We start from the raw sequence: 72,089 nt of genomic DNA on the forward strand, positions 1-72,089 counted from the left end.
CTTTGTTGAGTCAGATCTTTAAAACTTCCATGGCAAAAACTCCACAACTTTCTGGGTAGCCTGTCCTATTACTTGGCTGTCATCATGGACAGCCTTGGGCAATTTGTTTCCTTGGACCCAACTGGAACCTCTTCTCTTTCAGTCTGGGACTATTGTCTCTTGTCCATCTACCATGCACTTCTGTAACAAGGGTTCATATTCTTGCTAACTTCCCTGTAGATATGGACAGGCTGTTGTGAGGTGCCCCCAAAGGCATCTTGTCTTCAGATTGAATCAACCCTGGTCCTGCAGCTTCTGCTCACAGGGCAAGTTCTCTAGCCCTGACCTTTCTGGTGTCTTCCACTGAAGTCATGCCAGTTTACCAGTGTCTTTCTTGTACTGGAGACAAAAACTGTGATCAGTTGTGATCTAATGAGTACCAGATAAAGGCAAATAATCACTTTCCTTGATCAACTGGCTGTGGTTTTTTTAATAAAGTTGAGTATGCCAACACACACTGCTGACTCATGTTTACACACAAGCATACATTGAAATAGCACCAGACTATTCTAATGCACCTCAAGGATCTTCAGGCAAGCACTGGTTTTGAGCCAGAGGTAGCAACTTTGTCTAGACAATCTTTCATTGTTTGTGACAAAATGTTTCAAACCTACCTGGCTGTCTGACATCAACCCCAGTAAATCAGATGGTCTCACAGTGAGCAAATCCACTGTACAGCACATGTGCCAAAGGTATGTTTACTATCCAAGTATAAGATGATTTTGTATGATACTTCCACTTTTTGGCTGAAAGATAAGATGTACCTAAAAAAACCTTTCCTAAATAAACAAAAAACCAAACTTTTCCATACAGCTGTCCCTTTTTTGTGGAAACTCTCTAGGAGACTCTGTTTAAAAGAAGAAAACCAGACAGCACTGGATGAACTCTAATTACCTTAGCTGGAACACGGTGGTTCTTCCTCAGCTCTTCCTTGCTGCCAAGTTGTGGGACCCAGAGGACTGAGTCGGGAGCCAGCCTGGTGTCACCGCACTCTTCCGTGCTCCTGAGTCTGGGAGGACAATGCAGAGACAGTCACATTGGCCCAGCACAAGTCTGGCAAAGCCTACTAGCTGGGCTTTGTGCCATTCTTCCAAGGATTTATCCCCTGGTAGGTAATAAAAATGTTTCCTTTTCACAGATTTATTTAGTACTTATAGTTAGTTCTATACGTAGGTGAAGTACCATATATATTGCCAATACAACAAAGCTACCCATTTTTTTCTTGCTCTACAGCTCCCAGTGAGACTAGCTGTCTCCTATTTCAACTCCAGCCATAGACTAAAGAACTTTCAAACTTTTTCCACATGTACTTGGTCTTCAGCTGAGCATAGTCCTGTCTCCTGCAAGACTTTCTCAAACTTTTCCAGTTATTTAATTCCTCAGACTTCTACTGAAAGTTCATAATGGAGGAGACAAAGGACCTGTTACATTCATAACTGGATGTTGGGTTATGTTCCCCTCTGTACAGTGTTATCTTCTCTGCATTTACGGTTTATTTATAATCTCTAAATTCCAACCTTTAATCCTTCATGCATGTCGCTTTTCCTCCAGTGCTATTTCCACTTTGCTTGTGGACTCACTGTTCATGTCCCATTAATTTTCAGGTTTATAATTCTTAGCTTTCGGCTACAAAATTGTCCACTACTCTGGTCATCCTCTGTGTGTGTCCGTGCTTTAAGTGCAGTGCCAGAGCTTGTAAACTCTAGTAAGTGTAATTCAACATGGAGTGTGCTTCTCTTTCCAGCATTTGGTATCGTCTTGGCTTGTGATGTTTGCCACACTGCGTCCAGTTCCATCTGTTATTGGGGGATTCTGACTTGGATTTTCATTGGTCTTTTTCCCTCTGATGTTTTTGTGTTTTCATAGCTGGCTTATATGTCCACCTCAGAGGGCTGGTTCACATTCTACAAACTTCATTTTTCATTGTGTAACTTAGTTTACTCTGCAAGCTATAACTTCTTAAGGGTTAATCCTGGATCTTCCAGTAGTTCCTTTGTTTTGCCTCAGAATCACTCCAGATCGGTAGCTCAGATTTTCTGTCTACCTATCTTTCCAGTGACATCTTGCATTTTCAGATTTAGTGTGAAAGGCTATTTAGATTTTCTCCAGCACATTTCTCTCTTTCACATTTCCAGACCTTCTGTTATAGCAGGACTTTTACCACTTGCCTACTCAGAGATGGGTTTGTTTTTTTTTTTAGTTTATTGTACCTTCCTGTTCTGAAATCATTAGAGGCAATGATTATGGTAGAGGTCTAATGCTTTCTTAATCATCACCTTGATGTGAGTTAAACTCCAGCTTTGCAAATTAATGGTGCAAGCTGGCTCTTGTGGGAGCTGTTAGTGACAGCTACACACATTGATGACCTTCCCTTCCCTTCCCTTCCCTTCCCTTCCCTTCCCTTCCCTTCCCTTCCCTTCCCTTCCCTTCCCTTCCCTTCCCTTCCCTTCCCTTCCCTTCCCTTCCCTTCCCTTCCCTTCCCTTCCCTTCCCTTCCCTTCCCTTCCCTTCCCTTCCCTTCCCTTCCCTTCCCTTCCCTTCCCTTCCCTTCCCTTCCCTTCCCTTCCCTTCCCTTCCCTTCCCTTCCCTTCCCTTCCCTTCCCTTCCCTTCCCTTCCCTTCCCTTCCCTTCCCTTCCCTTCCCTTCCCTTCCCTTCCCTTCCCTTCCCTTCCCTTCCCTTCCCTTCCCTTCCCTTCCCTTCCCTTCCCTTCCCTTTTTTGATTCTACCTTTTTTTAGATTAATATCAAAATACAAAACAAGCCCAATGGTAAATGGGATGCCATTTCACTGAAGTCATTTATGACTTAAGCCATCTCAGAAATAGAACTTACAGGTTCAAAAGACAGTATCAACATTAAACACCTTCTGTGTTGGCCAAATGAAGACATCAAATTATGAAACGATGTCTGTTTTCTTAGTGCTCATCTGATAAGAGCACGGCTAGTCTGTTCCGTGTTTCTGAACAGAAATAGGAGGGGATGGACAATATTGCTCCCTGTAGTATCTGTGCACTTGTACCCCCAGAAGAGTCTCTCCACAAGAGAGGAGGCGTAAATTTAGCTAAACAGACAGGGAGGTACGGTATAATATAATATCCTAGGTTACACCTAGCATGGGTATATATATATATAGGAGGAAGAGCAGCAAGGTTTGAGTGTAGCTCACCTCTACAGCCCTTTGATAGAGGGAGCTAGCAGGGATAGCTACTGACTGAAGGATCTAGTCTCGTCTGTACAGGAGAGGTGGCAGCATAGCTGTGGCCATATTTGCTAGTGAATTCCCTTGTCTTTTTGCACTCATATCTTCAGGTGCAGTTCTTACTAACAAGGATCATTTCAGATGCTTTGCGTGACTTGACAAATCTAGCAGTAAGCCTGACTGATAATTTCTTTTCGTGGGGAGCCCTGCAGCCCATGTTGACTTCATACATACACTACTTCCTCGTGTTGCATGGATGTTATTGAGGCGAGGCAAGAATATGAAGAGCAATTTGAAAATGGGAGGTTGAGAACTCGTGCTTCTTAGATTTCAGCTCATCTATAGCACTTTGGTAACCAAAGCTTTTGCAAGTTAAAAGTAATTCTTGAGAAAATCCAGCTCTCACCATGTAAGAGTGCCCATGAATAAAATCCCCTAATCTTACAAAAGTTGCAGTGTGGGGAGCTGTGGCTTAACACAAAATTATACACAAAATGTATATGGCTGGGAATAAAAACCTAAGAAACACACATCAGCATCACAGTGAGGGAAAATGTGGTGGTGCTTTACATAATCTTTTCCCATCTTTTTACTATTTTTCAGATCAAGGGCAAGATTTTCAGCTAAAACAAAAGGTTGAAAGTTAATACTAAATTAACTTGCAGACCTTAAGTTCAAACATTTGAAATAATTTACACTCCCCTTTAACCACCTAGATTATTTTCACGGAGTCATTAAGTCAGGAGAACTGTATCCTGTTTCTGTCCCTGTCTTCAGATTTTGATGTTACTTGCTCATAAATGAAGTTTGCAAATGTCAAAACATTTCATGACAGGACTGGTTTTATTTATTTTTTATTGGAAAAACAAGGAACGAGAGGAAATGGCCTCAAGTTGTGCCAGGGGAGATTTAAATTGGATATTAGGAAAAATTTGTTTACTGAAAGAGTGGCCAAACATTGGAACAGGCTGCCCAGGGAAGTGGTGGAGTCACCGTCACTGGAGGCGTTCAAAAAGCATGTAGACGTGGCACTTTGGGGCATGGTTTAGTGGGCATGGTGGTGTTGGTTTGACGATTGGACTTGATGATCTTAAAGGTCTTTTCCAACCTTAATGATTCCATGATTCTATTCTATGATTCTAACTCTGTGTTTATAGCTGCTTGGTTTAGTGAAAGTGTGATAATTTAATTTTTCTATGTAATAACCTTTTGTTATTTTAAATAACAAAACATGCATTTAGTATGCATGCTGCCATTTGAGATAATTAAAAATATTTTCTGTATTCCGAAATAGCATGTGTTTTTCAAATCCCACCTGAAGAAAAATATCCAGAAATATTGATTTTTCACTGTTGAAGTACAAATAATTATAAAATATTTGGGATTTTCCCCAAGAAAAAAATTTCTATTCTAAGCGGATGCTCTGATTTCTTGCAAAAACATCTGTCTTATAAACTGAGTTGCCTATGTTAATTTATGCAACATTTGACTAAAGAGATCCCATCAACAAAGCAGAGGAAAATATTTACATCTTTTGCTCCAACACATTTTTGTTTTTCAAAGAACTCTCACAGGCCTAGGGTTTATAATTATTCAAATGAATATTGGCACAGGTAATCCTCAGCCAGGTTGGGGCCTCATTGTAGTAAATGCTGCACAAACATACGGTGTGTGGCAGCCTGTGTCCCAGAACATTCACAGTTTGAAAACACAAGCTGTAACAGGTGGATGACAAACAAGGAGAGAAGGTGAAGTAACTCTTACAGAAGAATGCTTTAGTACAATTAATTAGTTGTGCAACTCCAAGCCCATGGGTGACAGCAATGAAAAAATGTTTCAAGGAAGACATAAAAACCAGTATGTCCTTCAGTTGAGGTTTCCTGATAATATATATAAAACTGCTGTCAACAATACTTTATGAACAATTGTCCATTTTTTTGCAATAATAAGACAGTATGATCTACCCTGTTAAGTAATCAGCCTTTGAAAGACTGTTGAGAGTTTATAAAGCTTTTCCAAAGCATGGACTGTAAAATAAAAATGAAATATTATTTTAATAACACTAGACCAACAATATAATGTGCTTATAATTTTCAAAGACCCTAAGCAGTGAGCATCAAGAACTGATATTAAATTCTGTTTTCTTATTTTAAAATTACTTTAAATTTCCCAATGGGGACTTTAAAGGTTTGCTGTTGCATTCCATCCGAAGAGAATCATGGATGATAGCACATATAAAAACGTAAAAGTTAGCACTATCAGGGATATTACATCTGCCAATATCTTGTTTTTCTCTAATTTTCTGTTAAACTTCCTAAGAGTTATTGAGTTAGTGCTTCCAGTAAGGCATAGCTGCCCATCCCCTGGAAAATCACATCTTAATTATGGAATATTTGAGGTTTAAGTTTTGGGTCTGGGTATTTTTTTTTAATACTTCAGGCAATTCAGGTAAATTATAGAACATCTCAAAATTTGTTGAGGTCTTCTAACCTTTTATGATGTCTTTTGACAAGTCAGTTGCAGTAGGTACCCAGAGATATCCAGTACTTCAACATCTGACTTGAACTGTGGGTACAGACTCAAAGTATACCTGCCACAGTGATGTTGCTCCACTTGCAGCACCATCATATTACATAAATACAATTGTCAGATTCAGATGTACCTTCTAAGGAGGAAAGCAGGTCTCCTCCCTAATTTATTTTAAGTCCAGACAAAGGAAACCCTTGCTAGAAACAACAGGGGTCATTGCTTGAATGAAGTAAAACTACAAGCTAATAGATACTTTCCAGGTGTAGTTTCTGTATACATAGCTTTACTCCTATCCAACTATATTTCTCATTCATAGGAGTTTTTAATATAACCATATACCATTTTCATTTGGTTGCACAAATAACTTCATATATTTTCTGAAAAGTCACTAAATATGTGCATGGAGCATGGCCAGCTTTCAGGTTGTGAGTATTTTGATACAATAATTAAAGTAGAATTTAATAGAATATCTTTTCTCTCTTTTTTGCTACTGCACATTGTTCTTTTGCAGAAAGCAATACCTCTTTCTGCATCAATCTTTATCAAGTCACAGAGCACAGGCAGTATTTACAAGTTTCATATTGAAGGGTAGGACCTCATGGATATAACTCGGGAGATCACTGTTCTAAACTTTGAGATGGTCAGAATCCTACCATTTTCCAGTGTCATTGATTTCCTAGGCTAACTTTTGTTCTTCCCCAACTCATCAGTGAGATCTTACAGCTACATGTCTTAGAAAAGGCACTATCAATATTTTTTGCCAGGGTTATTGCCCCTTTCTTGACATGAAGGGCTTTCTGTTTGTAAGAATGTGCACTATTTTCTAAGAAATAAAAAGCAAGGAAGGAAACAGAAACAGAGGAGAGGTTGGTGAGTTTGTCCCCTACTTTTGCTCTCTTGTGTTGCTTCAAGGAGAAACAGCTCTGAGTGTAAATTAGGTAAGCCCTGAAGGGTTGTCTGAGATATGATAGAGGCTAATTCTTAGATACTGCAGTTCTAGCTGCTTGATGGCTGGGGCTTTCTTTCATGTTATCACATATGGAATATTTTACACATAGGGATTATCAGACTTTTTTCAACTTCTGTTGATTGTGGAGGCTTCTAGAATTTCTTTTAATTGCAGCTCTGCTAATGGTTATATCAATCACATATTCACAACTTGGAGTTTTCATATTATACACAATATAACATGTGATACCTTATAATGCATACAATATGATGTCATATCCTCACTTGAATTTTTACTGCAGAAAAATAGAATGAAAATTCTATTGTGTACATCCAGGAGAAATTTCTGTTTCTGATCACTAAGAGAGTTTACATTAGTGTCTGGAATAGACCTTTACATCATGAACAAGAAATGTAATCATTGTTCTTTATGTCAACCAAATAGTAGGTAGCACTGTGAAACCTGTCTGGCCTTTTAATTTATTATGCATGACTTTGTTAGACAGAGACTTCCCTCTGGTGTGCTGGGTTACAGTCCGAGCCTAGGTGAGGAATGTGGTCTAGTGGCTGTAGCTGCACACGCTGGAAGGCGTGCACACAAAATCACACATAAATAGCAACTGTTATAAAGATGCAGTTAGAGCCTTCCTGACCAAGAGTGTACACCTTGGTCCTCTCCTGTTATATGGTGATCTGTGTGAGCTGTGCAGTCAGCCCATCCATCTGATGTAAGCCCAGGGATTCTCAGAGCGCAGTATCTGCTCCCTGCCCAAGACTGAGTAGGCATGAGAATAGTGACTATGAAAACTGTGGGCTGTGCCCCCATGGCAATTTGTGCTGTCCATCCTCCACTTCCCTCTTTCCCAAGCAGTCCTCTGATGAGTGCAGGGAGCAGACGGTGAGTGCGATGAACTCTGCAGTCCCTGGTAATCACCCAGCTGGTTGTTAGTATTAGCTTTTGGGTTTTCCAGGGTTGGCTAGGCTGACATTGCAATTGATACATACCATCACCTGGTTGGGCAGACTTTCCTCAGAAAGACAGTAGCCAAGTGCACGCTAATGCTGACAGCAGAAAGATCCAACCACTTCACAGCTCTCTTTCAAAGGACTCCCAAGAAAAGAGATTATATGAAGTCTCATGGCTCAGATGAATTATCTTGGCAGACTGCAAGTGACCAGGGCTTGCAAAGAAGAGCAATGGCAGATCCCTATATGTAAAAATACTCACCTGCCAATAAAATGTTGGGGAAAAAAAATTGCTCAAGCAGGGAATAGCTATATATATGGATATGGTTTTTTATGTGTGTTTGTGTGTGTTAGTTCAAAAAGAAATTAATTTTCATTCTTCATTCTGCCTTATAGAATACTAAGTAAGACCTGTTTGCTCCACAGATTACTTTTACATCATGTTGAGAACCTTCTTCATTTGCTGCATCTTCATTCATAAAAGAGCACTGTGCTAATTATTGGTATGATTCCCACTATTCTCATCTGACTCTCAGCTGCTTCATTTCTGTTGCATAGTGGGCAAAACCCCAGTGTCTCTGGACCAGTGAGAAGCTGTGCACAGCATGGTGGCTAAGGTTCTTGGACACTCCACCATGCCTGTCACCAGGCATGCAACTAACTCCCTCTCTGCTTCTGGATGCCCACTCTTTAGTAAGATGTGATGTTTATTGTAAGGTCTCTTCATAAAGTAAGGCAGAGTCAGCTGTTGTAAGGAAAAAATCTAACAAATCTATGTTTGTCATAAGGACTGTCACTGCATTTGTCATTTTGTGATACTTGGAGTAGCCAGGAAATGTAGGATATCTTTTTGTAAGAGCTTTTTTCCATGCTTTGCCTATTTAAGGGAACTACATTTAGGCTACATCTCTAGCTGTAGCTGAGGGTGGAAACATCTTTATCTTTTTGGTCTAATAGAACATTTGATATTCCACTCCTGTCCCTCTTTCTGTGGCAGTACTCTCATTTCCAGTCAGAAAGCATTCCTTTTCTGAGTAAACAGCCTTCTAAGATATACTTTACCTTCAGCATCCTATTTAATGAGGATAAAATTGGTGGTAAACTAGAAAGACCAACAAGTGACTCCACTTTTCTACACTTCATGTTTTCATTTGATCTCTCCTTTCTCTTTAGCCTAATAAAATAAAATAACTTTTATTGTTTTCCTGGCAGTCTCTTGAGAAGCAGTTCTTTAAAATGGATTTCCATTTCTTGATTTGCTTTCTAAAATGTTTACAGGCTCTTAGGAACGAAAAATTTTTCCAACAATTAAAATATACATAAATACTTCCTAGGTTGTTCTCAAGTATTATGGAGGCGTATCTTTTGAAAGTGGAAAAGTCCTCACTTTCTTTTGCACAAGCTCTGCATCCTAAGAGATACAGAGATAGTCAGTGCTAGACAAAAAATATGCTCCTTAGTTGTAGGATGAATCACTTACCATGTCTCTTGCTCCTAGATCTTTCATTATAAGTTTAATAGCCTCTCATAGTTTCATATATTCTTCCTGAGAGTCTATATTTATCCCTGCATAAATCTTATGCCTTGTTAAAATCCATCCCCTTATCCCAAACCCAATGATTAAAGTACACTGCTAAACTTTCTCAAAAGTTGGCTGAGCTCATAAAGTCTCTTCTAAATTGCAGTTGTGCTCAGCACAGATGGAGGAGGCTACATCTGAGGTAAACCTTTAGTTGCAAAGGCTCACTGGACGGGGCAGGAAGAGTTAAGATGCCTCAGATTTGGACTAACCATAAAGGTGGATCAGAAATGGATTTTTTGGTGTGGTAAGTTGAACTGAGAAATTGATTAGGTCAGAGCAAAAAACCTGGAGGGTTTAAACAAAAATCTCCATTGTCCCAAAACTTCTGTGTTTCACTTTAAGACTAAATGAAAGACATAAACTCTCAATATTTACTTAAATATGCATGTTCGTCCTGCCTTTTTTGCCCATTAAAGGTTAAGCCATTTTAAAGAAAAATTAAAATTTTAGGAAGAAAACAGGAAATGTATTAGAAATGCTGAAATAAAGGTTAATTTAAAATAAGTAAAAATTAAAAGATTTTATAGTTTTTACGTTTCCCCCTCTGTTTTTTAATTGCCCATAACTATTTGACATTTTCTTAAGCTATTACTTTTCCTGAAGTTCCATTTTAATTTCATGTGCGTGTTAATTTTCTGTTTGCTGAAAACAAAAGCCAGCTCCAGCTAAGCTCAGCCAACATTCTAGGTTAGGAACTCCTCAAGTTAGCCACTAGGATGCACTGAGGTCAGGATTGCACCTTAATTATTATTTTGTTGTAGGGCAGAGATGTCTTCATGTGGGTCTCAAGAAAAATGTCACCTTCAGCTCATGGTTCATGACCCTGAAATGCCTTCTGGATTGTCTTGCCTCTGCTCTTTCTTTCCAAACAAGAGTGGAGGTCAGTCAGTCTTTCAAAATGCTGTCACACAAAGAGGAAGTGTTGGTTGTACTTCTTCTTTTATTCCGCTGCTTACTTAGTGGTTCACCTCTAGACTGGAGTGAGAGGCAATGGGGTTGTCTCTTTGGAGTGGTAGGTTGACAGGAAGATAGAAATATCAGAGGGTTTGAAGAGGGAAGAATGGTCAACAAGCAGGCCGTCATTCCAGCAAACGAGGTTTTGTCTGCTCTGGGGAATCTGAAAGACAAGTTTTCAGAGAATTATGAGGTAGTTTTGATGGTGTTATGGGATCCCTTACAAACACAGGGCCTTGGGCAAAGGCACAGTGTTGCCTTATGGAAACACAGAAGGCCCACAGCAGACATTAAGGCAGTGGCTGATCAGGTGCAGGAGACAAGTTCTTGCTAACAGCTGAAAAATATTGGGCAGAATGCTAAGTAATATGACCACTGTCCCTCACTGATCTTGAAAGTAAAAGCAAGTATCTTATATTATTGCTTATATTATTAAAAGCAAGTAGCTTTTTACTTTTTACTTTTAACTTATTTTAATAATAAATAAAAATGCAAGCAAGGACACTGCACTTGGCCTTGTTAAACCTCATGAGGTTCACATGGGCCCATTCCTCCAGCTTGTCCAGGTCCCTCTGGATGCCATCCCATCCCTCAGCCTTGTCAACCACACCCTCAGCTTGGTGTCACCTGCAAACTTGCTGAAGGTGCACTTGATCCCATTGTCTACGTCATGGATGAAGATATTAAAGAGTACTGGTCCCAATACAGACCCCTGAGGGCCACCACCCATCACCAATCTCCATCTGGACATTGAACCATTTGACCACTACCCTCTGGATGCGGCCATCCAACCAATTCCTCATCCACCCAACAGTCCATCCATCAAATCCACATGTCTCCAATTTAGAGAGAAGGGTGTTGTGGGGGATGGTGTCAAAGGCCTTACAGAAGTCCAGATAGATGACTTTGGTAGCTTTTCCTTTGTCCACTGATGTGGTCACTCCATCCTAGAAGGCCACTAGGTTGGTCAGGCAGAACTTGCCCTTGGTGAAGCCATGCTGGTTGTCTCAAGTCACCTCCCTGTCCTCCATGTGCCTTAGCATAGCTTCTAGGAGGATCTGCTCCATGACCTTCCCAGGCACAGAGGCTGACAGGTCAGTAGTTCCCAGGGTCCTCTTTTCTATCCTTTTTAAAAATGAGTGCAATGTTTCCCTTTTTCCAGTGTCCAGGGACTTCACCTGACAGCCAAGCTTTTTCAAATATCATGGAGAGTGTCTTGGCAACCACATTAGCCAATTATCTCAGGACTCTGGGGTGCATCTCATCAGGTCCCATAGACTTGTGCATGTTCAGGTTCCTCAGGTGGTCTCAAACGTGATCCTCTTTTACAGTGGGAAGGACTTTGCTCCTCCAGACCCTGTCATGTAGCCCATCTACTTGACAGGTGTGGAAGAGACACTGCCAGTGAAGACTGAGACAAAGAAGTCGTGCAGTACCTCAGCCTTCTCCTCATCCATTGTTACCAGTCTGCCAGTCTTGCTCATCAGGGGGGTACTCTGTCTTTGACCTTCCTTTTCTGGCTGACATACCTGTAGAAGCCCTTCTTAGTATTCTTTGCATCCCTTGCCAAGTTCAGCTCCAGCCATGCCTTGGCTCACCTGACCTCACCCCTACCCAACCAGGCAGTGGCCCTGTACTCATTCCAGGATACCTGTCCCTGCTTCCACTGCCTGTGCATTTCCTTCTTGCCCTTTAGTTTGCCCAGCAGGTCTCCACTCAGCCATGCTGGTCTCTTGCCTTCCTTTCCTGATTTCTTACACCTGGGGATTAAGAGCTCTTGAGCTCTATGGAAGGCATCCTTAAAGATCTGCCAGCTCTGTTCTACTCCCTTGTCCCTGAGGGCAGTTTCCCAGGGGGTCCTATTGACTAACTCCTTGCTTTCCTAAAATTCAGGGTCCTGACTTTACTCTTTGCCTGCCCCATATCCCTCTGGACTGTGAATTCCACCAGTGCGTGATCACTGCAGCCCAGGCTACCTCCAATCTTGATGTCACCAATAAGCTCACAGGCATTGGTGACCAGCAGGTCCAGTATGGTAACCCCTCTGGTAGGGCTGTCTATTACCTGGCATAGGAAGTTATGCTCCATGCACTCCAGGAGTCTCCTGCATTGCCTACAGCTCGCCATGTTATTTTTTCAGGAGATGTCATGGTGGGTGAAGTCCCCCAGCAGGACAAGAGTCTGCGAGTGCGATGCCTCCTGTAACTGGAGTGAGAAGGCTTCATCAATAGGCTCCCCTAGATCAAGCAGTCTGTAGTAGACACCAACCACAAGGGTCCCTTTGTTGCTGCAGTACCTGATTCTTACCCATAAGCTTTCAGCCTGCTCATGGCTATTCCTCAGAGACAACTCTTTGCACTCTATCCATTTCTTGACATAAAGGGCAATGCCTCCACATTTCCTTCCTTGCCTGTCCCTTCTGAACAACCTGTAGCCATCGATAGCCACAGTCCAATCATGGGATTCGTCCCACAGAGTTGCAGTAATGGTGACCAGACCGTAGCTTTCTAGCAGCACGGTGGCTTCCAACTCCTCCTTTTTGTTGCCTATGCTGTTGGTGTAGAGGCATTTCAGCCTGGCTGTTGGCCGTGTCACCCTCTTAGAGGAACCTGTTTTAGTCCCTCTGAGGTCCTTCTCTGGTGCCACAGGCTGCAGGGCCTCACTAGCACCCTGTCCCTCTAACCTTGGTGTGTCAACCCACAGCTTGTCATGGGTGAGCCTGATACTATGCCCCCCTCTCCCTTCAAGTCTAGTTTAAAACCCTGTCAATAAGTGAAATCTGCTTTGCCTGTTTGTGTTTGTGATCAGCAAGTAAGAAAGGAATTATAGAACATTTCCAGAGGGCTATTCTGTTTAGAATCCCTTAAATATTGACAAAAATCTTTTCATTGTTTGGAAACTAGTGGTCTGCTGTTTCTGAAGGGGAATGTGGAAGTGAAATGGCTTTTGGAACGTAAGAGCTGTGTTTGTACCTGTCGTCATGCAGGATAAGTCAAAGGAAATGGATCAGAAAATAAAATTAATCTTGTAGATTTTTCATCAGGATAAATTCTTCCCTCACTCACTAGGAAACTCTCATGAACAACATCTAATGAGGCAAGAACCTCTCACAAAATATATTGGTGGGTATAAACATGTCTGTCTTTGTAGTATATTAGAATGCCATTTCTGAGAAACCACAGTTTCTGTGAAAAAAATTCCTAGTTTAAAGTGAGGTATGGTTGAAGAGAATATGGAATAACATGATATTCCTAGAAATCTTTTTCAGAAACAACCCATGTTAAATGTTTGATAGGTATGCTTCTTTGTATTTGATGTCTTATTTGTTTTCAAATCTGAGCTCATATTTGGAGTTTTTGGTTATATATAACCTCCTTCTGCAAAGGACTTCCAAAGTTCTGTTCCAACACAGTAACCTTAAGAAAAGTTAGTCATTTTTGATATTTGAAGCTTCTGGTAGAATGATAGCTTTCCTATAATTAGATCAACACAAAGGTTGAAAGGGACCATCTAGGAGATTTTGTTCTCAGTTTAAAAGTCAACCTTCTCTCTGCTTGCTGAACGATTTCTAGATACACATCAAATTTCCCTTACAGAGAAATTTATCATTATCACTATTTTTATCATGTTGTGGTAGCCTTTCATTCCCCACTGCACCAGCCACTCTACAGATGAGTGACAAACACCTCTGTATAGCTTGCTCGCACACCTGGCAATATAGGGAGGAGATGGGGAAATAGAGGTATAAGAAGCTAAGATGATTTTCTACAAAGACTAGAACATTTCTAAAAATGCAAGAGAGAATTTGTATGTAATGGGAACACAGCTGAGCTTGGTGCAAGCCCTGTGTTGGGGCCGAAGTCTTCTGCATTGTACCATCTGCCCTCGCTTCTGCATTTCTGCCATAACTCTGGGTCTAGGGAACTTCCCAGGATGGGGGGTCTTGGAAAGGAGATGCAGAAAAATAAGTCTTGGATGAAAAATCTGAAACCAAGTGACAACCACAAGACTTCTGCATGCTGTGACTTTCCCTGCAGTTAGGGACTGCCTTTGCCAAAACCAAATTCCTGACTTCTTGAATCCTAGCTGAACATCCTGCATACTGTATTCAACTAGATACATACACTAACACTATATATATATGTGTATAGTGGTAATGATAATTCTGAAGTGTTCAAAAGTGCTCTGCTATACAACACAGCTCAGGTTCAGTTCTTGTTGGGTTTTCTGCATCTTCTTGATAGTTGTGCTTACGTTTAACAGTGCTCCCACATATGACTACAGTAAAAGTCACAGGCTTTATCACAGAGAGGCCAATGTTATCCCAGGCACTTGGAAAAAGAGTAGAGGTTACTTTGAGATCTCAGACAATGAACCCGCTTTTTGAGTTAAGCAGCTTTTACTCATTACGCTCTTATATCCTGTGTTTGTTGCTCTGTCTCCCAAAATATTCTCTCTATGTTACTCTGTGTGTTAGAAAACATACAGAGGGAAACATACTAATAATTATCTGCATTTTTTCCTCATGTGTTTCTAATCCAGACAATATAAATGAAAAATAAATTGCACAGGATAATATTATCAATAGCAAGAAATAACATAAGAGCTGATGTGATAAATAATAAATAATTGCAATGATAAATAATTCCATTAAGGCAACCAAGCAGTTTATGATGTCACCATAACTCAGAGCCAGCATTGATTTCAGGTAACTATCATTGTACAGAACTACAAATGTACTGTGCAGTGAGTGTCTTAATGATGATGGTTTGGAACTGAGGAGGAAGATATAGATGGGAGAAAGAGCAGAGCATGTGTATGAATCTGAAAAACCTTGCTGTATGTTGTGGTACATTACGCTCTAACTGTTCATTTAATTATCGGGTTCATGTAGTGTAAGTGTGGTAAGAATAGATGGCCCCCATTCATTTAACTGCTTCCCATCCCTTTCCAGCCGACTGTTACACATCTCCACCACTTACTGCTTGGGCCCTTGCTCCCACATTCCCTTCTAACTCTTCTGAGTCACGATTAGATTTTCTACCCTTTAGCTGCAACTTATTGGCAGATGGTTTTGGCTGAATTTAGACAGGCACAGATGCCTTCACGCTTGCTGTCTTTGCAAACAGAAAAAAAAAAAAGGAAGAAAAAAAATAACCACAATCAACTCCATGTTCCTTTCCTTCGCTCTTTGTGTGTGTGACCGTGTGTGTGTGCTATCTGTGCCTCCATGTGCATTTGACCTGCCCTGAAAAAGAAGGGATAATGGCAAAGAGACACATGGTACTCACAAGTAATAAAAATTGGCATATATTTTTATATCGTTTTATCTTCAGAAGGACTAGGAGATTATAGATCATTTGCAAGTCTCATTTAGTATGGAACATATTTAGAAATTGAGCTAGAGCTTGTAAATCCTTCCTATGAGGCTATTGCATATCTGCTAATCTTCTGTAGGCAAGCTACAGCTCACTCTTTCAATCTTCAGTGTTTTTCTGTAATTTTGTTCTCCTTAACTCTTAATATTTAACTCAATGAAGAGAGGGAAAAGTCATTAATGTTTAGATAACAAGGGCATTACCAGTTTTACAGACTCAATTTTTGCAGAAAAAACATGTTCCACAAAATACTTACACGTACTTCTGTGGTCAGTCCTGTTCCAAATTGTGCCATAATTAAAGCAGATCTAAAGATAAAATCATAAATATTTCAACACAATCTTTAGTCTTCTATAGAAAGAATAAACAATAGTTTCAAAATTCAATAAATCCCTCACTGAGAACCATTCTTAGAAAGTGGGAGAGACTGTTTTATACAACTATAAATAAAAACCAAATCCTAAGGTATGAAATGTGTTTGAATTCTGGCTCTCTAACTTCCTGCTTGGTTTCTATACATGCAGGTCTTCAGGAAATAAGTCCTCCTGTCTCCCAGTTAGGACCTACAACATTCATCCTAAAACTTACCTACTCTCATATTTGTGAAATTTCTGTACTTCTGTATTGCAAATTTTCCATCTTGTAGAAGCTGAAGTTAAAAACTCTGTGCTTCAATGCATGCATCTAAATTAAGGATAAAAAAAACCTGAAGGGACACATTTTTTTTTACACAACTGTAGAAACTAAACAGTGGTCATTTCGACATTTTTTTTCCCAAATAATTCAGCAATTTTTGAGAAGCAATGAAAGATACAGCAGTACTCTTGCCAAATAAACCCCAGAAGTGTCAGAAGCCCAAAGTCTCCAGACTTTGAAAGAATCTGCTATACACCTGGTCTATTTAATGTTTTAATAATCCATAAATAAACAAACTTCTTCATTGTGTTTCTGTACCTACATAAGACATGAGGGCTAAAATTGAAAACGGAAAATGGTGCAACATGGATCACTAGAGGCACACAGAGACCTACAAAGCAATTTATTCTGCTGGTTCATGGTTAATTTGCATTTGAATAAGGTTCATTTCACCTGAGCATTAACATCTAAATCTAATTTTAGTGAAAGCTGAATAGTTTAGGAACTAATTATTATTTCTGCTAAGAATGTTGGTTAAAATCATGAAAAATTGTAATTATAGAAAGATTTTTTTTATGATAGGATTTGGTCCTGATTTAATAAGAGTAAATGCAGACCAAAAATACACAGTTTTCTGAACCTGTGGGGTGCAATCAAAATTAATTTCCTGTGGAAATGGGATCTATACACTGCCTCTCCAGTAGATCCCACTTCCAGAGGCTTAGCACAGAAAATGGTGGAGCTTTTGTGTGAGAAGTTATTGAATCAAAAAGTAGTAGTTATCAGTGTTGCAAAATCGATATAAATGTGCAGCAATTGAGGAAAATAACTCACACCATGTGGATGACATGCATGGGAAAGGCAGCACTCATATATTTTTAGCAGAATGGCTGCTCTAAAATGTTTGTCATTTGGGGACTTTATTCTGTTGCTTGTCACAATAAGGTCTGAGTGTTTTCCAAGAGAAACCAATAGCTTTAGAGAGGTGTATGCGAGTTTCATTGGGTATCTGGTTTTCCCTCAACATTCATGGTGAAAACTTTTCTATTTCATTTATTAGTTCTAGAACAGGGCAATACTTGGAAGGGGATGTCTTTTGCTGTGACTCGAAGTAAGATCCACCATCAAACTATTAATGCAGAGAGAAAACTAAGGTAGGAAAAACCGGCAACAACAAAAAAACCAACGTGCAAGCTTTCAGCATTGACTGAGTGCATTTTTTGGCATGTTAAACTATTAGCAGAACTATCTTGTATAGGCAAGTGGAAGGAGTGGTTGTAGACTTGGTGATTCAGAAAAGCACTTCAGTATTTCTTTTTTTTTTTTAATGTTGTTTACATTAGACAATTCTTGCCCAGCTGTAAGAGATTTTTAACATAAACTGGAGCTGGACGTTTGACATAGCTGAGGCTACATCATACTCTGAGTGCTCCTGTCTCTAGCGGGGCTTGTGTTTCCTTACTGCTACATGTATGACCAAAGACTGCAAGTTCATTTTCTTCAAAAAAGTATGACTGTTCTAAAGGCACTGGAGCTGCCTGCAGGCACAGCACCTGTAAGATGCATGATGAGCCACCTCTCCAGTTTGTGTGGTAATTGCGTTATTTGATCTGGTAAGCATTTGATAAGTAAGTATTACGTATTTGATTTGGTAAGCAGGAAAACTTGAGATGCATCCTCCAGGCAGATTAATGATTATGTGTGATAGACTGCTGCATTACTTAGGGTTTCAGCGTGAATTAAGAGACAACTCATCTTCATTTTACCTTGACACTCTAAAAAATTTTCGTGTTTAGAAAGTAGCATGGCTAGGAGGTGTTTCTGTACCCGCCTGTAAGCATGCAATTCGCCAGCCTGTGCATCAAAACTACCAAGTTTCCCTCTGCTCGTCCAGTTGTACAGCTCTGCAACGTCTCTCAGGGCTCGGTGCACACTCTTTATTTATTCTAAACTTTTGCATTATCCCAGAAAGCTTTTGCAGCCTTTCACAGGACAAAATTTTTGATGGCCACTTGCTGGCAAACGACTAGCATTTTGCCTGTTACCGGCATTAAAAAATACATACATATTTTATGAAGTATTTTTAAAAGTCTTTAGTTTATAATTATTTATGAAGATGTGCTGCTTACAGAAGTATCCTCCTGAAAGAAAGAACGAGTGCAGAGATGCTAAGGGAAGGAATGTAAAAAGAGACTCAAGTAGTCATAAAATAAACAATGTCTTTTGAAAAAAGGACGGACCAATGGATATTTTAAACTTATTTCTACTTTTTAATTTCAGATGTTTCCTTTTTATGGCCTCACTGGACTCTATAGTATTTTAGGATATTTGGTGGCCATTAAACACAGAAATGATGCCAAATTTTGTTTCAATATGCTTTGCACAACTGGAATTACTTAGTTACACACGTTAAGCCTGCTACTGACCAGCAGGGATCAGGAGTGGCGTTAGTGCATTTATAGACTTCCACCACGCTTACAGCGATGGGACAACAGTAGCTGGCTGCCTTCTGCGCAGTGTCACCTCAAATGCCTGCATAATAATTGAACCATGAGTCAGACAAGACTTTTTTTGCTGACTTTTCCCCAGTGGGATTATTTATCTAATATTGTCTGTGCTTTTGCTGTATTTGAAAGTTTCCTAGCCGACTTGCCAAAAAATTTAGCAAAAACCTGCATCAGGCACCTGAAACATACATTTACGAGCTGGCACGCTCTTCAAGTTACAGAAACTACTGCAGGTGAACATAAACACATAAACTGTCTTTGCAGCATAACGTTTTTTCTCCTACCTCCAAGGAAAATATGAAACATTTTTTTCTTCCATTAAACACATTCTTCAGTGCACCAAGAATTTTCTTTTTCATGAGGGTCATTTGGACAACTTTTGGGCTTATAAAAGCAAATATTTTCCAAGGAGAAACAAACATAAAAGATCACAGAATCACAGAATCACAGAATCACTAGGTTGGAAAGGACCTTTAAGATCATCAAGTCCAACCATTAATCCAGAACCACCATGTCCCCTAAACCATGTCCTGAAGCGCCACATCCACACGTTTTTTGAACACTTCCAGGGATGGCGACTCCACCACCTCCCTGGGCAGCCTGTTCCAATGCCTGACCACTCTCTCAGTGAAGAAATTTTTCCTAATATCCAATCTAAACCTCCCCTGGCGCAACTTGAGGCCATTTCCTCTTGTCCTATCACTAGTTACTTGGGAGAAGAGACCAACACCCTCATCGCCACAACCCCCTTTCAGGTAGTTGTAGAGAGCGATAAGGTCTCCCCTCAGCCTCCTCTTCTCCAGACTAAACAACCCCAGTTCCCTCAGCCGCTCCTCATAAGACTTGTGCTCCAGACGCCTCACCAGCTTCGTTGCCCTTCTCTGGACACGCTCCAGCACCTCAACATCCTTCTTGTAGTGAGGGGCCCAAAACTGAACACAGTATTCAAGGTGCGGCCTCACCAGTGCCGAGTACAGGGGCACAATCACTTCCCTACTCCTGCTGGCCACACTATTCCTGATACAGGCCAGGACGCTGTTGGCCTTCTTGGCCACCTGGGCACACTGCCGGCTTATATTCAGCCGGCTGTCAACCAGCACCCCCAGGTCCCTTTCCGCCGGGCTGCTCTCCAGCCACTCCTCCCCAAGCCTGTAGCGTTGCATGGGGTTGTTGTGGCCAAAGTGCAGGACCCAGCACTTGGCCTTATTAAACCTCATACAGTTGGCCTCTGCCCATCAATCCAGCCTGTCCAGATCCCTCTGCAGAGCCCTCCTACCCTCCAGCAGATCAACACTCCCACTCAGCTTGGTGTCATCTGCAAACTTACTGAGGGAGCACTCGATTCCCTCATCCAGATCATCTATAAAGATATTGAACAAGACTGGTCCCAGAACCGAGCCCTGGGGGACACCACTCGTGACCGGCCGCCAGCCGGATTTAACGCCATTCACCACAACTCTCTGGGCTCGGCCATCCAGCCAGTTCCTCACCCAGCGAAGAGTAAACCCGTCTAAGCCACGAGCCGTCAGTTTCTCCAGGAGAATGCTGTGGGAGACGCTGTCAAAGGCTTTACTAAAGTCCAGGTAGACAACGTCCACTGCCTTTCCCTCATCCACTAGGCGGGTCACCTGGTCATAGAAGGAGATCAGGTTGGTCAAGCAGGACCTGCCTTTCATGAACCCATGCTGGCTGGGCCTGATCCTTCGGCTGTTCTGCAGATGCCCTGTGAGCACTCTAAAAACCAACCGCTCCATAATCTTCCCTGGAACAGAGGTCAGGCTGACAGGCCTGTAGTTCCCAGGATCCTCCTTCCGGCCTCATGCACAAATGTTGTTGCTAGAGGAGCTATCAGAGAGATGCATTTTTTTTTCCCCTAGGAAATGTACTAAACATAAAAAATCTCTTGCCAGATGTGGAGTTCTACTCCTATTTATCCTTCCACTTGCTCAAGGTCTGTGTTTTGTTGCTACTTAATCCCCTTTTCTTCATTAAACATCTATTGCTGCAAGGAGTGAAGTTCACAGAGGACGGCCAACAAGTATAATACTGGAATTTAAGCTCACTTAGTGCTTATGCTTTCCATCCCTATCACTTTACTTTGATTATAAACAAACTTTGCAAGATTTATGTTGTAGAGGAAGAATCTGGTGTCAGTGCACAGCACATAGGCTCCTGGGACTTCCTGGGATGGAACATGATTTCTTCTCAAGATGATTTACCTCTTAGAGTCAGTCTGTGCCCCCTGATAGGTGATCCAACTCTTCTTACTTCATCTCCATTTACCTGCTTTTTCTAATTAATATTCCATTACATTTTTAAAATTAAATAAATTATTGCAAATGCTATCACAGAATATTACTGAGGAAGTTCACGGAAACTCAGTGACAGGCCCTTTACCAAACCACAGGTGATCAAAAAACTTCTTACACTCTGAAATTAATGTATTTGTTTCTATCTCATTATTAATTTTTACTTATAATTATACACACTAAAGTCAGAATTCAAGAAATACTGTGGAAATAAAATATTCTTGGAAGTGGATATGGATTTGGTGACAATATTTCATTCCAGTCTACTCTGGGGACAATCTGTCAAATACCCCTACCTCTCTAGCCCCAGTTTTTGAAGGGGATGGAAAAAAATTTTTGAGAAAATATATATTTTAGAACATTTCTAGAAGTTTAAAAAGCATTATTAATTTTTTTGCCATTTTTTTGGTCAATGAATAAAATCCATTGTTAATAACTTTCACAGAGAAAAAGCTTTCATGCTGCCATTTGCCACTCTGCAACTTTTGAAACAATCTGAATCCTGAAGTAAAAAAAACAACAGACCTGAAAACCTGAAGGAAATGATACAAATCTTTATTCTGACACGTGGCGACTATTTTTAACCATTGAAAAAAGTTTTGAAAACTGGCAAGGTGGTAAAAACAAGAAAACAAAAACGGAAAGCTTATAAACAACCCCCCTTGATACCGTTCATTTTGTTGCAGTTGGACACAAAAGGGAAGTAAGGGAATACTGTCAGCATTTTTGTGAATTTCATTCCATTTTCTCAAGAAGATGTAACTGTAAAACTCACAAGATTTCAAGCAAGGTGCTTCAGATTAAAAATAAATTGTAATTACAGCAGGAAATAAATAAAATTGCCAGAATGCAGAAAAGCAGTTAAAGACTTTTTAGTCCTATTTGTATTCCTGTGGAGACGATCATTTATGAAGTTAAAATCAAGATTATTTTTTAATTTTCCTCTGACATTTGTTTGAAACCTCAGACATGAATCCATCACATTGTGGTGCTTTTTATCCAACTTTCTAATTAGGTTATCCCTAATTGGAATGTTAATTGAGCTTAAGTGCCTGGGATGCCTATTTTCCATAGCATTTCACTGCTATGGACTACTGAAAATGTCTAGGAAGCACTGCAAATATTGGACTAGCCCACATAATGAAGTAATATGAGTTGGATAGAATCAGAAAATTAAAGGAATTTTTAGACCTCATTAACTCAATACCCACAGCATTGCTGAGAGGAGGATTTCATATCGTTAATATGTGATTTAACTTACTTTGGAGGGCTCACTCAAAATCAGCTAAGGATATTGTTCACATTGCAAAAACGAACACTTATAAGTTAAGAAATGTTGAAATTAAATCAATCTATCTGATCTTCATTTAGCCCTGCACACTGAAGATAGAAGCACATTTAAATCTTTCCACAGATGACTTGCCTCATTTAGTGGCCAGCAAGAGTGATGTTCAAATCAGAACCATGTATTCAAAAAAACCTATTTTCTTCTAGTTTTCAACATTCTCTTTCTCCTCACATCTAATGTACCAAATACTAGTTGTATACCTGATGTACAGGCAGAATTTCTCCTTTCCTCACACGCTTTCTCAGTGGCCTTTGTCACTGTATTACCCCAGTAATTAATCAACGTATATGGTAACGTATTAACAATTAACACAGCTCATTTTCATAATCGCTGTGAGGTATTATCTCACTTTTACTGCTGGGGAGCTGAGGCAATGAATATAAAGTCTACCCACCCCATTTGTACATCTAATTTCAAACTTCCCAGGGGATAAGAACCCAAACTTGCACTTTATACATTTAAAGCATAGTCCCAGCTGACATATCTGTCTGTGCACTTCAGCACATCAGGCACCAGGAGCTCAAGACAGCTCCCCCGGATAATGAGCTGCTTAAGTTTATACTCTTTCCTTTGGCATTATACCCGAGGCAGTGCCGGGAGCTGGTTCTCCAGGGCAGGACGCAGTGGACGTACAAGGAGACTGTCCCCTCTCCTGCCCAGTTCCTCCCTTCCCTCCCTGTTTCTGCACCAGTAAAGGCAGAAAAAAGCAATCCTTTGCTTCACGACCCACGTTCATCCCTTGCGTTGTGCGGTAAATAGGGCGGGGAGGAGGCAGAGTGTACGTACACCATGACGGCAGCTCACAGACCCGGGCAGAAGGGGCTGATTCCCCGTACCTGCCCCAGACATAGCACGCTCCACCTCAGCCCAGAGCTGGGAAATGTCCTACTTAGCCAAGAACATGGACGTTTTTGTGGAGTTTTCAGCTACAGCAATTTAGAATGTCTCTCTGCTACATGTGTGAAATAGTTTTTTTCTAAAAATAAGTCGTCATATTCAGCTAGGGTATTTGCAGAAGTTAAAAGCAATAAACCTAGCACGGAAGCTACCCCTTTGCTATGCATGAAGCACAAAGTCTAGTGCGTTTCCTTTTGGAGGGAAGGTCATGAACATTCTTTATGCTGGCCAAATAATATATTTTCCTGTAACCCTCCCACTTTTTTTTTTTCTGAAAGAACTAAAATATTCAGCTGTAACTGTAAATAACTGTAACTCTGTGTGTGTGTGTGAAAAATTATTTTGAAATAGATGCCCACGCTACAAAATTTCAGCCCAAACATTTCAAGTATTGTAAAGTTATAAGCAAATGAAAGCAAGCTCTGACACAGAGAGTGTGAAACACCCTTCTACAAATGCAACCTTGCCAGCCTGCTTATTGTGCTATGGAAGTGTTACAGAGCTAATGTCCTCTTTTCATGTCAGAGATAAATAAAACTCTGATAAGAAAGAATACAATAATTTAAACTGATTCAAGCAGTTTATCCTGACATATTTCTTGTTAATTAAGCTGTGAGAATAATTGATTTTTCTGTGTGAAATGTGAAACAAAACAGGTTGATGGCAGTGTAATTATGGCAATATGAATACCTGAAAAAATGCAATTTTGTTTGACACGTAATGAGCCTTTTGATGTCAACTGAAAATTTAATTTCCTGGTACTTGTAAAACATCAAAATAGTAACGGTAATACAACCTGAAATAGGTAAATGCTTAGATGTCTCCTGGAACAGTGCTGTCCAATAATGGTTAATGAACTCAACATGTGGAAGATAATTGGTTTTATCTACTTCTTGGTTTTTTAAGCTAGTTTGAGACATATTCCCAGATAACAAATGGTTTCAAAAGTTTATTGCTAACCTGGGGGACTCAGGATCATTTCCAATCTGCCAAGACTACACACATGACTCACTGCTGCCCTTTGCCTTGTTGGGCAGACACCTGGTAGGACACAGCTTCACAGCCCCGTGTACCTTGGTTTCCCCTGGAAGAAAACACAGGCAGAAACACCAGAAGAGTGCAGCGTTCATTGACTGGGCTCCTAAACATAAATACACAGGGGACAGGCCCCGGGGCACGCTGGGTGCTTCACTGGTTCCCGACATTGAGGACTATTGGTTTCTACTATACACATAATCAGTGTTCACTGGAGGTGGGACTAGAAACCAGGTATCCTCCAATTGCCTGTGCAATTGTCCTAGCAACTCTCTGGCATGATAATAATTGAATTATTGTATATGGAGCTTCATTAGGACTATCTGAGAGTGTATTCACCTCAAAAGTCTTGTAACCTGGTAGGTAGGATACCCCTGAGTTATGAACATGTGTGTTTACACGTATCAGGAGAAGGTGTCTCACCCTGTTCTGGGGGTGTGCCCCTGGCCCCTTGTCTGCTTTAGGCAAAGGGGGACAGAGGACCACCAGCACAGTGAATCTACCTCACTGCCCGCTTCCAAATTATTTTCCAAATATTAACTGTATTTGATAACAATTTGTGAATAATTTAAGGGGAACAGAAACCTAATTTTCAACAAATTTATTATTCTTAAATTAAGTTAGTCCATCTCTATTTGTTCCCATGCTCTCTTCTACTAAAGCTGGTACCTTAGATATAGCCTTTAATGAAACAGTAAAGCCCAATCAATGCTTGACATGTGAGTGTTCTTTCATGTCCTTTTGGGAGATCTTTCCTATTTCTGTTTCACACCTTTGGTCTTTCACACCTTTTATCATTTCACGCCTTTGGTCTTTTTAATGTTCTTTTGCCTCTCTTCGTTCCTCTGCTTCATCAGTTGCATCTATCCAGTAGTTTGGAAAAAATATGACTAAAAAGCAATGTGCCTGTGGTATTCAACACCTTCTATTGTTTGAGTTGTAATGGCTTTTTGCTCTTCCTTCTGGTGAAACTTGCAGTATTTGTTAGTTGGATTATTTTATGGGTTTGTTGTAACTGTAGTTATGTATTTCTGCTTTTGTCTTGCAGAATAAATGGATACATTTGTCTGGATAAGTCTTTTCCAATATCAACTGTAAGACAGTGATGAGGATAAGTTCAGTGCTTGTAAGGGATTTTATTAATTTTCTTGTGACCCCCCAACTGTCAGTTTCCAAGTTTACCTCAGATGGAGCAATACTTCCTTGTTCATTATAGATTTCTCCCTGGAAAGGGCTTTCTCTCATGTTTTTGACACTAGTCCAAGACTACAAGTGGAAATGCAATGCTAAGTGACTAAATGAATTGCATCACATCATATTACAAATATTTAAGAGACTGATTTATTGACACAAAACAATGCAGGCTTTGAAAGGTAAGCAGCCCATCATCAGATTATAAAAACAAACAGTGTAATTCGACTTTTTTTTTTAAATATTCTTTCAAAAGTGCCCTTTGGCGAATTATGAATGAAGCATGTTCCCGTTCAGAATGCAGAGTGAGCCTCATTGTAGTGTGTGCATCCCACAGCCCAACTATTAGTGACAAACCCAGGTTCCTAAGCATGAGCAATTAATGGCACTGGGAAAACAGAGCAGATAGGAAGAGATTTCTAGAAGCACCATGACAACAAAATTTACCCAACAATTACAAGCTGACTCTTTCATTTCTTGTTTTATTTGCACATCACATGCATTTGGTGCTATTCCTCCTGAAGTTGCACCATTTCCTCTCTGAAAACAAAATGTAACTGGAAGACTTCAAAGCAGTGTTCAGTCATGAGGTCAGCTACAGCTCAAGGCACCCTGCTATTGCAGGGATGTCTTCTACAACTTTTACTATGTTTTACGATAAGATACCTGGGATGTAGGGTGGTTAAAGACTCCATCCCTGACAACTCATAAAGGAACTAAGACTCTTCATGTGCTTATAAAAAGTAGAACAACCTCAAAGCCAATATGTCCAGGCACTCTGAAACAGTGGGTAATTAATGCAAAGTATAAAACAGACCATCATTAGGACTATGAAAGCACCTCTTCAGATTTTTTCCATTTTCCTCACAACATCCAAACCTCATCTTGGAAGCAAGCACTGCGTAGCTGCTAGCATGAGCCAAAGCTGGGAATGTGGCTCCCAAAATCAGAGTACAAACGTTTCCGATAACCCAGTAGCGAGCCTGTGGCAGGCCTGGCTCCAGCCATCAGCCAGAGGATGGTACCTGGCGAGGACAGCAGCACACGGGGAAAAGCAAATCGTTACTGCTCTGCTGCCTCGTTTGGCAGAACCAAATTGCTTGAAAACCGGGGTTTCCGCATCTGGTGTTTGCTCACAAGGGAGTCCCCGGGTTGTCAAAAGGATGTGAGGCCACAGTTATTGCTTGGGGATGGAAAGGATCTTTTGGAAACAGTGATTGCCGGCACCGTCCCCTTATCTACCAAGTGATGCAGGCAGCAGCAGAGCTGCCTCTTAGACCTTTGCTGCCCATCTTCTGCCCTGCTGCTCTCCCTCCTGCGGCAAGAAGGGCCTTGGCCCCACACGAGCCAGCTGTTGATAGCTGTACCAGCTACCTGGGCGTTTGCAGGGAAATTTGTGTGTTGCAATGTCCTGTTGAACTGCTAAATGCCGTTGGAGCTGCCTGAATGGCCTGTAGTAAAAACCAGTTTCAGTTTTTCACTGTTTTTCAGCTCCTTTCATTCCTTGTTTCTCTTTGTAGCTCTCATGCCTACTCACCTTGGGGTTTGGTCTCTCACCAAGATCTTTCCTCTTCCCTGATGTGCATTTCCATGCTGCACACAGCTCAGCCAGCTGCCAACTGATATGGTTTTTGAGAACTGGGTCCATGGTACTTCAAAGTGGTGACCTGAGCAGATGCATGGCCTCGCGGGAGTGACGATTGCTGTCCCAGCTTTCCCAGACACCACTCTGGACACTGGAATATGCATAAGTCAATAATAATTATTACTGTAGACTTTCAGTGCATTTTCAAACTCTGAATGACGCAAGTATTTGTTTGGTCTTAGGAAGCTCTCTGACAGCCATTTGCATTTTGAAGGATTTTAAAGGTGGGCAAGGCAAATTATCTAAACGCTGTGAAATCCAAAGTCCCTGTTTGGACAGATGATTTCCATATGTGTATGTGCATATATATTTGTAAAAGCCAGTAGTCTAAAATTTTAGAATAGGATAAGATAGGCTAGGCTAGGCTAGGCTAGGCTAGAATAGGATAGGATAGGATAGGATGCGTTTGCAAAGTCAGTAGCCTAAAATTTATTTATAATAATAACTATGTAAACAAATAACTATGTAAAATTTTCTAGAATAGGTCATAAGACTGATAAACAAATACTGCATAGTATTTTTAAGTGTTTTAGCTCCTTTAGTTTATATTTCTAATACATTTTAAGTGAAAATATGCATTTAAATTTTTTATTTATGTACAGCTCTTTTCTTCTTTGTTAAATAAATGATGGTATGCCTAAGTAGCCTATGGATCCATAGTAGTTGCAGGATAAATATCCATTTCAAAGTAAGAGGATGAATTGTTGGGCACTTCTTGATAAGCCTGTAAGATCTGAAGTGCAATTTCAGAACCATTGTGAGTCTCATGCACTGCTGCCTGTTTGTGTTTGCCTGTTCCAGCACGGCTTAAGGGATTTACAGTGGCCTATCTGCTTTGACAATTCAGTCCTGTCCTAGAATTTCTAATATCTTGTGCTAAAGCTCTGTCTCCTGACAATTTTCATGACAGCCTGTTGCCGCATACAGAAATCATGAAAACTGATGACCCAAATAGAAAGGCAAAGTGAAAAAGAACGTGGGTTTTCCTCGGTGGATTTTCCACACTGATTGTTTTAAGAATGGGAATATTTTAACTTTCCTACATGGCCTGCCAGCTGGTTTGGCTCTCAAGCTGCCAGTCTTTTTTAATCTTTGGGCTTGTTTTTCAGAAGCTTTGTCAGAAACATTCAGTTCTCCAAGCGTCATTCTCACTGGTTCCAGTTGCCTCTCCAGAGATCAGCTCTGTGAATTCTGGGAAAGAAAAATTAGAAAACAGTATTGTCTCCCTTTTGGAGCTATTTGGACAATGAAAGTACATTGTCTAGATAGCCTTTATTAATCAAAGAGATTTAAAGTAGTGAAAGAGAAGAACGTACTGATTTACAGTAGTTGTCCGAAGATTCAAAAAACAATATAATAGTGGGGGTGCAAGATAAACAGTTCAGATTAAGACATTAATAACCCTGCTACTAAACCACATGTATTAGACATGGTGCAGTAGCAGGTATTTACATCCTCTGTTTTATATCCTTATCACCACACCAAACTAAGTTTTGGAGGTTAATTTGAAATTTTCAGAGAATCGCATGATCACAGAATGGGCGAGGTTGGGAGGGACCTCTGGATGTCATCTGGTCCAACCCCCTGCTCAAGCAGGGCCACCTACAGCATGTTGCCCAGGACCATGTCCATATAATTTTTGAGTATCCCCAAGGACAGAGACCCCACAACCTCTCTGGGCAACCTGTGCCAGTGCTCAGTCACCCTCACAGTTAAAAAGCGTTTCCTGGTGTTCACAGGGAACCTCCTGTGTTTCAGTTTGTGCCTGTTGCCTCTAGTCCTGACTCTGGGCACCACTGAAATGAGCCTGACTCTGTCCTCTTTGCACCCTCCCTTCAGGTATTTGTATACATTGATAAGATCCCCCTGAGCCTTCTCTTCTCCAGGCTGAGCAGTCCCAGCTCTATCAGCCTTTCCTCATATGAGAAATGCTCCAGTACCTTTACCATCTTTGTGACCCTTTGCTGGGCTCTCTCCAGTATGTCCACATCTGTCATGTACTAGGGAGCCCAGAACTGGATCCAGTACTCCAGGTGTGGCCTCACCAGTGCTGAGTAGAGGGAAGAATCACCTCCCTTGACCTGCTGGTAACACTGCTCTTAATGCATCCCAGGAAAACATCAGTTTTCTTTGCAACAAGGGCACATTGCTGGCTCATGTTCAGTTTTTTTTCCACCAAGATCCCAGGTTCTTTTCTGCCAAGCTGCTTTCCATCCAGGCAGCCCCCAGCATGTCCGGGTGCATGACGCTGTTCCTCCTCAGGTGTGGAACTTTGCACTTCCCCTGGTTCAACTTAATGAGGTTTCTACCAACCCATTTCTGCAACCTGTCGAGGTCGCTCTGGCCTGGGGCACAACTCTGGTGTACCAGGCACTCCTCCCAGTTTTGCGTCATCAACAAACTTGCTGAGGGTGCACTCTGCCCCATCATCCAGATCATTAATGAAGATGTTGAATGGGACTGGACCCAGCACTGATCTCAGGGGTATGCCACCAGTCACTGGCCTCCAACTAGATGTCATGCCACTGATCACCACTCTCTGGGCTCAGCCGTTCAGACAGCTGTCAGTCCATCTCATTGTCTGATCATCTAGCCCATACTTCATCAGCTTCTCTATCAGAATCTTATTGGAGACAGTGCTAAAAGCTTTACTAGAGTCTGCAGATCTCAATTTTTGACCATTTCCTTTTGCCTTCCTATTATTTATGACTCCCTTCCCTTTTGATGTTAGCAAGAAGCTAATGCAGGCATTTTATTTGATAGATGAAAATAGTTATGCGCTCTGCAACAAGCTAAGCTTTTAATCTATATTTTCTCCTGCGTTTTCTGCCGATTACAAGTAAACTAAAACGTGTGTTTCTACTGTTTGAAGGTTACAAATAACCTCGTTCTCTTACACAGAACAAGATTTCCTGATTTGCCTTTTCATATTACATTTAATTTACCCTGCATTGTATTTTAAAAGCATGTATTAATAAAGTTTATTTCTCACCAGCTGCTAGAAGAATTATAAAGGTGGAAGTTTTGGCAACAGGGATAGGGGCATTTCAGCAGTTATCAAGTGTGGGAAGCTTGTAATGGAATAAGCTTATGAATTGCGTATGTCTTGCTAAAACAACCATTAGTGACATTTGCAAAGTCTGACATTTAATTAATCATTAGTAGGTCCAAAAATCAGAAGTCCCCAATTGTCTATGCTATGGTTTCAGGCACTTTGAAAGTTCTTTCTTCTTTTTTTTTTAGGGGAAGACAACCTCTTACAAGGAGAAAACTCTTGTTAAATTTCTCAGTTATGCAAGAGGAGAGTGTGTAGGACCCTGCCCATGACAAAATATAAAGGTATACAGCCTTTTCTTTGGGGAGATTTCATAAAACTGAAGGAAATTCAGGAGAGAAGCAATTTTTCTTTTGGCAATAAAACACATTTTTCTCTGTTAATCCTCATACTTAAGAGTTATGGGGAAAATTAAAGCATATATTGTACAAGCAGATGTCAAAGAACTAAGAGAGAAGGGAAGAGGTTATAAATATAAAAATAAAAATAAAATGCCATTAAATGTAAACATTTTGTGAGGAAGTCTTCTTTTCAAGCTGCAAACAGGAGAAGAGAGAGCCTATAGCTCAACTACCCAAAATGAAGAAAGCTGGATCCAATCACTGCTTGTCTCTCGCTTCCACAAACAGAATTTTCTGTATGTGTTTATATACAAGTATGTATATAAATATAAATATATATATAGCTTTAATTTAAGCATACTGAGGATGCTTAATAATATGTAATTTATTCCGAAACCTCATCTAATATGTATGTTCTTACATGAGGTCAATACCTGTATGTGTTGAAACTTGACAAACTTACCTAAATTGTTATGCAACAAGCAAAGGAAAACCAAAATGTTGCAAATGACCTTTAAACTCCCATTTTGGCTAACTGTGTTACACTCCAGGTAACAGTCCTGTTACAGCAATAACTGAAATAAATAAGACTGGAATAAAAGTGCTTTGGACTCTATATTTCCCTACATGGAACTGGAGAGTTTTTATTCTGATTTTATAATATCGTTTATACGAATGGTGCTGAAAAAGTCATGACTCTCAATCGGATAAAGACAGAAATGATGCTGTAAACTGTATGTTAGCAATGTAATATAGCAACAATAGCTTACAGAAAAGGAAGCAAAGGGAAGGTGTATTGACACCACTGTTCATTTTATTAAGCATTATGTAGGTGGCAAAGTAATTTCAATATATCTGAGAAACACAAGTACAGTCCTTGTCTTCAAGAGCTTACAACACAACGTCCTCACTCTGCTGGACTGCTACAGTCCTACTGTACCCTAGGCAAATCGTGGTAGCTTGTGTCCTTTGAGAAAGGGGAAGAAGGGCTGCAAATATGGGAGCCATAGAAGCCTCCAGCAAGCAGCAAGGTGATAGACGAGGAGCAGTTTGAAGCAGAAAGTGAGGGTGCCTGGCAGGACTGGTAGCATCATGAAAGAACCTGTGTGAGGGTGAGGTGAAGGAAACAGCAAAGCAAAAATGATGCAATGGAGGAATAAGGATGGAAAGGGGGATGGCAAGGCAGAGTTTGAACATCAGAAATATTGTACAGAAAGTACCCATCACTGAACAACCTATTGTACATGCGCACGTGTATGCCCTTGCATGTCTACATTTCTAGAGAAACAGATTGAACTGTCTCTTACTAAGTTGGCTTATCTAATTAGAAATAATAGGCCAGATGATAGATTAGCCTTTCTAAAAACAAGGCAAAAAATAGAGGATCATTCGTCCTCATTAAAATCTTGTGTATTTTCTTTTGAGAAACAGTACACCTCCTGTGTTTTCATTGCAAGAAATTTGTTAGTCTTGTACACTTTCACCATTCTATTAAAAATCTGTTCATCTTAATAAAGTTTTAAAAAATCTGCAACTCAGTTTTGACTTGCAGCCCCCCTCTGGTAAGGACTAGCACCAGGACTGAGTAGAGACACTTTATTACTTCGCATGGTCCAGGTCTCTTCTGTTGGCACCCAGGATTCAGACAGCAAGATGGTGACCACAGCCGGACAAGGTTACATGCTCACAACGGCGGTGGAAAAGCAGGAACGAAACACAACTATAGGCTTTCTGTAACTAGCTGGATTGAAGGGCTTGGAGAGAAAAAGGATATGAGACCTACTGGTATGGGGATTTTGAGAAAGCAACAAAGAACTGAGGATTGAAAGCTTTGCTAGGACTCTGAGCACTGTGACTTTGGGGCAAGGACTCAGGGACTGATAAGCTGAGCAGATGTGTCTGAAACTGAGAGAGACTTGGAGGTTGCCACTCCATGCAGTGGAAGTGGTGGTCAAGGCAAATTAGCATGTTAAGAAAGGAAGATGAAGGGAGAAGACAGAGGCTGCCAGTACAGCCTGGAATGAGCAGCATGGATCCCAGCTGGGCTTGGGATGAAAGGGGATAAAATTGTAGCTGAGTGTGAAGAGGGACACAGCTGTAAATAGCTGGGAGAAGCTGTGGTCAAAACCAAATCCCAGATGGATTTTAGTTAGTTTCATTTTTATATTTAAGCGCTTAACTGCCTAGTCTTCCTTTTGGAACTTTCATCCTTTATCAGAGCTCATCCTTATAATAATTTTTTTCTTGTGAATTGGAATGATACCATAAGCAGTATTAGCTTAGCTCCTTAACTGCTCTGCTGAAGTAATGGTTCAAACTAAGAAAATAATCCCTTAGCAAATGTATTAAGAAATGTAAATATTTTTGTATTTTTTATCTGTGTTGATAATGGTCACTACTCTTTTGACCGTAGAGATATTTCAGGCAAAGAACCCTTGTGGTTCTTTTCTCCACAAAAAAATGAAACTGAAACACTTAACTTTCTTGGTTAACATGTAAGATATGTACAGTCACAGTTATACCTGTTTGACAATATTTACACCAAATGTAATTGTGGAGGATGAACTCATGGTGTCTGTAGTTCTGTGCACATGCAGTACTAAAATTAGTTTATGATTCTGGTCTGCCTTTATTTCTAAATCAGATTATTTTTTTTCTCCAAAAGTGAGTCAACTTAAGAAAGATTTCTTAAGCTTATAATATAAAGTAGGATGATAAACCTGTAAAATCCCCACTTCTATAAATCCCCTAAATCCCAATGATGATCACAGGCATAAGAGGTATGTGGGTATTGGTCTTATATAGCAGGTCTCTGCAAAGATGCAGAGCTCTCTCCCCACAGTTAGGGTGTACATCTCCCATGATCATTATCCCAAAGGATTGTACTGAGGAAAAATATCCAGGCAAACCTTTAATGAAGACAAGAAATCCTAGACGTGCCTCATAAGTCTCACTTTTTATTTGTACTTGCGTAGATGAAACACAAAAGAGCCATTTTGCAGATTTCTACCACTTTCTGGGAGCAAGCCCAAGCCCAAGCGCAACCACCTCTAGTGGTCCCAGTGAGCGGGGCCCAGTCTCAGGAGTAATGGCCGAACCACCGGAGCCGCCGGGCAAACATGGCGGGAGCCTGGGAGAAGTAGGCAAACCAGCCAACTAACTTTGTATTTGATTGCACGCTGCTTGCAGCTACAGCTGGGGAGAGCAGAGATTTGCAGAGGAACCTTCTCCTTCAAAACTTGGTCCATCCTCGTCTCGCAGCTACGGCGCTTCCTCTGCCCCCTCTCCCTCCAGTTTCGGCATTTCCTACCAAAACAAGCTGGGGTGCAGCTACAGCCCTGCAGGGCTTTTCCCCTTCCCAGCCGCCGCACAGCCTGGGGCTGGGAAAGGCGGAGGTTGCTGTTTCAGAGGCCTCGGCTCCTCACTGAGCTATGGCTTTCACATGCCCTGGGGCCTGCTGCCTGGGAGCCCCCTTGGCAAGCTGACAAAGGAAAATGGAAAAAAAAAAAGCTGTTTTTTTAACCCAAAGTAGGCCATTTGAGTTCTCCCAACCCTCTCTGATTTCTGGAGGAATTCTGTAAGTTTTGGTAAATCAAAACATTTCTAAACTTTTTCTCTGGTTTTTTTTTTTTTCTAATTAACAACACTTGTAACTTTGTCCTAGTGGCTTTTTGTAAGTATTTAAAGGCGTGACTAAAAGTATTCACTGTAAGAATGGTGTAAAACATGTGTGAACATCTATTTACATAAATATGGGTGGCAACGCTCTTTGGTGATGAGCTGAAAACCCCACTGCAAATCAGGGAGTCTTGGGCAGAAAGACAGCCAGGTGATTTAGAGAATCAGACCCACCCCATGGATAGCAAACTGTGAATAAAAATAATAATTTTAAAAAATAGACAACTCTCTCCTGAGCAAGCTACAGGCTGGTATGTTTACAGAAAACACTCGTTGAAGAATTTTAAATAAACCAATTTGAGATCAGGGGAAGATGCTAATGCATATAAACCTTTTTTTTCCTGGGTATAATTAGTTTGTTCAGGTTTATTAAGTAAAGTTTATACATGCTGGTGAAAAGCCCAGCTGCATCCAGGTACCCTGGAAAATGCTGAGAAGTGTTGCTGAGGGAGAAGCAGTTGAAGTGTCCATCATAATAAATTGTCCTTGCCACAGGTGGCATAGGGACTGATAGCTCTCTTACAGCAGGGAAAATCAGAGAAAACTCCTCCGAGGCAGGGGAATGACACTGGCGTCTCGTCTGTAGGAGAGCAGAATGAGGACGAGTGAGTTCAGATCCCAGCGGGGGGCTGTGGTGGGCCGCGTGCTCCCTTTGATGCCCCTGCGGAGACGCTCTCCGGGTGACGGCTCTGCCCCGCTGCGAGCCTGGCTCTGCCCCGCTGCGAGCCTGGCTCTGCCCCGCTGCGAGCCTGGCTCTGCCCCGCTGCACCGGCTGAGCCAGAGTGACGCAGAGGGCAGGGGGGGCCGAGGAGAATAAGCCCCAGCAGGTATTCCAGACGGGATCGCCATTTCCCGGATCAAACAGGCTCCCTAGCTGAGAAAAACCAGGGGCATTGCTAGCTTTTCCCGTGGACATGATTGAGTTTAAATAGGCTCAGCTGCACCTGATTTAAAAAAAAAAAAAAAGCGCCGTAGAAAGAGGCTGGCTCCTCTGACAGAAATATGGCAGAGCAGAATGAAGGTTGCAGTTTAAAAAAAAGCGGGCTGTGATATTCTGTGTGAAAATGAACAGATCTGTTCTTATAACTGTGCTGAATTAATTGTTTGCTGAAATAATAAGCTTGGCTTATTTCTTCTTCAGCTTTTGCACAACAGTTAATCTCCTTCCAGTGTAACCAAACTTTAGGTTTGTTGTCTTTTTTATTGAGTTCAGAGCTATCATTTACTTAGCTGCCCAGATTCTGGATTTGTCATGCTTATGTTTTAAATATATTTTGTCTTTTTTTCCATTAATTTAATGAAAACTAATTAACACCTAAGATCTACACACACAGTTTCTGTCACTAAAACAGACGAATTAATATATAACATCTACCTAAAAAGAATTTTTATCATATAAAAAACAGTTAAATACAAAGAGGCAATTTGTGGAGAAAGAGCCAATATATACATAAGTATATCTTATTAGAAGGAAAGTGTTGTGTTAGAAATCTGTTAGAAATTAAGCAATTTAACAAACACCACCACAATCCTTTCAAACTGTGACTGTTTTATGTTTAACCTGTGTCAAAAAAATATATTTAGCATACATTTTACACTAAGACTATCCTTCTATTTTGATGGATATGTATTTGTGTGTGTGTATGTTACAGTTTTATTTCAGTTTCTCAAGTGAGGACACATGGCCAGTTTGGATACTTTCCAGGTTTGCAAGCATTAGCTTTAGAATGAACTTCAGTGCAGCTATGTCCTGTTTCACTTTGTTATTTGGTTAAACACTGCCTGCTTACAGTGGTCATGAGTGGTTCATGTAATTGGATTTCTCTCCCGCCTTCTCCTCTTACAAGACTGAGCAAACAGAAACTGAATATGAGGCAGCTGGTTTGAAAATATATAAACATTTGAATCTACAAGTAATTTTGGGCCTCTAAGATCCCACTTTTGTTTGTTACGATGGCAAGGAATTCATCTGACAGCAACATAATTATATTGAACTATTGGCCACAATAAAGTTAAATAATATTTTTCAGTGTAAGTACCATCTGCTGTGTTGTGTCAGCTCATCTTAAAAGGTCCCCAGGCAAGCCACAGCAACGATCTGTGAGTCAGAAGCGGGAACTGGTACCGGGCAGTTGAGAGTAATGACTAAGGGAAAAGCAGAGGTACCAGAGCATCCTGATCTGCCATTGCCTTTCACCATGACTTTGAAAATCCCAGCTGACAGTAACAGGCTATAGTCACAGGGGTGGCTTTCTTGCCTCTTTGCCTTTTCAGAGTTGTAAATCCAAAAAGTACATGTGAAAAGCCTTTGACTTGGCCTGAGTGTACCACCCAGGGACATCTACCCAAGAGGCACATCCTTGGCTGTGCTGCCCAGCTAGTCCATCACACAACTCTGCCCACCCATGAGGCCCAACCAGAATGAGAAAAGATGAGGGCCACATGGCAAATTCTCTACTGGAAAATATTTCTTTGTTAGACAGAGCTAGAAGTCATGGCTCCCTTCAGACTGGAGACTACCCTGCTGTGCTCTGGTACAATCCCTGTCTGCTACAAAAGACCCCGCCATGGGTCAGGAGAAGCACCGGGACCCAGATGCTCTGCCCACACCGGGTGCACAGCTATTCTGTGCCTTTGTCCCATGGAACATTTAATTATGCCAACAAGGCATTGCCTGAAACATTAGTGATAATAACTAGTTTTCCTCTGTTGAAGAAATATGTTATGGCATGGTGATCAGGGTAGTCTTTTGGGGTTGAAAGATATTTGGGCTCAGGCAAAGAAAAATGCTGGATTTGGTGACCTTTGCCTTAGTTAAGTGCTCCCTGCTACAGCTAGCCAGCAAGCCTGCTGCTCCTAGGGTGCTCAGCAGTAGCTGAGTGGCTGGGTTTACACGCTCAGCTCCAGGTAAAAGTTCGGATTGTGAAACCTACTCCGAGATGGTGCCTTCCTCCATCTGCGTAAGACACCTAAATGTGTGCATGGTGCTATGTGGACACCCTTCAGCTTGCTCTGTGCAAACTGGTAGGGCAGCACAACACAAACTAGTGCACGCAGGGGTGCCTGCTTAGGTGCTGCGTGTGGTGTAGCAAAGCTGTGCAAGACTTGCTGGCACTGTCCTCTGTAACTGTAGCGTTTCCAAATTCAGGCTAAATCTGGTATTGAGATGCTCAGAGACACTTAAATGTTTGACTACCATGAGACTTGGGCACAAGCATCCCTCCAGGTGTGCATCTGTGCTCCTGGCTGGGGTGGGGAGGCCCACTAGGCAGAGTATCTGAAAGGCAGAGGTTTATTTGAGTATCTGTTCTAAGAAATAATTAACTACATTGAAATAAATGGTAAAACAGGTGCACAAGCCACTCTGATTTGCCAGTCATGTCCAAGCAAACAACTTTGCTTTGAGTAAAGAGATATAATTAGACAAATCAATACAGAGGTGCTACGTAATTGTTTTCTTGGCATATGCTGTTATTCACTGTCATGTCATATAGGCATAGTAGGAAAAAAAGGAATTAAATAAAAAAGAAATCAATGTTATTTCATTTTTTATTGCATGGAAAGAAAATGAAATTTAGAGGAAGTGGGTGTCTTGAAAAAGGAGGAGGAATATAAAAATCTGTGTGTCTGCCTCTGAACCAGAAAAATAATTTTTGAATTAGATTTATTCTGTGCCATTCGGCAGGAAAGATGGAGAAAGAGATTAGATTATTTAATTGTGCTTTAATGTAGATATTTCTGAAGTCATATTAGGGTGTTTCAGTAGATAGGGAGGAGCAATCCAGAAAAAGGGTTCTCAATATTCACTTACCTACAGTCTTCACCAGCATATATGAGTGAAATTCAAAGTGGGGTGATCAAGGAGAGTCTTTTCTGGACATTACTGAGACATGAAGAACCCTAGTAGCTACTTTAAGCAATGTGGAAGGCATCTTGTGCTGCTAATCTGGGTAAGCGTGGGAGATGCAGTTAGGAAAAGGAATTGTGGAATACCCACTTAAATTTTATCCTTTTGGTGTTTCCCCTTCATTAGTGAAAAAAGCTTTTTAAAAAAATCATAATCCAACTTTACCTACCTAACAGAAAACTCTGCACCCTCCATCCCTAAGAAACTACAGCGTAGGGAACAATCTCCTGTAAATCGTGTTTAGAAAACTTTTCTCAAGAGTGAAAAAATCTCCAACAAGTTTTTGTAATTCTTGTAGCAAAGTGTCACAGTTGTAGCAAAGGGCTTCTATTTCCTTCTCTGAATGGTTGCAGATTAGATATTGCTTTTACTTATGCTGAAAATTCCAGTGTGATTCTGTGGTTCTGTGAAATGTTTGTCTCGGTGGTCAATCTCAGTAGCTCAGTCTGAGACGAAGAGATTTCATAGGAAGCAGGAAGGAGGACTCATTCTCCTTCCCTCCCTCCCCTCTGTCCCTCCCTACTTCTTTCTCTCCCTCTCCTCTTCTCCCTTCTCCCATCCCCTCTGCCTTCACCTTCTTTTTTCTGTCCTAAAACAGACCCAATTTCTTTACCCCAGGAACCAGAGGGAAGAGAGGGCAGACCTTGCAGCCTCCCCCTCCCTCCCAGCCTGTTTTGGAGTGTGGTTGCCACAATTCACACTAGACATGTCCAGTCAGTCATATTTCCCTGTCAATTCCAAGCAATTTTTACTTCTCTCCTGATGCACCGCCAAAGGTAATGCAGGCTGATACCTGCTGGGCTTGGCCACAGGTTCCAAAGGATGGAAAGATACCTCTCCGGGGAAGAAAAGGACTATAAATAAGTGTTCCTGGTGATCTAATATCAAATGGCAATGTTCCATTTGTTATTTTTATATCTGACTGTGTGAGGACTTTGTGGAGGGATTGAGAATGGCAGGAGGAAATGAGTAGCCTATCAAGTAGTCTGAGCAGTAAAGCATACAATGTGCTGCTTCACCATCGATTTCATCACTTGCTTTAGGTCCACGTACTTCATGCTAATAGGAAAGGCATACTGGGAACCAGCCAACAGGAGAACATGGCATTTACTAATTTATGCTTTGATGTTTAATTTTACCTGGCATGACTTAGTTCCACTGACTTTGGTGGGGCTGCTCTGTGCCAAAAGTTAAGCACATCTGCAGGGCAGAAGTTTTGTTCAGAATATTAATCCAGCAAACTCCTTGAAACCTCAAACCATTTGCTAGAACATATGATTTGTGAAAAATAGCTTTCTACAACTTGAGAAAGCAAAAATTTCAGAAAAAAGTGAAATGAGCTTTTCCCATTTACAACTTAGTTTTTGTGTACAATCCTTATTACAGCGGATTCCGGCCTTGCAAAGAACTATATAATTAGCATTTTTTCCTCAATTAAGAGATTGTAAGGATGCCAAGGAAAACATATTTTGAATGTATCTTTTATCACATGGATCAAAGATCACATATATCTGTGCCTATAATGAGGAGCTCATGTGCTAATGTTCTGTAGTGGTCCAAAATTTACAACTACAAAAACCTTTGATGTATCACTAATTGGTTTTAGCACTATAGATTAGGTGCTGAAATCAGTAGGCAAGAAATTGTGAGTAGTAGGTGGAGAAGGGATAATTCTGATTCTTACCATATGCTTTGAGAAATTTAAATCGTTACAGCATAAGTAGAAAATGAAGGCAGAACTTGGTGCTTTTTTATCTTTAAGAGTCTCATAGATTATCTCTACGATCCAAAAATATGCTTTATTCTAAATCATTAAAAAATATCAATATCACAGTTTTTATTTTTGTAGAAACAACACTCATCTCTCCTGCAATGTGCTGTGCATTCTAACACGTAATGTGTGGTGAGGAATGTAGTAACACGAGAAATATATCTGCATAACACGTGAAAAGTGACAAACCTTTAATTCGTTTCAGATGCTATATCGCAAAATAGCAAATTCTAACTATAGAGTTCATCTACATCACACGGAAACAGGAAAGGGATGCAAGTGATGTGGTGCATGGTCTCATAATGGTGGTCCATGTTACATCTTTGATAGCTTCTTGATTATAAGGACTTATTATTCAAACAGTAACAAAAATAATTGGTGGCATTGTGGAAGGATTACTGGCAAGCTGGGAAGAGAGAGCTCCATTCTGGGTTGAAAGCTGTAGGGCTCGTCTACTCTATTGGGTTTGTGTGGCAAGGTTTTGGTAGCTGGGGGCCTACAGTGGTGGCTTCTGTGAGAAGCTGCTGGAAGTTTCCCCAATGCCCAATAAAGCCACTGCCATGTGTCTCCAAGATGGTCCTGACACTGGCCAAGGCTGAGCCATCAGTGACCGTGGTAGTGCCTTTGGGATAACATACTTAAGACAGAAAAAAACCCTGCACAACTGCAGCCGGAGAGAGGAGTGAGACGATGTGAAAGAAACAGCTCTGCAGACCCCCAGGCCAGAGCAGCAGGAGGGGCAGGAGGGGCTCCAGGCGCCGGAGCAGAGGTTCCCCGGCAGCCCCTGGGGAAGCCCAGGGTGAGGCCGGCTGTGCCCCTGCAGCCATGGAGCTCCACGGGGGAGCAGATCTCCACCTGCAGCATGTGGAGGACCCTATGCCAGAGCAGGTGGGTGCCCCAAGGAGGCTATGACCCCATGGAGAGCTCATGTGACCCAGGGACTCATGGAGAGGAGCCCCGGCTGGAGCAGGGTTGCTGGCAGGACTTGTGACCCCGTGGGGGACCCAGGCTGGAGCAGCCTGTTCCTGAAGGACGGCACCCGTGGGAGGGACCCAGGCTGGAGCAGTTCATCAAGAACTGCAGCCTGTGGGAAGGACTCACGTTGGTGAAGTTCATGGAGGACTCTCTCCTGTGGGAGGGACCCCACAATGGGGCAGGGGAAGAGTGTGAGGAGTCCTTCTCCTGAGGAGGAAGGAGCGGCAGAGACAGCGTGTGATGAACTGACTGCAGTCCCCATTCCCTGTCCCCCTGTGCCGCTCTAGGGGCAGGAGGTAGAGAATTTGGGAGTGAAGTTAATCCCAGGAAGAAGTGAGGGGTGTGGGGAAGGTGTTTTAAGATTTGGTTTTAGTTCTCATTATCCTACTCTGATTTGATTTGTAATAAATCAAACTAATTTCCCCAGGCTGAGTCTCTTTTGACTATGATAGTAATTAGTGAATGAGTCCCTGTCCTTATCTCGACCCACAAGCCCTTTGTTATATTTTCTGCTCCGTCCCTGTCCAGTTGAGGAGGGGAGTGATAGAGAGGTTTGGTGGGCACCTGGCGTCCAGCCAAGGTCAATCCACCACAGCTACGCAGAGGAAGCCACAGAGGCATGCTGCAGCAGACATGATCTTCGGCTTTAAAATATACTTAAATGTTCAGTGTTTGTTTTTTTCTTAACGAAAATTGAGTGATGTGAATCATTCTATACAAGAATGAACGCACCCCCTTCCAGCGTGCTTTGTTCTCACCCATTTATTCCCAAAAGTCAAGATTTTGTGTTTACAGCAAAGGTATGGTAAATAGTATATCTTAACACTCTCTAATTAAAAAAAAAAGTAACCTTAAAAAAGAAATAATTCAAGAACATTTCTACTCTGCATTGCCACACTGTCTATTTAAACCAACAAATTTAGGTTGAACTTTAACGTTTAACTTAAGGGAGATTAACTTGCAAAGTTATTTTCAAGACTTGTTTTATTTTCTTGAGTGCACAAGAAAATTGAGACACATATGTGTTAAATTTTTTTATTATAATTGGGATTTTTTTGCATGCCAGTGGAGATACAAGAACCACTCATTGTTGCATGCTGACCTAAAGCATATCAGGACTCCTACCACTCAACCCAAGGATTTTCTCTCTATTGAAAATAGAGGATGAAAGTGATTGCAAATCTACATCAAACCATTAGTGTAAATGAGAATTAGGTCCACCATTTACAATTGACAATCCTATTCAGAAGTGTCACTCAGGACTTCCAGCTTAAATCTTTATAGTAAATGCTATTTTTAATGTTACTTTAAAGGAACTAAAAACATTAGGCAAAAAGCAAAACATTGCAGTAGGTTTCCCTTAAAAGTTAACCATAGGGTGTCCTCCTTTGATGGCAGGGTGAAAGCTGAAGGCAACAGTGATATCTGTCCTTTTGGCCTTGATTTAAATGCTCCTTACTGACTTTGATGGTGTCCTGAAAGTGTTGTTTCTTTTGTTGCTTCTCTACTTTTGCGTAGTTTGCTAATTTGATGTAAGACCTTCATACATTTTTTCCAGCTGATCATCTTGCTTTTATCTCAGTAGCAGAGCACCACACTCTTACATCAAACAAAACTTCACTGAAGTAATTTTTCATCATCATTACTCAGCTTGCATTTACTTACTTAAAAATAGTGCCTTCTCCTCCCTTCCTCCCCCCACTTTCTTTAAATACACACTTACCGGAAAAAAATGTTTGTATCTGAGACAAGGTCAGTATTGTTGGAACAACACAGGTAATTTCTTTACAGTGATACTGTAAATCACAATTTTCTTACACAGTGATACTTCAGGCTGATCTGCCAGCCTGAAGGCTGTTCAGTTTTGCTCTGTCACTGTTACAGTGGTGGTGCCTGAGAGGAGCTTGGCACTGACTGCTTTCCTCTGGCTGACTTTCACCTGGTGGCACGGGTGTGCTGGATACCAATGTGCCAGTGCTGATGTTCATTAACAGGGCAGCATCTGGCTGAATAGGTGACGTTAGAAATGAACATCTACAAGGACACCTTCCTTACAGCTTGGGAGTGGTGCATGGGTCAGCAATCTTTCCTGACATCTCCTCTACTTGCTTATCAGGAAAGGTTCTGCTCAACAGTAGTGAATCGTTATTCACAGCAGATTTGTTTGCTTTCCCACATCCCTCTGAAGTTAGCTTTAAACTTGGCTGTGGATTGTTGACTCAATGGCAATTTGTCTCTTTCCCCCGTCGCCAAGGATCAAGTATCCATGGTAATGTCCTTCGACTGTTAGGCAGGATGACACAGGGCTGACCCAGGAGGTCAGAATCTTTTTCTTCTCAAGGCTGTAGCAGAGAAATGTGTCTGTTATATTGGGCTTTTGTTGTAGGTTAGCCCCAGCCGGCAACTAAGCCCCACGCAGCCGCTCGCTCACTCCCCCACGGTGGAACGGGGCAGAGAATCGGAAGAGTAAAAGTGAGGAAATTCATGGTTTGAGATAAAGACAGTTTAACAGATAAAGCAAAGGTGCGCATGCAAGCAAAGCAAAACAAGGAATCCATTCACCACTCCCCACGGGCAGGCAGGGGTTCAACCATCTCCAGGGAAGCAGGGCTCCATCACATGTAATGGTTTCTTGGGAAGACAGACACCATTACTCCGAACGTCCCTCCAGCCCTTCCTTCTTCTCTGTCCCAGCTTTATATACTGAGCATGACGTTATATGGTATGGAATATCCCTGTGGCCAGCCTGGGTCAGCTGTCCTGGCTGTGTCCCCTCCCAGCTCCCCGTGCACCCCCAGCCTCCTTGCTAGCAGGCCAGCATGAGAAACTGGACTGTCCTTGACTACTTAGCAATAGCTCAAAACATCAGCACGTTATCAACATTTTCTCATCCCAAATCCAAAACACAGCCTCACACTAGCTTCTGTGAAGAAAATTAACTCTACCCTGGCTGAAACCGGGACAGCTTTACAGTAAAATTGTAAGAGCAGAGGAAACAAAATTATCACAGAAGACACAACTCTTGTTGAAACTTTGCACATAGCCTGTTGTTTCTGAGATTCATCATAAAAGAAAGCACTTCAGATACTCTTGTAAACATGGTGTTTGCAGTTGAAAATTAGTGCCTGTATGATATCTGTAATTTATGTATTCAAGCTAGCAAAAATGATGGAGTGTTCTTATTCCAACACTACTGATGGCAGTTCATAACTTATAGTGGTATTATTCACACCACCTATCTCAGATTATGTCATATATGTTACTCAGGTGCAACAAAGAGCACTGAAAATAGGAGCTCCGATTCCTGATCTACTCATTGGGAGCTGTGTGTGCTCCCAAGAGACTGCTGGAGGTAGCTCTGCTGGAAGCAGAGATGACCAACCATGACTATCTATTCAAACATCATTGGAGAAAAATATTTCGGGAGCTTCAGCAGAGATTTACAGCATCTGGAGAGCAAAAGTACCACAAATATATTTGAGATATATTTCTCAGATATACGTCTGAGATATTGAAATTAATTTCTTGTGCATGCACAGAGCAAGGCTAATGTGTTTGTAAAGAGACTGTGTGGTACTGGTATCAATAGCACTCCCCTAATATAAATGTTATTAATATTTGTGTCTCGGGAAGTATTTGTCATGGAGGATATCTTTCTTTCTTTCTTTAGCACTAACATTTTTTTGAATACAAATGTTTGTATATTAACCGACATTTCATAGGTTGCACTGCAACAAAAATGGTATTAAATCTTAAACATACCAGTTAATATAGGCAAGGAAGATATTAAATACGAGGTTGCTAATGGAGCAAGTTCCTTATAAAAAAGAGCTGAGCTTGCTTCCCACAAAATCCCAGTGTGGTGTAAATTGCCATTCCACAGCCACTGACTATCAAAGTGATGAAAATTACACTACTGTGCCTGCAGATTTAAAAATAAAACTTGTGTGAGCATGTAGGGAGGGAAAGGGAAAAGAGAGATTTCCCAAAATAGGGTGTGCAAAATGCTCCCATTTTCTCTTTTTGAAGTGTTGTCGATTGTGTTGTTATCAGAAAGATTTCAACCATCTCAACTTACTTGTGATGCTTGCCTCCAGATAAGCTGTGTTTACAGATTGGCTTACCCTCAGCTGCCTATGGATATATCCCTGTGTTATAAAGCAGAGCAGAGCTCTTGTACCAGAGCTCCTGGTAGCTGCTATTATTGAATATCATCACGAGCAAAATGGGAGCAAAGTTGCTGAACAGTGAAAACAAAAAGAAAAAGAGAGACCTTTGACTGTAACAGGACAAAGCACCTATTACAGTGGGAACAGAAGACAACCCATTTTCTTTGAAATTGAGGCGGAAAGAAGAGCACTCCAGCCACCAATGGTAAGCAGAGCATTTTAAGCAACAGATCACCTAAATGGGTGGTCTTTCTTCACCTGTGAATTGCAACTCATTATTGGATGTCAGCCTCAGACTGTTGCCTTCAGCATCACCCCAGCCATAAGCTCAGCACGTATCGCCACTCACAGGGAAACCTTCCCTCAGGGATGAGCTACACGAGCCAAAACCCATTTGACTCGGAAACTGATGGATCAGTTAGCTCTGCTGTACCTGCGGCAGATCAAAGACAAGAGGGATGTTGGATGCTAAATCTCATTCAGCAGCCATGTGCAACGTGTTGTAAAGCCTGAAAGTTTTTATCTTGTCCTTCCACCTTGGGCCCAGTAAGGCTTAGTGGGTGCCAGTGTGCACCTTAAAATAGAAACAGAACTGGTTTGCTCTGATCCTGCATTGTGTGAAATGCTGCAACACCAAAGAGCAAGAAGTGGACTGCTGATATTTAGACAATGCCAATTCTTGGACCCCACCTGAGTCTAAATCCTCTGTAGGGATGTGCAGTGGCAGGCTCTGCTCCTGCAATCTCTGTGGAGTGGTGGAAAAAACCACACATGTTACTCATCTCTGGTCTTGCTGTCAGTTTTACGGAGGGTTTTTTTCTCCCAGTGTCAGGATATGCCACTCTTCCTGGGGTTTGCACAGCAGATACTGCAACAAGCCCCATCACTAATTAGAAACACAACCTCTGAATAGCACATTTCACTGCATAGGTTGTGGTAAACTAATTAAAAGACCCTGTAATTGATAATGTAAGAAAGAAAACAATTCACTATAGTTAGGGTCTGTCTTAGAAATCCAACTAGTAGTTTTTCCATTCTTTGGGCAGAAAAAAAATAAGGGAAGAAGGAAAGGATTGAATAAGCAATATTTGCCTCTTTATTGATCTCACATTTTATTCATTGATATTGAAAGACTGGACAAAGTCCTGAAATCAGGAGCAAAATTCACTTTTCATCACAAATAAAAAGCAAATTAAAATTATATTTGGTAAATAGCATTAAAAAAAATTAACAGTTCAAAAAGTTGTTAAAAACTTTTGAAGTGTTAGAAGTATTTTTCTGTTTACCCAGTGATGAAATAGAAATAGAAACCATATTTTTGTTTTTTGAAAAGCAGAATATCTATTCTTTTAGTGTTTTAGAACTTCACCTGTAGTTTCACTTTTTTCTTAGCCTCATTTTCCCTGTGATAATTAGGCAAAAACAACAAGGGAAAGGAAAAAACCCTCATTTTTGTGAGTTCTTGAATAAAGAAAATCTACTTAACAAAAAAGATAGTTTTCAATTTTCAAGATGTTTCTGAATGGAAAATATAAAAACCTCAAGTTATTACTACCTTATGTTATTGAAAAATAGTTTCAGACTTTGTTACTGAGAAAGAGAGTCTTAGGCTTTACTACTACATAATTTTAGAGCACAGTGCTTTTGAATGTGCTATTGAAATTATTTTCATAATACTACATAACTGTAACGAGAGATATCAGAGAGGAACATGCTTGTCTAATGATGGCTTGAAACCACACAGCATTATAAAAACATACAGTATATAAGATAGATAGATAGACGCAAATAATTTAAGTGTAAGAAATGTTACACACTTTCTGCAAGTAAGTACCCTCATATCCACAAAAAAATAAAAAGCATTGAGACTACTAACACCGTTTGATTTTCACAAGACCTCCAAGTGTCTTTGCTGGTCTGGACTAAGTGCTCAAAGTTCCACTGAAGTCAATGAGAGCTTAAGAGGGTTGATTTTGCAGCATCAATAATCTTTTATAGACTGATGGCATCATTGTTCTGAATGTCCATTGGTAAGTGCAAAATTTGAATTTGACAAAAGTAGTATTTTTCTGCTTAAAATGCATAGAATTCAGATTTTGTTTTTAAAAATTTGGCTCATATTCTTAGGGGGAGGGTAGGGTGTATGAACTCCTATTTCCCCTAGTAGGCTTAAGAATAATGAAGAAATATTGAAAAAAATCCTTTAATCTACAATAATTATTGTAAGAAGTGCTTGTCTAGCAAGATGCGGTGGAAACGACAATGTTGATGTGCTAAAGTTACACAGTATTTTCATGAGGTTTAAACAACTAATGATAGTTAACCTAGAGATAGTCTCAGTCTCTCACCAAAAATGCACTGGAGCTCCTGTGGGCAATGGTATGATACATTAGAGATCAAAAAGGTCCTAAATCCTAACCCAGTTTGAGTCACTTGAATTCAATATGTGGCCTTGGGCAGGCCATTATAACACTGTATTCCTCTCCCAGTCTATCTAAAGAATGTACTAAAAACTATAATCATGCTGAAAAAAACACTAAACTTTTTTTTTAATAAAATAAATTTTTAAGTAGTAAAAGAAAATCCTTCATCCTAAAGGTATTTGTAACCTAAACGCAAAGTACGTTATTTTCCTCATTTTCAGCTGATGCTACAGAAGAACAAAAGTGTTACTTTTTGTCAATATATAACATGATTTGTCAGGGCACTTAACAACAGATATCAACTGCAACAGAAGTGACAGATTTCAGTGTATTTTCTTCAGGATGCCTATTGATACTTTCCCCTTTTCTTCATAATTTTTATTAAGAACTGAATTTAGCTAAATCTTGAATTCTATATGTGTCCATGGGTGAGACACTTCTTTGCTGACCTGTCATGTTATAAAAATACCCTTCTCAGTGTCCTCTCTGGAAAGGGGCTGATGGGCATGCCATGACCGTGTCCCGGCTCTCGCAACGATGCTCACTGCCTTCCTTGTCATACTGAGATGCTGCAGCTTGAAACCCGAATCCATGCTGTTTTTCAGCAGTGTGAGTGAAAATGGGAAATCTTTTACATCATCAACATATTCTTAGAGGTAAACAAGCAGCCATTATCTACTCGAATGACTAGCTGTGACAAAGGAAGGGCATTTCACTGGTAAAGGCATTGATCTAGGGACCTGTGCCCCACTCTGCCACAGACATCCCTTGCAACCCAAGAAAAAGCACTTAGTCTCTCTGTGTCTCAGTTCTGCATCTGTCAGGGGTATAGTAGGCATTTCCTGACCTCACGTGGGTTTTGTCAAGATTAATATATTATGGTACTGAGGTACTGACAAGAGTGTCTCTAATCTACATATTATACTCTGCTAAGAAACTACAACTAAGAAAATTATGCCAGTGGAAGGATAGAACTGCAGTCAAATGAGAAGGGAAAACTGTGAAGAAATAATCTAGTACAACTGGTTTTTTTGCCACATTTAGCCTGATTTCAGTGGTTAATTGAGAAGTTAACAGAAAGGGAACATCTATATTAATTCAAGCTCATCACAGTCAGTAAACGTGTGCAGAGATAAAAATCAGGGTCTCTGGAGGCTTTTGAAAGACTTGTCACTGCAGAATTGAAGCTGGTATGACAGTCACAGTCCACAATGAGATTCGTCTCGAGTTACATGATAACATTTTGATATTCACTCCATCAATGACAGGAATAAATGTATGGTGAGCAATGGTGGTCATGGTTTTCAATGCTACTATTGTATCCACCATGTTATCGGTGCCTCTCCTGAAGTTTTGTGGAAACCTTTCCTGCTTTCTGGCATGGAGGAAGACAATGTTAATAGGACCTGGCATATTCTGAAAGACTCTTTCAGAGAAGGACTTATCTGGTAGTTTGTGTATCCGTGAGTATAGACCAAAAGAGTATATGTCACTGAGTATGCAAAGACATAGCGGATTGCACTTCTGGACAGAGCCCGTTGAAATTGTTTCTCTGAAATACTGAAGAAAGAAAGAAGATGATCAGCCAGCCTTCAGGAGAGAGGAAAAAGTTGACAAAAGGAAAAAACAAAAAAAGGTATTTTATCCCGTAAGGAAACTACCACATGGTTATGTCTCACGTAAAACTGTTTCCTTCTTAGAAGCAAGGAAGAAATAGGAATACTGTAGGAAAGGAATAGCAAGAAAGAGCTAGACAGCTTGTGCCTGAAACCATAATGTATTGTCGAATTGTGGAATCTATTCTTTTCCTCATTCCAGACCTTATGAAGTAAGAAAACAATGTACTTTTCTTCCTCGTCCACAAAGAAGTTTCAGTCTACTCTGAGAAACTTTCTTGTAGTTGGACTTTCAAGAAATATTCTCTGTGTATCAGGAATACAAAAAATTGTCCAGGAGGTCCAAAGCTGTGATTCAAATGTTATAAAACTTCACAGCTATAGGATTAACGTGATTAAAAAGGTTAGTTCTTCAGAGGATCCCACTGTGCATCCCATTCTGTTCTGGCAGACAAAGTTACATATAAAACCAGCGGCTGCATATGACCGTCTGTCCCCGGAGCAGAAAGCAGAGCTGAGAGACAGATCTCAATCCTGTACAAGGACCAAACATAGGACAGCTTCTGCGCAGTTGCCATATCGCAAGAGACCTGAATGAAGCGTAGGGGACAGTGCAGACTGACACCTCGGCTGTGGAATCTGTCCGTCACAGTGCCCCTGCCTTGCCGTTGTGTGAGGCACAAAGCTAGGCAGCACTGTGAGATACTGCAGTTGTTGCGGGGAGCGAGGCACTGTTACAATACTGGATGTCTACCCAATGCCAGGAATAAATTAAATGACAGACAGACTAAGCAGAGCAAAATACATAACCTCAGTAGACCGTTCTACAGAGTCCTGGCAAACAGCCTTAGATGGTGCTACCCAATTAAATTTGCTTTCACCGTTCTCGGGGGAGTCTAAATGTTTAAGGTTATAGACACTTTTCAGAGGATTGTAAATAAATTAAAAGACATGTAAAACTTTGGCAAAGCAAATATTGATGAAGTAATTGTTTATAGTCACATCAAGGACCTCACCCACATGAAAGCTTTGATCTCTCAGAACCCAGAAGCTGGATTAAAAATTAAAGTATTCTCAATATGACCTATTATTCCTGAAATGGTATCTGGACTCAGGTGGGAAACAATGATACGTTTCCTTGCACTCTGGAGGCAATACCACGTTGTCTTTGTCCCATGCTGTTACAATTTGAGCTTTGCCACACTTACTCATCCAGTCCCTGAGCTAAACACACAGAACAAAAAAAATCCAAAAAGAGGACCAGAGCAGACGGACATCCGAATTTATTTGACAAACTTGAACACTGGGAATTCTGTGTTTGTTAAACTAAACTTAGAGAAAGGCATAAGGTGGTAAGGCATCTTACCTGCCTGTTAGCTGTGCTCTCTAGAATTTACAAAGCTATCCCAAAGTTTAAAATATGACTGTGTTGATTAAACGAGGTGGGGTTGATAACTGTTCTGATGAAGAAGAGAAAAAGCATACTGGTTGTGCATTGAGAAAAAAAAAATCCTCCCTGGGAGTAAAACGGTACTGTAACTTTTCTACAGGATGAGCTACTAGAAAATTCTTCCCTCTTTTCCGTGTCTTCACAACAAACAAAATGGACAAATGCTGAATTAATGAGACTAAGTACTATGGTCTAGCAACATGATACAGAAGTTGTTCTTTTAGAATGTGCAAAAAACAAGGAACAAATATGCTATCCTGAATGGATGATCCATGGGCCTATATCTTCAGACACAGAGTTCCCATTTCACTCCAAAAGTGGGAAGGAAGGCTGTGTGGAAAATGCTGTGCCAACATGAAGTGGGAGGTTCTGAGGCATTATTTCAATTAAAAATATTGTACAGCAGCATGCATTGCTGAATGAATGTCAAAGGAGCATGTGCTTTGATTGCCAGAGGACCAGGGCTCTTGCACAAAGCTTGCTCTGAGCGAAGAGGCTTGGGGATTGGGAAAAACAGTCAGTTGTCAGAGTTGTCTGTCAACAGTCAGAGGAGCCAGAAAACTAATAGAGGAAAGGTGGGCAGGGAGGGCAATTACAGCATGTTAGGTGTAATATTAAGTTTTGCTTTGGTTTAGGGGGAACTGGATATTAACTGAGAGTAAATGTTTATATTAGGTGTATTTTGGAGAGTTTCCTTAAGAAACAAGCAGTTTTAGTATTTTACAGCTTTTTAAAAAAGCTTTGTTGATATTATGAATACCATTTATTATCTTCAATATACATGCACAAACTCTCTAGGCTTATTATATGTTCACTTTATATGAACCTATGCCATAATTTTCCTTCAAAAACTGACTGAAAGCTTTTCATCCAATAACCTGGTCTTCTACATGCAATAGCTCAGAGCTTTACCTCTGCAACACTTCCCTGAAAGTCCTTATCAGCTAGGGCTCTTGCCTGCACTTCAGATGAGAATTAAGCTGGCATCAAGGAATAAAAGGATGATAGTAGAATTGTACATAAAATTGCTTCAGAATCTCCTTACCCATTATGGTGTCCTTTAGCACCCTGCAGGGCTGAGCCCTTTATCGCTCTTAAGAAGTGTTGCTTGTATATCCTGCTTCAAGGAAATGTACATTTCAAGAATAAAATGCTACAGATATTTATTTCTAGCCCCATTTTGCAGGTACTTCTGGTGTTTTAGTATATAAAAATAATGATTGGTGAAGACACTAGCTTACCCCCCCCCGCCCCTTTCATATAAAAAATACACCAGAGGTTTCAGATATTGTATGAGATTGATAGGACCTATGTCTTACGGAAGTCAAGAAATGTTGCTGACAGCTGGAAAGGGTTTCAGTGCAGGTGCTACTATATAGTGAAAATAAAACTACAGAGAATAATAATATTGCATAGCAATTCATTCTGTTTCTCTGCTTGTGGGATAGTACTTTTCTCCACTGCTACAGCATCTGCAGAAGCACTGTAATTCATAAATGTCATTAATAAAAATAACTTCATAATCCCATTTCATTAAAATTGTGCATTAGTCAGTGCATTCTACAAATGTTAATGGATTTGTCTCTTCGGACTGTTCATTTATAGTACCTTGTGAACACTTAGTACTTGAAATGCAATAGCTATTTGCAATTGGCTGGATAAGTCACATGACGGTATTTTTTTCATGTGGCTTAATGGATGTTGGTGTACATATTGGTGCTTGTAAATGTAAAATTTTATCACTGTGTGAATATTCATGCATGTTATATTGATATTCTCTTCCTGTGAATAGCTGTGCCAGCAAAACTCTTTTTTATGAATATTTACAGAAGGGGAACAGATAAAAGAGACAATATGTTGGAGGTAAATAATTGGAACATTTGTGGTAATATTCAGAATAAATATTTTGCAAGATTTGCTTAGCCTTGCTTAAGAACAGCTTCCCTGTAAATGAATGGAGAGTTTATGCTATACCTGCCTTCTTGCTTCTAGGGTGAAGTGCAGAAACCCTGTTATCCCAACATATGTTCGCAGGTCTGACCTATTGTACCTAGCAAACCCAGCTGGCTCTCCAGGGGACATCAGGCTGTAGGAAAATGTCAAGAAAGGCAGCACATGTGGAGCACAAGAGGTGAAACAGAAAGGCTTTGAGTTGCTTCTAATATACCCCCAAAATAGAAATTTCCTTCTCAAGTCTGCACATTCTGCAATCACATTATTTTGAATATTTGATGTCTATTCTCTTGGTGCTGACCTTGCTCCCTACAGTTATCTACAGTCCACTCTTCCGGCAATTTACAACAGAAATGGAGACATAAGATAAAATCACATACTTGTAAGTAAGCTCAGCTTCAGACTCAATGTGCTGCTGCAGATGTGTCACAACAGCCATGCTATATTTGACATTCTTGAGGCCCAACATTTGTCCAACCAGTGACAAAGATCTATTCAATTGTCTGAAATTTCTAATGGGGATCTTTGGAGAGAAGCTGGGCTTTTCCACGAGGGCAACCCCTGTGTCTTTCTCCCCAGTTCATCTGTGATATTCAGTGTTGCAGAGGGAGGGTGGGCAGATGTTTGGGGCTCTCTGTCATAGTCCCACATTGGAGGGGCTCCTGTTGGGTGTTTGGCAGCTGCTTTTGGCCGGGAGAGGTGTGCCTTGGGGCACTCAGGTGGCATGTGCCAGCGATGTGTCAGTGGAGGAGGAACAAGGGGCATGAGTGGCTTCTGTTGCACCTCTGTAGTTGTTATGCCATGTACCCAGCTCCTAACACTGAGATCAGAGTGACTCCCCGTTAGCTGAGGAGCTGGACAAGGCTTCACAATCAGGGACACACACAGTTTATCTGAGCTTTACTTGCATCAACACTTGATGTCCCAGTAGCCTGGTGATGTTTGTTTCCTTCATGGTAAAGCCTCATCTCCAAATAACTATGAGCATTTTAAAAAATGTAACTTCACTGCTGGTCAGTGTCTCCAGGGGATGAAACGGCTATATGAAATCCCCATGGGCAGCATGGCATACCTTTTCAGGCAGACTGAGTATAAATGTGAGGACTTTCCGATTTTTCTACCTGGTGGAACATATCTGGCTCCCACAGATCAATGAGTTTCCAAACTACATTGGCTGCCAGCTCTTCAAAGGTCTTACAGAGCCCCAAGTGCACAAATCTCTTTGCCTAGCTCTGCCAGAAAACTGTGATCCATCCTTCAGCAACAACCTAGAGGGAGCATGTATATCTTGGACAGAGGAAAAGCAGCCAAAATCAGGTGCTTTCCAGTCAACCGTCTACTCAAATGCTACAGCAGTAGCAATGCCCTCCTGAGCCTCTACCACCTCCCAGGAGGAGCCTTGCCAAGCATGACATGGTGTGCAGGAACATACTGCCTGCCTGCTGCCTGGGGTCCCCTGCTCAGGCAGGAGAATTTGAAGGACAAGGAGAATTAGGAGGTGAAAGACCACAACAGAGGAAAATAGGATCACAGAGCCAAAAAACTGCACTACATGAATCATGCCTGTTTGTATAGACTTTCACTGTTAAAGTCAAGTGCTTGCAAATTTGTGTATGAGGGAAACAACCATGACATCTCTTTTAGCTGCTGCCTTTCAGCTGCCGTGTGCTTTCACTTGACTGTAGAGATCACTGGCTAGGGACCACTGACCAAAACAAATCCTTTTGTCATTGAAGCTGTCTAATTTAAGCACATGCCTCACCAGTTTTGGTTAATTAAACAAGGAGTTATTGATGAGGAAGCATAAGAAATGTGCAAACATGGTGTGGCACACACAGGGACAACACCATGGCCTGGAGAATGATTTCTTGTTTTGCTACAACCTCACTTGCTACAATTTCTCAATGAAATAAATCACTCCACAGGAAATTTATAATGCAGTCTAAAATATGATTATTCTCACTGTTTGTAATCTAAATTGGATATGCCCTTATTGCCCTCTTTACCAGAGTTATCAAGCCTTTAATGGCTTTTTTGTGCTTGCATGATTATTTCAAATCACCTTTTCACTAACTTAGATTTTTACCATAAGTTATGTTTGATCACGCTTGAACTTGCAAACATGTTATTTAAAAGCTTTACTTTGTTTCTTGATAACAGATTTCATATATGATTTGCAAAATGAAACACAACATCTTTCTCATTGACCCTGTGACTAATCCTATTTTCTCTGTGTTGGCTATCTCCACCTCAAGAATAGTCTCTGCCTTCTCCCTGGCCTGCATTACTTTAATCTTGTTCTCTCTTTTTGTTATTTCAGAGATCTGTGAGTAATGACTACGTCTTTCTTTGAACCACTCCTCTGGCTTCCACATTCTGCTGCTGCATTCTTGCTTCTGCTCTGCACTCACAGCAAATGTTCTACCAACTGCACTGTGATCTGTTACAAATCTTCACCCTTCTGGTTAATCCTACTTCACTGCTGACAGAGAGGATGTTGCTGTGCTATCCAACTATTTTATCCATTACCTACTCTCATCTTTCTAGTGAGATTTTGCAAAAAAAAAAAAAAGACAACATCTGCCCGATAAACTGCTGTGATTCTTTTACAGGGTGAAGTTCAGTGTGTTGCTTGTAAGGGTAGTGAGCAAACCTTGGTAGCTTTAGTGCAGAAATGCATTAGTTGGCGTTCCCCTCTCTCCCTCTTCTCTTAAATTATCTGACTTTCTAATCTCCTTGTGTTTAGTTATTAGCTTAGAAATTCCCTGAGCTTACATTGATTTCCCAGAGCAGTCCCTATTTCCATTTAAATCCTTCAAAGGCTGTTCTGGAGAAGGACCAATTAAACTGGTTATTGAAATGGCACCTAGTTCCTGCCTCGTGTTCCCTGCCCACCATAACCTGCCTCCGGCCCCACTGTAGCCAGCCTGCAGCCCATGGTGTTTCTCCTGGCTGCTGCTGCTTCTACGGTGAATGGCATGGAAGAGACAGGGCTCAGCAGGAAATCCCATCTCCACCTATCCCTCCTCCACTTCTGCTCAGCCTTGGACACAGACATGAATATGACCCAGGAAGGGTGCAAAGGAAAGGTATAATCTACTCCAGTCTATCTGTCATCAGAAATAATTTATATTCTAGGACAATATGGCCCTACCTAAAGAATCTCGCAAGAGGAAACATGAAGAAAATACACTGACATTGGAAAAGAATAGAAAGTATCCACTGTTACTGGTGAAAAATAATACTGCTGCCCTCTGGAATAAGTTAGTGAGGGCCAAGACCCAACTCTTCAGGGTTTTTATAAGTGTTTCCGCAGTAGTTGCAAAATATCTTCTTGACAGGGTTTTAAACTAGACTTGAAGGGAGAGGGGGGATAGCATCAGGCTCACCCATGACAAGCTGTTATTTGACACACCAAGGTTAGAGCGATGGGGTTCTAGCAAGGCCCCTCAGCCTGTTGCACCAGAGAAAGACCTCAGAGGAACTGAAAGAGGTTCCTCTAAGATGATGACACGGCCAACAGCCCAGCTGAAGTGCCTCTACACCAACGCATGCAGCATGGGCAACAAACAGGAGGAGCTGGAAGCCACCGTGCTGCTAGAAAGCTACGGTCTGGTCACCTTTACTGCAACTCTGTGGGACAAATGCCACGATTGGACTGTGGCTATCAATGGCTACAGGTTGTTCAGAAGGGACAGGCGAGGAAGGAAGGGCAGAGATGTTGTCCTCTATGTCAAGAAATGGATAGAGTGCAAAGAGCTGTCTCTGAGGAATAGCCATGAGCAGGCTGAAAGCTTATGGGTAAGAATCAGGTACTGCAGCAACAAAGGGACCCTTGTGGTTGGTGTCTACTACAGACTGCTTGATCTAGGGGAGCCTATTGATGAAGCCTTCTCACTCCAGTTACAGGAGGCATCGCACTCGCAGACTCTTGTCCTGCTGGGGGACTTCACCCACCATGACATCTCCTGAAAAAATAACATGGCGAGCTGTAGGCAATGCAGGAGACTCCTGGAGTGCATGGAGCATAACTTCCTATGCCAGGTAATAGACAGCCCTACCAGAGGGGTTACCATACTGGACCTGCTGGTCACCAATGCCTGTGAGCTAATTGGTGACATCAAGATTGGAGGTAGCCTGGGCTGCAGTGATGATGCACTGGTGGAGTTCGCAGTCCTGAGGGATAGTGGGCAGGCAAAGGGACCCTGAGTTTTAGGAAAGCAAAATTCCAGCTCTTCAAGGAGTTAGTCAATAGAACCCCCTGGGAAACTGCCCTCAGGGACAAGGGAGCAGAACAGAGCTGGCAGATCTTTAAGGATGCCTTCCATAGAGTGCAAGAGCTCTTAATCCCCAGGTGTAAGAAATCAGGAAAGGAAGGCAAGAGACCAGCATGGCTGAGTGGAGACCTGCTGGGCAAACTAAAGGGCAAGAAGGAAATGCACAGGCAGTGGAAGCAGGGACAGGTATCCTGGAATGAGTACAGGGCCACTGCCTGGTTGGGTAGGGGTGAGGTCAGGTGAGCCAAGGCATGGCTGGAGCTGAACTTGGCAAGGGATGCAAAGAATACTTAAGAAGGGCTTCTACAGATATGTCAGCTAGAAAAGGAAGGTCAAAGAAAGCGGACCCCCCTGATGAGCAAGACTGGCAGACTGGTAACAATGGATGAGGAAAAGGCTGATGTACTGAACAACTTCTTTGCCTCAGTCTTCACTGGCAACGTTTCTTCCCACACCTCTTGAGGGGATGGGCTGCAAGACAGGGACTGGATGAATAAAGTCCCTCCTACTGTAAGAGAAGATCAGGTTTGAGACCACCTGAGGAACCTGAACATGCACAAGTCTATGGGACCTGATGAGATGCGTCCCAGAGTCCTGAGGGAATTTACTGATGTAATTGCCAAGTCACTCTCTGTGGTATCTGAAAAGTCCTGGCAGTCAGATGAAGACACTGGAGACTCTAAAAAGGGAAACATGATAGTTTTAAATGCTCAAAGAATGAGCCTGTGTGGAGGTGCGGAGTCCTGCACCTGGGTCAGGGCAACCCCCAGTATCAGTACAGGTTGGGGGATGAAGGGATTGAGAGCAGCCCTGCAGAGAAGGACTTGTGGGCACTGGTGGTTGAAAAGCTGGACATGAGCTGGCAATGTGCGTTCACAGCCCAGAAGGCCAACCACATCCTGGGCTGCATCCAAAGCAGCGTGGCCAGCAGGTTGAGGGAGGGGATTCTGCCCCTCTACTATGTTCTTGTGAGACTCCACCTGGAGTCCTGTGTCCAGCTCTGGAGCCCTCAGCACAGGAAAGACAGGGACTTCTTGTAGCTGGTCCAGAGGAGGGCCACAAAAATGATCAGAGGGATGGAACACCTCTCCTCTGAGGACAGGCTGAGAGAGTTGGGGTTGTTCAGCCTGGACAAGAGAAGGCTCTGGGGAGACCTTGTTGCAGCCTTTCAGTACTTAAAGGGGGCCTATTAGAAATATGGGGACAGACTTTTTAGTAGGGTCTGTTGTGATAGGACAAGGGGTAATGGTTTTAGGCTAGATAGAGGGAAGAAATTTTTCACACTGGCACAGGTTGCCCAGAGAGGTGGTAGATGCCCCATCCCTGGAAACGTTCAAGGTCAAGTTGGACGGGGCTCTGAGCAGCCTGGTCTTGTTGATGGCCCTGCTCACTGCAGGGGGGTTGGACTAGATGACCTTTAATGGTCCCTTCCAACCCAAAGATTCTATGATTCTATGATGACCTGTAAATTAATGAACCAAGGCTTTGCAAGGTGAAGACCACTTGTATTTGTCTTGAGGTTTTGAAAACACCCAGCTCTTGTACTGGTAGCCCCATCAAGAACAATATTAGTTCAAAAAATGAGGCTGCAGGTATATACCCTCTTCTATCTTTTTTTCTTATCAATATTCACGTGCCATAATCCTGACTGGACTCTCAAACTTTTCTGTTGACACTGGGTTTTGACCCATGGGTCTCAGAGGTGCAGAGATGCAGCGTGGTTGCTTGGCAATGTGAACACACTAGTTCATTGGGCGTGATGAAAATTTTTTAAGGAATGTTTTCCTTTTACTGTTGCTGTATGCTGAACTCAGAGTAGGATGCTTGACCTGTGGTTTCAAGGCTGTAATTTAGGTTTTATGGATGCAGATTTCTGGTTGGCATGGGTGTGAATTTGGACCCAAACTTGACTTTCACTATCCCCCAGGGATGGGGTAATTACGTTTAGATTTCAAGTATTTAAAATTTATGATTTTGCCTCAGACAAAAATATTCGGAGGGACTGTTCCTTTTAAGTCTTCTTTTTTAAACTCTCTGTAAGGGCAGAATGCATGATTCCAGTCCAGACAAGTTTTGCAAAGGGGGAGAAAAGGAGGGCACTGCCTTCTGTGCAAGGGCAGAGCTTGTCTGTCTGCTCTGGTGAAGACCAACCCATCAGCTCTTCTGCAGGCATTTCTTCTTGTGAAAGGCACGGTAAGTGCCATCTCATGATGTACCAACCTCTGTGCAGCTGGCAGCTTTTACAATCACCTCCATGCACTGCATTTCACAAATCCATGCATACATGGTGCCTGGGTCTTAGGGAACTTATGGAAAGTCTAAGCCATATAAGAGGATGATAAACTGCCATTTACCAAAATCTTGCCAAAGACCAACAGCTTCATCACTAAGGTAGCTGAATCTCTGTGCTTCTTTTTGTTGATCATCTGTTTTGGCACAGGTCCCATTTACAGATCAAGAGTTTCTGGTTTGTGTGTTCCTCCTTTTAGAGTTTTTTGTAATTCTTGTAATTATGGATTTAATTTTATTAAATGTATTAAGACTTATAATTTTATAATTCTTATAATTGTCTGTCTAATTATTCCAACTGGGTTGGTAGCCTTTGGTAAATTTGCTGCCTCATCGTGGCAAGAAATTATGTAATTTAGTAAATGTATAAGAAGGTAAGTGCACATACCTCTCGGATTTAAAGAAATTTCAGGTAGAGACAAAGGAAATGAAGAGCAGCCAGATTTTGGAAGATCTAGATGTGTTTGACATACATACATACAGTGCCTCCAGTCTTTACTTAGAATGGATGTAAGCCACAGTAAATTAGACAGCCTCCAGGCTTACTTACATTCTGAATTTAGTCCTATAACATATTTTCCTTCAAGGCAACAATGAACTCATCCATCAGGTTGTCAGCAAATTGTCTGTGTTGCATATATTAATCCCACTTTTCATATCCCGTATTAGAATTGTTTTGTTTATCATTTAGGTCGGAAAAGACCTTTAAGATCATCAAGTCCAACCGTTAACCTAGCACTCCCAAGTCCACCACTAAACCACATCCCTAAGCACCACATCAACACCTCTTTTAATACCTCCAGGGATGGTGACTCCACCATTTCTGTGGGCAGCCTGTTCCAATACTTGACAACCCTTTCAGGGAAGAAATTTTTCCTAATATCCAGTCTAAACCTCCCCTGGTGCAACTTGAGGCCATTTCCTCTCGTCCTATCGCTGGTTACTTCAGGCTTTAAGTTAACAGTAATACCAAATGGTTTATTTAGATGCCAGGAACAAAGAGACAATTCATAGTGGAAACAAACAGGCAGCCTACAGTGACACCTTTAAGAGAAGTCTTCTTTCATACATTTGTGAAAGCACAGACTTACCTCCACTAGCAAGCAACAGGAATAAGTCTCATGGAATATTTTAGTTAAGACCCTGCTTTTGTTCTAAGTTTCCTGCAGGGAATGGTGCCTTGTGTTGCCACCAGGGACTGTGGATTATACACAGAAGCAAAGTAGATTTGAAAAAAGAACCAGAATTTGTGCCATGCCGGCTTCCCTTATGTTTGTTTTCACACAGCAATTCATCGATACAAACCAAACCTTTAATGATACAGTGCATCAGTGCAGACCCATGTCACAGGAATCTTTTCAGCTTGTCTTCCTTTAAAAATTAAGTGAAGGAAAATGTGTTTTGAAGCACCATCTTTTTATCTCCTAGAAATGGTCAGTGAGAAAATACCAAGTCAGGGCAAAAGAGAGAATTTGCTCAGCTGACATAGGGACAGTTAAATTTCTTTATCTTCTGTCTTTATAGTAGGTCACGTAACATATAATGAGTAAAAGCTGAGAGGTGACATGGTTTTTATTTGCTACATGTTTCAATGGATGGCCCTTCTCTGTAGATGTAGGAATCCCTGACGGGCAAAGGGAATTTTGTAAGAGTATGCACAGGTTCCCTGTGGTTGAATTTATGTGTGTGACACCAATTGCAAACACACTTATTTGAGCAACTTTTTTATCAGTTTATTCTTGAAAATATAGTACTGATATTAAAAATAAAATTATCTTCACCAACAAAAGACAATTACTTTCTTGTGGTGGGAACTAAATTCACCCAATGATACTGAAATAAGGTAAGAGATGTTTTTACATTTCACTTTGCATGAAGCAAGCGGTCTGACAGGGAATTCCCCCAAGGCACATCCTGTCTCTGGCCAGGGCTGAGCACTCTTGGTCCTGAAGCAGGACCTGGTGGCTATATAAACACTGAGTTGTGGGAGGGCACTGCAGCTCGCCACAAGCTCATGGTCCTCTGGTGGTCCACGTTGGGAGCTGGTTACAGCTCCTATCTCCCCTGGCCATCCTCCTTCCCACCAAATGCAAAAGGACAAGGAAAGAGAGGTGCTGAGGGTCCTGATGCACAACCAGGTCTCAGTGCAGGGTTAGGATGAGGGCAGGACTTACCCAAAAGCTTGGAATCTTCCAGTTTTGACATACACTGACACAAGAGGAGTTTATATTTTTATGGCTATTTGGGTGTAGAATATATTTTAATGAGTTTGCCTAATTCTGCCCTTTAATTTTAGGTTTTTATTAATGCTGAAATGAAGGAAAAAGCCTTTCAAAAACTCTGAGACAGTGGTTGTCATTAAACTAACCTCTTGACAGTCATTAAAGAGAAAAGTAAGATAAGAAGAATGTAATTTTCATTTCCTTCTTGGAATTTTTGATATCTATACCTTGTTTGCAAAACCTATGTTTTTCTCAATTTTCTTGTAAATTTTCTTGTAAAAGAAACTTGCAGGAGGATTGGGTGGGAGGAAGATGGTTATTTCTGTGAGCCTAATTCATTGCTGTGGGGTCAACATAGCTTTAGGATCCTCATGTTTATCTCATAAAAGAATTATTTTTTAAAAACGAAACAAAAACAGAACAGCCAGCCACCTGAAAAGGACAGGAAAAAAAACCTCTGACTTTCAAAATAAGGAGGAATAACTTAATCTGTGGTTAGAGGAAACAAATTAATTAAAGTAATTTTGTGTTATGTGTGAAGGTTTCACAGTCTCAGCCTTCAACATTCTTTTTTACAGTTTTAATTCACTTACAGAATTTAAAATTGAACCTATTTTCATCGAGTCATTCTCTTTCTTTGGACATTTTGTCAAATCTGGCTTTGAAATACATCATCCAAATAGGGATGGGCTATTGCCCGCCAGCACTGGCCACATCATACAGCACTGAGAGAACATGCTCAGGCATCCAGGGAAATGTATAACGTGATGTTGGAACTGGAGACATTTGCGATATCAGCGGTATTGCACCTGGGCTTTAGAGGTGAATGGTGTATGCGCAATGGTCAGGGCAATGGCACTTGTGAGTTTGTGCTCTGTATACCCATTTCCTAGGTAAATACTGTGGAAACGCAGTCAAGTGGAAGTGAAGCAATGAATGACAAGCGCTTTCTTTTTTCATAAGGCATCTGCCTCCCAAGATTTGGAGTCCTGTCACAAGATACAATATAAGCTTCATCCAGCATATCTACAGGTGACCCTGCCTCTGATTAAAACCTTTCAAAAAACATCAGAAGAAAACAGAAAACAAAAAGAGGACACAATAACTTCACAAGCTGGCTGGCTCAGCGCAGGTGTCAGTCCATGTACCCTTCAAATCTCAGTACTTGTTATCTGCCTTGCAATTACACTTGGGGTAGTGGTGCTTGACTCAAAGTCAACCCACACCCAGTTGTTTCCTACTGTATTACCTTCAGAGTTTTGCCACTCAGTGCTTTGCCATAGCAGCTGTGATTTGCCATATAGCACTGCAACACACATTGCAGCATCCCAGGGACATAGATGACTACAACTGGACAAAGAATCCCCACATATATGTAACTTCACAGCAGCTTCCCTCTTATTGCAATGGCCTCTCTGCCTGGCTCATTGCCTTAGCATGTTTTTATATGAGAGAGCAAGGGCTTTTATTTAGTGATAATGAATAAGTTCCTTTGCATGTGACCCCTGGGACACTTAATTTCAGCCTCTTGTGCTGCCACAGGCCTTGCTGAACGTGTCCAGTGGGAAGCAAGCCCTCTACATGGTCATCCTTTGCCCAAGGGGAATGAACCCCTGGCTTTACGGGTGGCAACCTTGCAAACTCAGTGGTGGCCCAAGGATGCCTCAGAAAGGAGACACAGGACCTGCTCAGTGGCCTGCCCGGCTCACTCATTGCCAAAAATGAGTGATGGACAGGAGAACCCATAACTGGAATATCTCCTTCCTCAGAACTCTCTGGACATTTAATATTTGCAGAACTCAAACTCCCTTTCTTCTAACCTACAAAAATATTTTTTTTTCAGAGCACAGAATTTCCCAGACATTTCATGACCAAATCTGGACCAGTGGGGCTCTCCAGCCCAAATGGATAAGCCAGTTTACATTTGTCAGTAGATTCCCCGAAGGGAATTTCTGAGAAAAGACAGAAACAGTTTATGGATCTTTAAATGAAGTAGTATCAGAGATATTGAAAGCAATGGTATTGCACCTTAAGAAACCAGGGGATTCATCTTTCTTTTTAGCTGCTTGTCAAGAAAATAAGTGACCCTAATAAGCATCATCATTAGCTTTATCAACACACTCAAGCACTATCAAGATCTACTGAAGGCAAGCAAAAGCACCGAAGTCCCTTTGACCCCCCCATAAACTAACTAATTTGTGGAGAAGTGTTAAAACAACAAGCGGCCCCGGGAGAGTGTCCCTCCGTGTGGATCTGCTCATCCTTTCCTTCACCGCTTTCCTCCTCCCGTGGCCACCAGGTGGGGCAGGGAAGCTCCGCTCCCCGCAAAGCGCTTCGTCCCGCATCGCCCGCACCGGCAACGGGGGCGATCACCCCCCCTTCGCCTCCCCGAGCCTCCTAACAGACAGCCGGGCTGCTGGAAACTTTCTTTAAAAAAGAAAAAAAAAAGGAGTAAACTGCCTCCGTCCTCCTGCAGGCGCTGGAAGCTGAAATACCTGCAGTTTCTTCTCGCGTGGCAATAGAAAGAGAAGAAATCAGTGCAAACCTCTCTGGAAGGTTGTCTCGGTGGAAACTGGTTCCTTGCTGGTGTTTAGCATCAATCCTCCCTGCATTACAGCCCTATACTTCGTCTGGGGAATTGTAGATTTGTTACAGCATCTTGAGATTGTCCTTACGATTCCTGCATTTTCAGAAGTAAAGAAATAAAAACCCCACAGCCTAGCCCACTGATATAATTGCAGCTCACCTATACTATAAGGGTCAGAAGACATGATAATTTTTCAAATACCACAGTGTGAGAGGAAATCTTAAATTAGTCCTCCCTGACCAGAATCAACAGCACAAGGAGCAAAGGGTAGGAAAAGAGGGAGAAAAAACCCAGTACCATATGAAAGTCTGCCTCATAAAGTCAGCAAACTCCTGCCCACATCATTTTGCAGTTTGTTTACTTGTGGCTTCATTAAAATTGCATGCAGATCCAATGACTAGATTTTGTTAATGGCCCACAGAGGGACAATCATTGCTGAAGCCTGAACACTGTGATCCATTTTCCCTAATTATTACTTTGTAACCGTTTCTAATTTGACAGCTCCTGCTGAACAAGGGTTCATTTATTTTGTTTCATTGTTTCATATAAGGAAACATCAGATAAGCATAACAGCAGAGCATTAGTAAGGAGACCCACTGATTTGCAACATACATTATTTGCATGTTAAGAACACATAATGGCCTTCATTGGGGCTCCTGGAAAGATTTTTCATTGTAGAATCCCTTTAAAGGGTATGAATCATGGGGCTGTGTTGCATGGTTAACAAGGAACAGGAAGAATATCTAATTCCTCATGGCCTACAAGTCAAGAACAGAGAGGGGCAAAGAGGTTCATTTTCCTCCTTGAGTCTCTTTTGTAACTGTCAAAAAGATGGAATAAAGATGGAATAAAGATGGATATATTTGCTCACGATGAAGTAATTTCGCAATTTGCGTAGTTATTAGGTATATGTCAGTGGGCTTTGGGCAGTTTAGCTGTTTTCCTCAGAAGACAAATGTCTGGGATGATCAGGCGTTTCTAAAACTCCAATGTAAGTCATGGCTTTTTGAAGTCGTTAACATAAAGTTATGTATTTCTAAAGAAGCAATGTGAGAATGTACGACTACAAGGGTCAGCAAGTCCAGTCTCCTGCGAGCTCAGACAATTGTACCAATATTTCTTTCATGACATCATGGAGTTCTATCTTAAACGTATTAGGGTTTTTAATTTTGATCTTTTTTATTCCTGTAACATAATTTTAGAAGGCTGTTCCAAAACTCTATTTTATTGACTTGCCTCAAAATTTGTGTCATCAGGAAATTTTATTATCTCACTCTCCTACTTCCCATTAGCGCCTTCCTTATTCATTTTATGATGTAACTAGTCTTTATCTGCAGTCTAAAAGTATTTGGCATTTGTATATTTGTTTTCATGCCCCCATCTCTGCTACTGCAATGACGGTTCGGGTTTTTTGTGGTATTTACCCCATTCTATGAAAATAGGTTTCATTTCAAGCTTCATTTTGCTAAGCCAAAAAAGACAGGCTGTTTTGGTCTCATTTGGTAGGATAGGCTTACTCCTTTTTTGCATTAAGGTTTGACTTTGTCTTTTTTGAGTATGAATGATTGGGATTATAAATTCTTCCCCAGATGGAATTTCCTCAATGCTTTGTACCGTCTCATTAACACATCTTTATCTCCCCTGGAAATGCTGTAACTGATAGATCCTTGCTTTTTTTTTTTCTTTTTTCCTTCTTCTGTTGCAACACATTTGTAGATCATAGCTCTCCTAACAATGCATTGGTTTGCCCAGACATTTTTATCATTTTTAGCTCTCAGCTGATGATGAGTCAGCTTGAAGCAGTCATTTTTGCTATCTTTTTACTAAGGCATGATTTGCACTTTTGCACATTGCACTTTTGAATTTAAGCTATTTCTATCCTTCCAAGCCTCATGATCATTCAGTTATTCCCATAAAGTATGATGATCTTCCTCAGATAATGGCAATGCTTCAAAATTCATGTCACCAGGAGGTTTGTTCACCTCGCACTGCTTCGTGTTAGCCAATACCTTACTTGCTCTGTGATTTACTAGCTCCTGCCCTCTCTGGTCTGATCTGCTTTAAATGTCTCACTGAAGTTCACATAGATTAGGTATATTGTGCCTGCTTACTCTAGACCTTTAATTGCCTTGTTTCATACAGATATCAAATTGACCTCATTTAGTCTGCTGCAGTTTATCCTGTTTCCCCTGTCTGTTCTTTAATCTTTCCTTCACAGTTTGATCTAAGCCCTGTGTAACACAGAGGTCAGACTAATGGGCTTGAGGTTGTCTGAAACACTGCATATTCTTAAATATAGCTACTTAATTTGTTATTCTCCGGTTGCACAGCAATATTGCTTCCCATTGTTTCAATGCCTATTTAGTGAACAAAATCTATCAGCTATCAAATCCAGCAATACTTGGGTCCTACCTTCACCTGAATTTGTTGTCCTGTCTGTATCTGAGGTTTTTGTATTTTCCTTCTCTTTCTCAAAACATTGCACAGTTCTGTACTCAATCCTGTCACTAAACATGCTCAGTCTATACACCAACATCTGATGAGTAGGACTGTTTGTGTCAACCTCTTCACAAATGGATTTGCACAGCTGGGATGTTGAGTTGTCCCATCTTATTTTTCTTGTCTCTCAAACTGTTGGGACTTAAAAATATTTGTCTTCTCCCAGGTGTTTTAGTTTCTCCATTTTGCCACCAGTGTACCTTCCAGGGCTGTATAATAAATGTCTCCTCTTGTGCCCCGAGCTACCGGATGGCTCAGCTCTGACACTGCAGGCTCTCACCTTACGTCCTGTGGAATTGCAGGAGATCACTCCAGCACTGATGGGCTGTTTTTACCAACTCTGATCTTCGGGGCAACTAATGCTCACTGCCTAAGAAAGGAAGGTGTTCCCGTACGGTCCCTACCAGCTCAGAGAAATGTGTGCAATGACCACTTTGGTCAGGGAAAGTTAAGCAACAGCCTAAAAATTAGAGCTCTTCTTAGAAGGTACTGTATAACACATGTTTTGCAACAACAGTCTGCTTAGACAAGAGGAATAGTTTTGGCCTTTAACAAAAATTGCTGTGGTCGTTTCATTACGCTCAGGTCATATTGAAGGGACATCAACCCTGGTAGGCCATGTTGCTGTCTCCATACAGCGGACACAGTATGTGTTGTGCTCAGAGTAGTAATAGCTGCAATTATTTGCTGTAGGAAGGCAAAATTCCTTGCTCTCTGTTTTTACTCTGGACACTCCTCGATGACAGTGTGGTACTGAAATACCAGACAGTGGTTTCTCACAGCTTTTCTGTGTGGGACACTAGCTGCGTCCCACTACATTACTGACATTCATGCTTCTTTTCTTCTTCTGACTGGCTCCATTCTTCCCACTCTCCAGTTTTCTTCTAACAAGTGTCGAATCACCTTTTAACTGAATTTCCTCATTAGCTTCCATTAGCAAGCTTCTCCCAGTCTTCTTGGCACAGAAGGATAAAAGTCAAGTGATTAATCCCTGTTCATCCTGGGATAGATATATTAAGGTGCAACAGTTTGCAGGTAGTGAGTTGCGCGTGCTTGCTGCGTGAGCAACCAGCCTCTAGAGAAGGCAGGGTGGTTAGCTGAGAGGAGCCTGCTCTCTCATGACTTTCAGGAGCGAAGAAAGGTACCAGCCCCAAAGCCAGTTCTTCACTTGCCCTGTAACATTTCTGCCAGGGGAGTCCTGGCAAAGCAGGTACGAAGTTGTCCAATGCAAGAACTGTTGCCTGCACACTGCAGGCGTGATACAAAGGAGGAGGAGGAGTTCATCACGGTCTACTGCTCTCCTTCCTGGTGCCACTGTACCTCTGTAGTCCCATTATGTTTGATCATCTCCAGCTGGCATTCATTTCAGCCTTCAGCCTGGTTGGTTGGAGTGTGCAGCAACTCCGTCTCCATTGTGTTTAGCCAGGAGCTTCCTACTTAGCTGTAATAAACCGTACTGAATGGTGCTTCCCTGACTGCCTTCATCTTTAAACATGAGCCTTTTTCAGGTAATACACTCAACACAGATCATTGATAATTGAGATGAGAAGCAAATTTTAGACCCAATTTTCTATAGTCCATTTAGATTTATATTCTGCTCTTTGCCTCACCACCTTCCTTGGCTATTATTGTAAGTATGTTATTACCACAGGGCAGGAATATATTTGTAGATTTACAAGTTAATCCATAAACATTCTCATCTCATTCTTGCCATTTGTTAGTCACAATTTCACCTGTAAATAAGCATTTCAATACTTGCACTTGTTTCCTTTTTCTATATATTTTTAGAGCAAATCTTGCCCTTCTTATGTCCTTCTAAGCGGTGACTCTGATTTCTGGATTTATGTTGTTCTAATTTACAGAAACTTTTTTCCCCCCCAAATTCACATGAAAGAACTTCCTATTAATGCCATTTATTATCAGGTTTTCTGCCTAGAATATACTTTCAGATAACTTGAACACCTTTGCCCCCATGGTTTTTTTTCTGAATTTATTGGGCCAAACCTCTTAAAAAGTATTCCAGTTGAACAGAGTGCTGAATTTGTAGGCCACCCATCCACTAAAGCAGGTACTTTGGGGTGCAGATGACAACTGTGTGTTTAAGTAACCCACTAATGAAAATGAGTGAGCTCCATGTGCAAGTGACCTCAGGCTCCAGGGCTGGCCTCCCTCCTTTCCTTACTCTGTTTTATATTCCAGACAGCTACTGCCATGCATTACTGTCTATAAAGGCAAAGCTGGGCCCAGCCCAACAAATTCAGAAGCTATCTGAAAATCTTCTCACAGCTTCCATCTTCTGGTTACAAGTTTAATGTTAAAATTATCTCTGTTCCAAAAATACATTTCAAATAGATAATTTGCATTTTTTAGTTGTTGTTTATTAAAAATCTTGTCAGTCTCAGATCTCCTGCAATACTATAGTGTTTTGCAATGCTCAGTTTCCTGTAGTTGTCTTCTTAGATTGACCTGTCTTGTTAGATTCCCTCATTAATTACTGCTATTCTTAAAAACAGGTATAGCTTTCAATTTGTGTTGATTTCTAGAAAAGTCTTCACTTTTGATTAATAACCTGCGGCTTATTTAAATTGTTATGGCCTCTTGGGCAGTGTTAGTTTGAAAAAAAAATCTCATGAGAAGCACAATTGTGAGAGGAAAAGAAATATATTACCGAGTAGCTTGACATCACTGTTGTAAGAACTTCACATTTGGCTTTCAGAAATAAATGAGAAAGAAAAATATATCCAATCTATGGAAACCCATTAAAAAAATAAAAATCCTGGGACTATTTACACATTCTAGTACCTAGCAGTTTCATTTTTAATTCTGGAAAAGGAGCATGAGAGAATTTTAAAAATTATTTCTACAGTAAAGATTTTCAGTGGTGTAAGAGAATAAGAACAGGCTGCTGTACTTAGGAGTTGGGCTATAAAACACCTACTTGCAAGCATCTTGTATTTGCACATTCCCTTAAAATGGAAGGTGTCTGAGACCTCAGTATGTTTGAGTAAATTTGTACTTAGATAATGTCACTTTCTAAGAAGCCACTACTACAAGTATAAATCATGCTAGAAGAAAGTGCTTAGGGAGAGTTGCTCTTGCCTGCTAGGGCAAGGGTTCCATCTTTGGGAATCCATCTCAGAACATTTCCGCTGTGCTGCCAGGAATCCCATAACCAGCTTTCAAAGGAGAGCTATTTTTTTTGGATCCCTTATTTTGCCTTAGCTGAAAAGTGGTTTTCTGTTCATTGAAGGTTAGCAGGAAAAGGGCATTTTTGGGTTCTTGTTTGTTTGTTTTTAATATAGTTGTGGGGTTTTTTTGGTTTGGGTTTTTTGCACTAAGAGATTCCTACAATCAAATCTTCATTTGGCAGAAGTCAAATGATGACTATTGACTTCAAGGAAAGTATTTGCCTTACAAAACCATATGGTATAATACCATATACCGTATCACAGACTTTTTGCTAATAAATTGTAGCGAAGCTAGAAACATGGTGCTGGAGGAGATGGGAGATGATCCTTTAGTCCGTGTTTTGGTTTGACCAAGTATCTCTGTAGTTTTTCTGATCTATGTCTGTAAAATTTCTTTCCAAAAATCCTTAGGATACGGAAAATTTGCACTCTGTGTAGATTTCACGTCCTGTGGCTCACAGGATGTTCCTTCATGACCGGAAAGTTTTCTACCTCTTCTTTGCCTATTATTAAATGATTTTCTCTCCTCCTGTGTAGTCAGGGCACAGAAAACAATTAAGCACTCTCCTTTTTAAGACAGTCTTTTATTTACTGGTAGGCTGTTATCATATTGTCTCCTCTCCTGCCTTTTTTCTTACCATCTCTCACTTGTTTTCACTGCCTGGACTAAAGTATATGTATTTCCTTTGATATAAGATATATATATTCACTTTCCTGTTCAATACTGAAGCGTTCTCTACACTCCGTGAGTATTTTTTGCAGCTGCTATGCATCCACACTGTGGTGATTTTGTCTTGATTGTAAATCTTAACTCTGCTTACGAGTGTATTACCTAGGACAAATGTCAAATCCCCTTACTAAAGTGGACTTTTATCACGTTACCCACTAGGCCAGTTACAGTGTTAAGACAAGGATGTTTGATTTGACATCATCTATATTTGATGAATCAGTAATTGGTCTTTAAAAAAAAATCTCAGCACTATCTCGGTGTTTCTAAACTAACTGTTTTAGGGTCTTTTCATCCCTGCCTCTTCCTTTTATCCTCATACAAAGAAATGAAAATATCAACAACAAATTAGGTGCTCCAGTTGTACTGCTGCTACTCTTCATGTCTTCTACGAATCCTTCATACAGATCAAAAATCATTTAATGGTTGAGAAATGCTTCCTACTAGTGTTTTAAGTATGTTAAAGAGAACATTTCAGTGCAATAACTGCATACATGTAGAAGTTTGTAAATTGCTGTGCATTATTTCTGTACTTTGGCCTCCCTAAAATTTGAGCTGCTCTCTTGGGAGTTGCATTCCAGGTATGCACTTGTACTCTGAGGTATGCCTATATTAAAAAATGCCCACAGGTTTTGTCCCTCTGTCCTCTTTGCGTTCAGAGCTGACCTCTCTGTCCAGCTACTATTATATGTACTATGCTCAATTGCTCATAAAAAATCAGATTTTCAAAGACTCTATTCTCTCTCACAGAATAAAATCCTGTTATAGTTGCCCCAATTACTCACATAAGAAACAAGCTGCTCCATCAAAATAAAAACAATCCAAAATAATTTCTTTAGATGCATTCCCAGTCCTTTGCATTACTAACTACATTTTACTGCATTTTAGTGTGGATTTTTTTTTTTTAGTAGAAAAAGCATTGTATAACTCAAACAGAAAAAGCAAGGTAGTTCTTATTGCTATGTACAAGTCATGCTATCAGAGGTGAATGTTACACCCTGCCTTTCTTCCAGTTACTTGATTTCTTTTTTCCTGCTACTATCAAAAGTGAGGCCGTATTTGGGCAAAATGAAAATTAAGTTCAAAGCAATTTAAACATTTAATGTTTTTTTTTTCCTATCAGAAGTGAAAATCCAAGAGTAGAAAACCCCATAAATGAATGTCTTTTAATCTTGATTTTTGAGAGATTAAGCATACTTTGAAATATCATGTAAAAGGTTAAAGTTAATTTTTTTCCCAGGAAGATGTCACAAAGAAACAGTAGCTTTTGGATTTTAATCTTGTTCCCTTAACATCTTAAGAAGCTTGATCATATAATTGTTACATACATTTAGAATTGGTTTCTGCTTCTAACACACATATTAAATTCAACAATTATGCTGAATATTTTTTCATTTTTTTCTTAACCAAAAAAATTTTAAATACATTTTGAATTGAACTCTCAAATTGTTTCAGTTGTTCCAATATGTATTTTGCTTTTAAAATATGTTAACTCATATGTTTTTGCCCATTTTTTAAAGACTATTACATTAAAGGTTTTTTATTGACATCATCTAATCAGTGTTTGGAAAGAGGTTTTTATTATTATCTTTAGATAATTACTAAAAAATGGAAAATTACAATTTTTCAGTCTACAAAAGAAACCCAGAATGTAGACACTTGAATTGTAAATAAATCGTAAATAAAGAACAACTCTGACAAAAACTGGAGATGTTTGAATATTCTGGTTTTCACAACCCAGCTCTTTCAGCAACACGAGTACTCTATCTAAATGTGGTGGCAAACCTTATTTGAGTGCTT

This window comes from Phaethon aethereus, assembly GCF_964289735.1.
Source record: "Phaethon aethereus genome assembly, chromosome: 2".
Taxonomy (NCBI): domain Eukaryota; kingdom Metazoa; phylum Chordata; class Aves; order Phaethontiformes; family Phaethontidae; genus Phaethon; species Phaethon aethereus.